This window comes from Pistacia vera, unplaced genomic scaffold (genome assembly GCF_008641045.1).
Source record: "Pistacia vera cultivar Batoury unplaced genomic scaffold, PisVer_v2 Contig1042, whole genome shotgun sequence".
Classification (NCBI taxonomy): Eukaryota; Viridiplantae; Streptophyta; class Magnoliopsida; order Sapindales; family Anacardiaceae; genus Pistacia; species Pistacia vera.
In genome coordinates, this window is record NW_022195074.1 from 28726 (window position 1) to 98672 (window position 69947).

General features: G+C 37.5%; 6 protein-coding genes across 10 annotated transcripts in view; 1 reads left to right on the plus strand and 5 right to left on the minus strand.

Moving 5' to 3' along the window:
* Positions 1-4541: 4541 nt before the first annotated feature.
* On the minus strand, positions 4542-7842 carry LOC116126839. Of its 2 annotated transcripts, none has more exons than XM_031412520.1 (2): positions 7651-7842; positions 4542-7540 (listed from the first exon to the last, which is right to left on the minus strand). In XM_031412520.1, the coding sequence occupies exon 2, from the start codon at positions 7532-7534 to the stop codon at positions 4769-4771; it is 2766 nt and encodes a 921-aa protein (XP_031268380.1). In that variant the 5' UTR covers positions 7535-7540; positions 7651-7842; the 3' UTR covers positions 4542-4768. The 2 variants fall into 2 exon arrangements, with proteins under 2 accessions (XP_031268380.1, XP_031268388.1); XM_031412528.1 differs by having other exon boundaries at positions 4542-7320; positions 7651-7841.
* Positions 7843-24866: 17024 nt separating this feature from the next.
* On the plus strand, positions 24867-32212 carry LOC116126777 (probable DNA helicase MCM8). 2 transcript variants are annotated; one of them, XM_031412449.1, is made up of 17 exons: positions 24867-25128; positions 25214-25354; positions 25640-25754; positions 25843-26065; positions 26200-26363; positions 26898-27161; positions 27657-27752; positions 27935-28087; positions 28987-29057; positions 29144-29262; positions 29653-29782; positions 30000-30051; positions 30155-30311; positions 30398-30572; positions 31009-31179; positions 31260-31373; positions 31835-32212. In XM_031412449.1, the coding sequence occupies exons 1-17, from the start codon at positions 24943-24945 to the stop codon at positions 31883-31885; spliced, it is 2382 nt and encodes a 793-aa protein (XP_031268309.1). In that variant the 5' UTR covers positions 24867-24942; the 3' UTR covers positions 31886-32212. The 2 variants fall into 2 exon arrangements, with proteins under 2 accessions (XP_031268309.1, XP_031268316.1); XM_031412456.1 differs by lacking the exon at positions 24867-25128 and having other exon boundaries at positions 25229-25354; positions 25637-25754.
* Positions 32213-32344: 132 nt separating this feature from the next.
* Positions 32345-34828, minus strand: LOC116126789 (pentatricopeptide repeat-containing protein At3g09650, chloroplastic). Its single transcript, XM_031412469.1, has one exon. It carries the CDS (start codon positions 34670-34672, stop codon positions 32402-32404), a length of 2271 nt encoding a protein of 756 aa, XP_031268329.1. The 5' UTR covers positions 34673-34828; the 3' UTR covers positions 32345-32401.
* A 3088-nt stretch (positions 34829-37916) lies between these two features.
* On the minus strand, positions 37917-47160 carry LOC116126764 (E3 ubiquitin-protein ligase UPL4). 2 transcript variants are annotated; one of them, XM_031412439.1, is made up of 18 exons: positions 46901-47160; positions 45735-46422; positions 45539-45649; positions 45286-45402; positions 45031-45189; positions 44775-44936; positions 43674-43826; positions 43470-43591; positions 42201-43383; positions 41984-42082; positions 40648-41814; positions 40098-40328; positions 39895-39999; positions 39030-39110; positions 38881-38949; positions 38655-38783; positions 38477-38560; positions 37917-38353 (listed from the first exon to the last, which is right to left on the minus strand). In XM_031412439.1, exons 2-18 carry the CDS (start codon positions 46365-46367, stop codon positions 38288-38290), a joined length of 4671 nt encoding a protein of 1556 aa, XP_031268299.1. In that variant the 5' UTR covers positions 46368-46422; positions 46901-47160; the 3' UTR covers positions 37917-38287. The 2 variants fall into 2 exon arrangements, with proteins under 2 accessions (XP_031268299.1, XP_031268290.1); XM_031412430.1 differs by lacking the exon at positions 37917-38353 and having other exon boundaries at positions 38387-38560.
* Positions 47161-52217: 5057 nt separating this feature from the next.
* LOC116126815 (nuclear transcription factor Y subunit B-8-like) lies at positions 52218-60506 on the minus strand. 2 transcript variants are annotated; one of them, XM_031412498.1, is made up of 7 exons: positions 60318-60504; positions 59906-60133; positions 59661-59790; positions 59363-59368; positions 59182-59256; positions 58985-59035; positions 52218-52567 (listed from the first exon to the last, which is right to left on the minus strand). In XM_031412498.1, exons 2-7 carry the CDS (start codon positions 60121-60123, stop codon positions 52526-52528), a joined length of 522 nt encoding a protein of 173 aa, XP_031268358.1. In that variant the 5' UTR covers positions 60124-60133; positions 60318-60504; the 3' UTR covers positions 52218-52525. The 2 variants fall into 2 exon arrangements, with proteins under 2 accessions (XP_031268358.1, XP_031268352.1); XM_031412492.1 differs by lacking the exon at positions 52218-52567 and adding an exon at positions 58490-58756 and having other exon boundaries at positions 60318-60506.
* Positions 60507-63510: 3004 nt separating this feature from the next.
* The window catches only part of LOC116126797 (probable LRR receptor-like serine/threonine-protein kinase At1g67720), an 11425-nt gene continuing 4988 nt past the window's right edge, over positions 63511-69947 (minus strand). The window contains exons 11-28 of the mRNA XM_031412478.1: positions 69720-69947; positions 69197-69323; positions 69059-69127; positions 68773-68959; positions 68189-68324; positions 68097-68157; positions 67776-67908; positions 67575-67646; positions 67392-67460; positions 67235-67306; positions 66929-66997; positions 66552-66706; positions 66236-66477; positions 65713-65839; positions 65575-65643; positions 65289-65475; positions 64705-64840; positions 63511-63990 (exon numbers count right to left, since the gene is read on the minus strand). The exon at positions 69720-69947 is cut by the window's right edge and continues 14 nt beyond it. Coding sequence (XP_031268338.1) covers positions 63673-63990; positions 64705-64840; positions 65289-65475; positions 65575-65643; positions 65713-65839; positions 66236-66477; positions 66552-66706; positions 66929-66997; positions 67235-67306; positions 67392-67460; positions 67575-67646; positions 67776-67908; positions 68097-68157; positions 68189-68324; positions 68773-68959; positions 69059-69127; positions 69197-69323; positions 69720-69947 — 2457 coding nt within the window. The 3' untranslated portion in view covers positions 63511-63672. The remainder of the gene's footprint in view (positions 63991-64704; positions 64841-65288; positions 65476-65574; positions 65644-65712; positions 65840-66235; positions 66478-66551; positions 66707-66928; positions 66998-67234; positions 67307-67391; positions 67461-67574; positions 67647-67775; positions 67909-68096; positions 68158-68188; positions 68325-68772; positions 68960-69058; positions 69128-69196; positions 69324-69719) is intronic.

A 69947-nucleotide genomic window follows, 5' to 3' on the forward strand; every position in this document is an offset into this window, starting at 1 on the left:
TCCAACAGCAACTTGTTCCAAAGCAAATCCTCACTTAGCAGTTAGTAAGCAAACTTCAACTTCAACTATTAATCCTTCCTTACAAAACACAACAACCCCAAACACTAAACCTCTAATACCTCCCACCAATCAATCTCAATCTATAGCATCCTTAAACACTTCTCCTTAGTCAACCATTAATCCTTACTTACAAAACACAGTAGCCCAAAACATTGAAATTCATCCTACAAAATTTTTGACTCTCCAATGTCCATCAGATCTGTCTCTCACCTCTCAGTTTAACTTTATCACAACTTCACCTTCCCTATCCTTTCCACAAATACCTTTAACCTCTAATACTTCTGCATCTCTTCCTAGTTGCCTACCCGAAGAAGACTTAAGATCATCCAAACTTGAAATTTCCATGCCTCAAAACTCTAGTCATACACTGTCATCTTGTCCTCTTGTAGTTGATCTCACTGCATCACAATTTTCTGCCATTCCCACTACTTCCAAACCTGCTATCAACATCCATCCTATGGAAACTAGAACTAAAACAAGTGTCTATAAACTAATTACCTTCACCAAAACAGGTGCTTCTAAAGCTATTGCTCTTATTGTCACTGGCAAACCTTCTGTCCATTTTGAACCCTCTTCGGTAAAGAGGCTCTTGCTAGTGTTCCTTGGAAAGAGGCAATGCAACTTGAGTATGATGCACTTGAAAATAATCATCCATGGGTCCTGGTTTCTTTCACTTCTGACATGCATATAGTGGGCAACAAATGGGTGTTTAGGATAAAATATCATGCTGATGGCTCATTGCAAAAATATAAAGCCAGGCTTGTTGCTAAGGATTTTCAACAAACTCCTGGGCTAGAATATTTTGAGACTTTTAGCCCAGTTGTTAAACCCTCTACAATCAGAATTATATTTACACTTGCAGTTACAAATGGTTGGGACATCAGCAAGTTGATGTTAACAATGCCTTCCTGAATGGCACCCTAAATGAAACTGTGTTTATGCAACAACTTGAGGGCTTTGAAAATCATCACTACCCATCTCATGTATGCAAGCTTAATAAAGCTATTTATGGACTTAAACAAGCACCACGGGCTTGGTATGACAAGTTAACAAGCCTTATTGGAGAAGGGGTTTCATAATTTAGTGTCTGACTCAAGTTTGTTCATCCTCAAACAACAATCTACAGTGACTTATGTTCTAATATATGTGGATGACATACTCCTCACTGGTTCAAGTGCATCTTACATCAGTCAATTGGTTGAAGAACTAAACATTTAGTTTACACTAAAGACACTCGAATCAGTACAATATTTTCTTGGTCTAAAAGCCTCAAGAATAGCAGCAGGTCTTCACTTAAAACAAACCAAATATGTTGTGGACTTGCTTATCAAAACCAACATGTTGGAAGCCAATGCTTGTTCAACTCCTATGGTAGTTGGAACTAAGCTTTTCTCCACTGATAGTGAAGTATTTAAGGATCCGAGTCTTTATCGAAGCACTATAGGAGCACAATACTTGACTCTCACCAGGCCAGACATTAGCCATGTTGTAAACAAGCTGAGCCAATTTCTTCAAACCCCAACTGAGCTCCAATGGTAGGCCTGCAAAAGAATTTTGAGGTACATTAAAGGAACTCAACTTCATGGATTATTGTTTAGACCAACAGCCTCTCTTAATGTTGAATGCTATGCCGATGCTGATTGGGGAAGTAACCTAGATGATCGAAGGTCAACTAGTGGTTTTTGTGTCTACTTAGGGCCCAATTTAATCCAATGGAGCTCTAGAAAACAAAGAGTAGTTGCTCTGAAGCTGAGTATAGAGCTTTAGTACATACATCAACTGAGATAGCTTGGCTCCAGTAGATATTCATTGAGTTAGGCTTGAGTTTTTGTTCTCCTCCTATCATATGGTGTGATAATGTGAGTGTTGGTGCGTTAGCATCAAATCTTGTATTTCATGCTCGAACTAAGTATATCAAAATAGATGCTCACTACATCCGTGACCAAGTTTTAGCCAATAAAGTTGTGGTTCAATATGTCCCTTCTAAGTTACAAATAGTTGACATTTTGACCAAAGCTTTATCAACTGCTTAGTTTCATGAGCTCAAACAAAAATTGACTGTAGTTTGTGTTGATGGTTCTGCCAAAGCTTCCTCTACTGTCTCACAGTAACTGATCTACTGATATTATTTCAATTTAGTAGAATTTCTTTACTCATCAGGGACAAAGTTACAGCAGTTGCTCAGTTGTTTAGTTGCACTTGCATCATAATTTGCTCTTGTCTAATGATAATATCTATATCAATGCAGAAATTTGGTGATCTTTTTAGCAGAAATTTTGTGATCTTTTTTATTTTGGTTGCTTGTTAACAGAACAAGGTTTCATTTTATCCATTGTTGATATCAGTGTAGCAATTTGGTGCCCATTTCTGATCTCGGTTGTTTATTAGTGGAGCAGTTTTCTTTTGTGTGTAAAATCAACAGGGAAGTTCTTATGCTCAAGAAACTTTGGAGAGCTTGGTCCAAAAGGGAAAGTTGGAATGATATTTCAAAAAATACAGGCTGCTTTTGCCTATCAGCGCATAAATTCGGTGATCATTTTTTATTTTGGTTGCTTGTTAACAGAGCAAGTTTTTCAGCTGATATCCGTGTAGCAATTTGGTGCCGATTTCTGATCTTGGTTGTCTATTAGTGGAGCAATTTTCTTTTGTGTGTAAAACCAACAGGGAAGTTCTTCTGCTCAAGAGACTTGGGAGAGCTTGGTTTAAAAGGGAGTGTTGGAATGATAATTCAGAAAATACAGGTCAAGAGAAGTTGACTGAGACACTTGAGAGAGCTTGGTTTAAAGGGGAGTGTTAGAATATTGAGTAGTATTTTGTAAAGTGTCAAAGAATAAGGGTTGAATTGTAATTAACCAAAGTGATGTCGTTTTGGTTTAAGTTGTTAGTTAAGAAGCAGAGATGTTAAGCTGCTTCCTTCTTCTTCTTTACTTTACCAAAAGTCTGCTATCTTCACTTTATATAAAAACGTGAAGATCTCTCATTTGTAGCAACTAATTCAGCTTTTACAATACAAGAAAGTAACATAGTTTCTCCTTTTTCTCTCAATTTTGCTCCTTAGTTGTAATCTTTTCAAAGGTTTCCTGTATTAAGTTATTGGTTTTACGGCTTGGTGACCATTACTCCGACAAAATGACGCTAAACATAAACATTTGTTGCAAAATATCATTTTGATCAACCTCCAAAAGTGTTATGTCACTCAAACTCAAGCAAACCTTCAAACAAGGTAAAAACGCTTGAATTAAGTGTAGAAGCTACCAAGAACATTGGAGAATCATATCTGAAACTATTCAACTCTTCTGAATATTGATTGATTTTTAATAAATTTCAAAAAAAAAAAAAAAGACGTAATTGTTCTACATCGGTTATATTTATGATGTCTATTTTAGCAATTTCAAACTTAAATACGAGTTTAATTTTTTAAAAATAATAATGAAGCTTAGAAAGAATTTTGGTGAGCCTAAATAATATCACTATATATGTAGTTGGTTAAACCCAATAGACACATAAAATCTAATTAATGAAGGGTAAAATTAGAAATTAACGTTATAAGTGTCACATGTCGATATCTCAAACTTAACAAAATTGAGAATTATATATATACGCACCTGCTTCGCCTTTGTTTTTTTTTTTTTTTCAACTAGTAGAACAAGTTAAGAATAAACCAGAGAATTTGGCAAACTAAAATTTTTTTTTTTTTTTTTGAGCCTACTTGATTACCTAAATTTCTTTAGGGACACGTGTTGTCCATGCCTGTTTTTTTCTTTCTACCCCTTTACTGTCAGTTCCTTATTACAATCTGTCAGAATCCAGGGGGTTTATGCCAATATTTTAAACTGAAGGACCTGGAAAGTGGCTCGAAACCCAAGGGAGAAACGTAAGGTTGGAATAAAATTAAACAGTACAAATGACTATTCTATAAAATATTATTCTCTATTATTCAATTTCTTTTAAAACTCTTTAAACTTGTTAATTTAACTAAATACTTTTAAATATTTTTTTAAAAATTACAAAAACACTCCAATCACTCTCCAATGATGATAACTAATTATCACGTCAAAAAGTGATTGATTATCCATATTTAATAAATGAATTAAAAATATTTTTGTTAACTTTTAATATTTTATTATAAAAGTGTTTAATAAATAAATAAACATAAAAAATATTTTTATTAATTTTTAAATCTTACATTATAATACCAATAATCCACCCAATTTAACTTTTTTTAAAATATTATTCTAAAACCTATCAAAATAATCAACCAATCGGCCCATAATTATCCAGACAAAGGTTTCTCATCCTTTTCAAATCATGAAACCTCAACACTAACGATGACTGGCTTCCTAACACGACAAATTAACCAAAGAAAACCAAAATCCTAAAAGTACCGATAATAGTTCCATAATGAGAGATCATTTACACAATAAAATCCAAGCCCAACAGATCACTAGGGACTTAAGAAATCTTTCCGTAGAACACAAGCATAGTAATATACCTAATTCATTCATAAAGGTCTTTCTTTCTGATAGCAAATAAAAATATGAGCAATATGGTCAGATATGACAACTATATCTACTTCCTCAGCCATAAAATTAAGTCAACTATTTGATCCTACTCCATCGCTGACAAAAAGGAACTTATATTAAATACACATCTGAGAAGAAATGCCTAAAACTTTCATACTACAAAGAATCTATCAGAATTTGTGGTATCAAGTTGCATTCCCCTCTATAGATATTGCAACTTTTCTGCTTCGCTTCGTTGTTGAACGAGGAGAACCTTTACTTGTCGTAGAAGACATGTATTTGAGACAGTAACTAACAAGTGCAGGCCCGAAAATGCTGTACTTCCCAGCGCTACTAAAAGCTGCTTCTGCATCTTCACGTTTCTTGAAAACCACTTTGGCACGCTTACTCTTCAATACTTCAGTCTCTAATTCGTTCAAAGGTCCAAAACGGCCAAATATACTGTTCAGATTTTCTTTCGATGGAACAGATTCTGAGTCTGTGAAATTTAGAATCAAAGCCGTGGGAGAGAGATCTTCATTACAACATCCATCTAAGGGGTCTGCTGGCTTCACTGCTTCCACTTCAAGAGTTTCACCAACAGTTCCAGACTCCATATTGGCGCTCAAATGAACAGCTGATTGCGCTTCAACAGGGGAAACATCCTTTTGGCTTGGGTCATTACGCAACACTTCTTCAACTTCATTTTTATTCTCAAGTGGTTGTTCTTCTTCAGGAATGCTTTCAATTACCCTGTCAGTCCAATAAGAATCTTTAATAAGGTCCAACTCAGGTGTCTCAGCAGTTTCAGACTTGTTCAACATTTTCTTAGTTTTGTCACCAGAAACTTCTCCCTGAGACAGTTCCAGGCTGACTGAATTCCTGAATTTTGAGAAAAAACTAACAAGAGAAATCAAGAAGCTGTATCTGGTCATGGGATCTCTGGCAGCCAAGCAAAGCTGCGACAGAAAATCATCAATTGAAGAATCCTCTGCTAGAAAGTGCTTTTTACTTTGAGAATTCCTTAAGTCATATTTCTCTTTTCTTTTATTGTTAACCACAGTTTTTGGAGATGTTCTATCACCGTACTTAAGCATTGGACTTGACCCATTCAGCTTGTTTGCAACCTTAAGTATGCTATTTCCAACCCCGAAAGTTCTCTTAATTGGTAAACACTTATCAGCCCCAGTTGACAAATCACTCTTCTCATGTTTCACACGCAACATATCACCCCTCTTATGATTCACAGTCATATCATCAGAAATCGAATCAAGCCTCTTATGTTTTGCAGCTATCTCATCAGACGTGGAATCAATTGAATTACATTTCTTACTAGAAGATAATGAAATCACCTTATCACCTTTACCATCTGATCCTCTTTTACCATTGGACATATTTGTGCGCTTATCAGCCAACAAGTCCGACAAACTTTTCTCTTTTTTGCTTGGACGTGCACTATCACCGGAGATTTGCTTCCGCTTACGAGAAGAACCACCTTGACTATTTGACATCCCTGTTCCACAAGATGCTTGCTTGTCATCTTTGAAATCAGGAGCAGCATTTTCCGTTACCTCAGCACTGTGCTTCACTTCTACTGAAAGTGGGATCTCAGCATCACTATCCAGCAACCCACCAAGCACATTGAATTCAGGCAGCTGCAAATAACCCTTCCAACGAAAGAATGCTGACAATTGAGCTTTAACTGTCACCAAACCCAGCCTATCAGCCCCACTATAATGTAACGACTGTGCTAAAGCTTTTACATGCTCAAAAAGTTTTACAGGATCAAAAGAAGCTGCATTGGAGTAACTGTCCCCACCATCTATTGTACTTGACTCTTCCCTGACTCCAGCATTAACTATCATCTGAGTTTTGATCTCAGTTAAAGCTTCTTCAGGGATGCAAGAACAGGCTAGCCCAAATTCCGCCCGTCTAAAAACCTCTTCCAAGGCGCAATCAACAGCACAATGGAAATCTTCCAGATTGCTCTGGCTTTCCATTTGCATGAAATGCTCCCGAAAAGGTTTTATTTTTGATGGTTCATTCCAAGCAAATGTCTGATCCCCAAAATAAGCAATCAAATAACTATATTTCTTAAAATATTTCTTTGCCTTTTTTGTTGCAGCCGAAGGAGCAAATATCTGCCCTGGCCACCAAGGATGGCTCCTTACTTTACCCCACACCAAATCAGACGCACAAAAATCCTGTTTTGAGGCAATCAACTTCATACTCCTATCAGCTACATTTCCATCTGTTGTACAACATGCATTCAAATCTACCTCAAGACTGACCCCATATGACTCATTCAAAACATCTGAAGAAGTCTCCACCTCTGAAACATGAATATCCACAAGCTGATCTTCATTACACCCTGGTTGTACATCAATTTCCATCGCCTGATTTTCCAAGCCATCAGAAGTTACCTCCTCATATTTGTGAGTTGGTGGCTGTCTTGCATCCTGATCAGATGAGCTTGAATTCCCAGTAATATGATGCCCTTGCTCCAATACCTCCCCAACAGGCCCCCCAATCATATCAAGATTCATTCCTACTTCCCCAGAAGCTCTTTCAACTACATCAGTCGACTCTGCTTTATTCTCATCAGGCATAGAAACATCATCACCACATCTATCCATACATTGGGCGGCTTCCACACCAACCTCCCTATCTAAACATTCATTGTCTTTTTTCTCATCAATTACACTATCTAATACATCCACTTCTCTTCCAATACCTCCACTACTCATACTAAAATCATCTGCACCAATATTCAAGTCACAAATCACCTTAGTGGAACCAGAAACCCTAACTTGATCAACTACAGTATCCTGAAACTTAACCTGACCATTAGAACATTCCTCTAGGGTTTCAGCTCTAAAGTCACCAATCACAGGTGTATCAACCTCATTTTCTCGGTCAACCGAGACGGCCTCTGCGTTTAAATCGATTTGGTCGTGTTTTATAGACATCATGCAACCCTAGAAATAAAATATACCGCTCTAAATTACTAAAACAATACTGAACAACAACATTCAAAATACAAATATTTAAACATTAAACTTCAAATAGAAAGAAAGAAGCAACTTACTTGAAGTGAACTGTAATGCCGTCGATAGATAGAGAGCGTTTGTTGAATAAGTTGTTGAAAAACTGAAACGTTTCGGATTTTAATAGACGCAGGTGAGGGAGATGAAAGGGATGATGTCGTACCAAAAATCGTTTTCCATTTTTCTTTTTTCTTTTATATTTGGTTGGCGGAAATAATGAGAATATGACTTCTAGAAGACACGCGGCGCGATCAGCCGACTTTGGAACTAAAGCAGGTGTGATTACTTGGAGTCCATCCACAAGTGGTCATCGAATGGGGCTGTCAAGGTTTTTTTTTTTTTTTTTTTTCTTTTTTTCGGGTTACTTGTTAGTTGTTACCAACATTTTATATAGATAATGTTACATTATAATCAAATTATAACACTATTTTGTTATATATATATCTTCATTCCAATTAAAGTTGTTCATTAATTATTATCATCTAGAAAGAAAGTTAAGATTTATGTTTTTGTTCATAATCCATGATAATTTGTACATTATTACTTTCTCACGAAAAAAATTAAAAAATATATTTTAAACTATTTATCAGTACTCTCAAAATTTAATTGTAAAATAGCAGTTTTAGTTTGAAGGGAACATATAACTTAAAAGAAATCCGTTTCATTTATTTCTAACCCGACTTCAAAATTGAAGCCCCACTAAATCCTGCCATTACTGGAAACGATTTAATGTGACATTTTTATTTTTATTTTTTAATTATGTACATAGTTATAAGACATCTCTAACAACAAACACTAAATTAGTGTAACTTTTGTAGATGTAAAAAATCTACCGTCATGAAAATATGGTCTGATCTTGTGAGGTTGAGGCCACTGATAATCCGCTAGACCTGTACACATGAAAGGACAAGCGTGAAGCTTCCGAAAAACACCGGGATAGTGTTTGCCGTAGGTACTCCGATGCTCAAGTCAGCAAGGCTGAAAGAGATTATTTGATTAAAATTAAGGAGATGAAGAATTACTAGGAGTCTTGTCGGAAGCTAGGACTACGACGGAGATGTTGGGTTCTCGGGAGCAAGAACTTTATGAGTAAATAGATGGTTTTGAGTGGTGTAGATTGACTATGGAAGATTTCATGCCTAATGAGAGGGTAAACCTCTGTTTTTATAGTGAACCCAAGGGGTTGAAATCCTAGTAGGACATTGAGTCCTCCTTTTTGGGAGATAATCATTATCAAGAAAGAAATATGATTTATTGATCTTATCAGATTAAGTTTAATAGTTTAAATAAGATTTGGAATCTTAATAAGACACTAAGTCTTATTTTGAGAGATAATCTCTATCATGAAAGAGACATGGTTTCTTGATCTTATCAGATTAAGTTTAATAGTTTAAATAAGATTTGGAATCTTAATAAGACACTAAGTCCTATTTTGGGAGATAATCCCTATCATGAAAGAGATATGATTTCTTGACCTTATCAGATTAAGTTTAATAGTTTAAATAAGAGTTGGAATCTTAGTAGGACACTAAGTCCTATTTTGGGAGATAATCCCTATCATGAAAGAGATATGATTTCTTGACCTTATCAGATCAAGTTTAATTGTTTGAGTAAGATTTGAAATCTTACTAGAAGAGGAAATAGAATGAGATTTTGATTTCCTATTTATAGACTGTTGCAGGCTAATGGGCTGAAACTCATTTTAGCTTAACTTATAGGATAGCCCAACTTATAGAGTGGGTAGGTCGCAAGGTGATTTTAAGTGTAGGCCAAATCGGGATTGGGTTGAGGCCTTAGGCCGTGACATGCTTATTTCGTTATTGGGCCTCGTCAAGCTCAAGATGATTTTTTGCCCTAACAGTTAGCCCCCCACTCTCTAAGTTAAAGAGTATTTAGCTTAGAGAATAGATTTAATCAAATGAGTGCAGACTGAGAGGATTAGTGATAGCAGCTCGTTAGGTCAGATGGATCGTTGTGTGGATTGGGTCGATAACTTGTCGATTTGAGGTGTAAGAACCCTTCAACTGGTCTAGCCGATTGAATGTGTAGCTTTATGGACCAGGCAAGGCCGATCGAAGGTGTAAATCCATGGATCGAGCGGGGTTGATTCGAAGGTATAAATTCGTGGATCGGCAGGGCAGATCCGACGGTGTAAATCCGTAGATCGAGCAGGGTCGATCTGAAGTTGTAAATCCGTGGATCAACCAGGGCCGATCCGAAGGTGTATATCCGTGGATCCGTGGATCGGGCAGGGTCGATCTGAAGGCGTATATCCGTGGATCGAGCAGGACCGATCCGAAGGTATAGACCGTGGATCGGGCAGGGCCGATCCGAAGGTGTATATCCGTGGATCGAGTAGGGCCGATCCGAAGGTGTAGATCCATAGATCGGGCAAGGTCGATCTAAAGGTGTAAATCCATGGATCGGGTAGGGCCGATCTGATGGTGTAAATCCGTAGATCGGGTAGGGCCGATCTGATGGTGTAAATCCATGAATCGGGCAGGGTCGATCCGAATGTGTAAATCCATGGATCGGGCAGGGTCGATCTGAAGGTGTAAATCCGTGGATCGGGCAGGGCCGATCCGAAGGTGTAAATCCGTGGATCGGGCAGGGCCAATCCGATGGTGTAAATCCGTGGATCGGGCAGGGCCGATCCGATGGTGTAAATCCATGAATCGGGCAGGGTCGATCCGTGGATCGGGCAGGGCCGCTCCGAAGGTGTAAATCCGTGGATCGGGCAGGGCCGCTCCGAAGGTGTAAATCCGTGGATCGGGCAGGGCCAATCCGATGGTGTAAATCCGTGGATCGGGCAGGGCCAATCTAATGGTGTAAATCCATGAATCGAGCAAGGCCGATCCGATGGTGTATGCTAAGTGGAACTTGTATGGAGCTTGTAGTCAAGTCGGCGTGATCGACTTGTAATTGAAACCTTTGAGGGCTATGTGGCCTAGTCGGCGTGACCGACTTTGTAGTTGAAAACATTCGATTGAAGCTGGAGTAGTGACATGCATGGCATGCATATTTTAAGCAAATAGTCGAATTGAGAGTTAATATGCATGATGTGCATGTGTTATGGACTGAATAAAGAGTGAGCTAAATGGAAAAATGGGCTACATGTATTTAAGTAATGGGCCGAATAGAGAAAGATTTAACCAAATAGAGTGGTAGTTAAAATGAGACAATGACACATACTTTTCCCCTTCAAGTGTTGCCACCCATGCTTGCTGGACCGAGTGGAGAGAGGGGTGTTACTTTCTATGTCGGAGCTGAACCAATTGAAGTTGAGTGGGCACGTGATTCACTTTTGGGCTGATCCAAATGGGCACGTTGATATTGTATGTGTAAACCCAAATATCATTGAGTGGATTACTCGTGTTGTTTAGTGGTGTTGAGTTGTAGTGGGGAGTGGAAAGTTTGCAAATAGTAGGGAGCATGAGGGCTTTTGTGACAGGTGTGCTAGAGATTGTGATGTGAAAGTGGTTTGAGTTGATATGTATTGGTTGGGAAGGGGCGATGGTTCGAGTTTGAAGTTTTGGAATACGGTGGGGTAAGGAGATTAGGCGAGAGTGGGGTGGCGTCACTTAAGTAGGTTTTGTTTGGGAAGTTTCTCTTCGTGTTTAGTAGATGACTTTAGGTGTTTTGAAAGGATTACTGCTGTGTTTTTAGGATTTTACTATGTGATTGGAGAAGTTGTTAGGGCAATTTTAGGAGAACATATTGATGGGTTTTGGGTTTCAAAGTGATGGCAAATCTCCGTGAAGTTGAATTGGGATTGGATCAAGGCTGGTCGAGTTTGAGTTACCTTCTAATGGAGCAGAGGTCCTGGAGATGCTGGCATATTGCGGCATCTTCTTGAATGAACAAATTGACTAGTTTTGTGGCGGGTAATGCATTGCAAAGCTCTGATGATGCTAGCGGACCACCTGGTGGTTTAATGATTGAAGTGAAAAGGCGTGTGTAGAGAGGTTAGAGACAGAAGCTGTTGCCTTATCTGAACAGAGGATTAGAGAGGAGAGATTGTTGAAGCAAAGTCAATGAATCAAGTGGTTTAGGAACACCACATTAAACTCTGACACATTATTATTCTATTATTAATTTAGAACAATAATATGAAGCTATTATTAATTTAAAACAATAATATGAGCTTCAAGGTCTTATACTACCCGCTGAATGGATATAATATAAAATAAATTACGATATGCTAAATAGATATAATATGGCATGTGAATAGATAAAACAAACGAAGAAAAATAAAGAAAAAAAAATTCTTACCATGATGAGATTTTCTAATTAACATTGTCAGTCAAAAAGAGTTTCGTATTGCCTCCCATGTTGTAACTCGTCGTTGGCAGATGATTGTCAAGGCCCCCCAGTGGGCGTCAAACTATAGATGCAAAAAATCTATCGTCATGAAAATAGGGTTTGATCCCGTGAGGTTGAGGCCACTAATCCGCTAGACCTACACACATGGAAGGACAAGCATGAAGCTTCCAGAAAACACCGAGGTGGTGTTTGCCCTAGGCACTCCGACGCTCAACAAGGCTGAAAGAGATTATTTGATAAAAATTAAGGAGATGAAGAATTACTAGCAGTCTTGTCGGAAGCTAGGACTACGGCAGAGGCGTTGGGTTCTCGGGAGCAAGAACTTTAGGAGCAAATAGATAGTTTTGAGTTGCGTAGATTGACTATGAGAGATTTCATGCCTAAAGAGAGGGCAAATCTCTGTTTTTATAGTGAACCCAAGGGGTTGGAATCCTAGTAGGACATTGAATCCTCTTTTTTGGGAGATAATCCTTATCAAAAAAGAAATATGATTTTTTGATCTTATCAGAAATTTAATAGTTTAAATAAGATTTGGAATCTTAGTAGGATACTAAGTTCTATTTTGGGAGATAATCCATATCATGAAAGAGATATGATCTCTTGACCTTATCAGATCAAGTTTAATAGTTTAAATAAGATTTGAAATCTTAGTAGGACACTAAGTCCTATTTTGGGAGATAATCCATATCATGAAAGAGATATGATTTCTTCACCTTATCAAATCAAGTTTAATAGTTTGAGTAAGATTTAAAATCTTAGTAGAAGAGGAAATAGAATAAGATTCTGATTTTCTATTTATAGACTGTTGCAGGCTAATGGGCTGAAACCCAGTTTAGCTTAACTTATAGGATAGCCCAATTTATAGAGTGGGTAGGTCGCAAGGTGATTTTAAGCGTAGGCCCAATCGAGATTGGATTGAGGCCTTGGACCATGACATGTTTATTTCGTTATTAGGCCTCGTAAAGCCCAAGATGGTTTTTGGCCCTAACAACTTTCATACCATTTTATTATATATCTTCAATTCACTGCACCTAATACTATACTAAATAGAATATTTTTTAAAATATTTTCATTTTTTCTTTCTATTAATTCTCAATAATTAATTTATTTCATTAATTATAATTTTATATATATTAGAAATAATATATTTATTAATTACTAATAACTTTGAAAACCATACTAATTTAACAAAATTAAGCCTTTAATAAATCAAATAAACATTACATTTAATAAAAAAAATTACATCTAATATAAAATGCCACAAAAAATAAAAACAAAAGACGACACAAAAGTAAAACTTCACATTGATAATAATTTAATTTTTCAAATTAGTATCTTCTTCTCACAAATGATCAATTAATGTATTTCAAAGAGTATGGTGAGCCTCTGTATCCTTTATATGTCTATGTCGAGCAATAAAATTTTGAAATCAGACATTTTCATCTACTACAATTTCAATATCGGAAGTTGGCGCTTCCATTTGATTCTCAATCAATGCATCAACATTACGATCATCTTCGATTATCACGTTGTGCATAATTATACAACCAATCATTATATCATGTAATACATTTTTTTTCCAAAAACGTGTCGATCTTGCCACAATTGTAAATCGTGATCTGAGCTTGCATGAGTTTTTTCTAAATGAGCAATTAAGAATTTTGCAAAAAATAGCTTAACAACAAGGTCAAGGATCTCAAAATAGCTCTAAACCTTTGCAATATTTGATGATCTTAGAGGATCAGGAACTAATCTAACTACTAAATTGTTATTATAGTTTATGATGTATTTTCTTTTACTTTTAGTGTTTTTAAATTAGTGTTAATTTTTATTTTGAATTATCGAAGTTTAATATTTGCATTGAATAAAATTTTGTTTTAAATTTTCCATCGTTTTTTGAATTATATAATTATTATAAATAATAATCAAACTAACATAAAGATAAATAACAAAAATAATAAAATAAAATATGATTTGTAGTGGATGAATAGTGTCACACCAATTTGGTGTGGATGAATAGTATTACACCAAATTTGGTGTGATACTATTTATTCAACTTTTAGGGTATGGTTGGAGCAAAACTTGGATAGCAAAATGACGCTTTATTGGAAATGCCTTAGGAGGGTTCGTAATGGTTAAATATAACTTTTTAAAGTCATTTAAGTATCATAATAGGGTTCAAACCTCGCAAACTTTTTATAACTAACTTTTGAATAACCAAATTTATACGGACAGACAGTCGATTTATTGTTAATCTGTAGCTTAATAAATTTAAATCAAAATTAATGGATATTGATTTGAAAATTAATGAAAAATCAACTACTAAGAAATTTTAATATTTCGTCTAAGTTGAAACGTAAGTCATAACTTTTTCATGTAGAGAGATGTTATGCCTAAAAAATATAAGGGTTGACGTAAGGTCCAGTCAGCATGCAAAAGTCAGATCATGGGTACACCCGCTGCCTGCTTTCATCAGAGTAGTGGGTGTGCGCTAGACCAGCCAGAAGCTGTGATGATCCCACGTGTCCAATCCCTGCTCTAAATCGCGCAAATCACTCTGGAAGATGAGCAATGTGACATAAAGAAGAATTTGCACGGATAATCTCACCAACTTACAGATTCAATAATCATTAGCTTTAGGCATCTCACTATAAATTGAGAGCTCCTCCCCCATTAAAGGGATTCGCATATTTTACATTTGATTAGCTACTCTCTCTCTCTCTCTCCAGAATTTTCAGCATTTGATACCTTGTATTACCATTGTAAAGTCAGTCAGCTAAAGCGACCTGACCCTTCTCATCAATATAAGCATCAGTGGACGTAGGACTTGCTACCTTAGCATCCGAACCACTTTAAAAACTGTCCCCATTGCATTTACTGTCATTTTCCTTTACATTCATATGTGCCTTTTTGGGCCAACTCAACATTTCACACATGTATTTCATTGGTGTAAAAATCACGCATCAACAGTTTGACGCTAGAAGGAGGGCCTGATTTAGTGTTCATCCTTCATCAGGAGAATCTCCAACTCATCGGTCCTACAATAGCAAATGGCCCGCCAACCAGAACTTGAGCAAACCAACCAGGGCGCCAAGGGGCTCCCCCAAGTCTAGGGGGACACTTCTTCCAAAAAAGTTTCAGCCCCGCAAAATGCTGCGGGGGATATCCCGTCAAGTTCATAGCTTGACCCAGCCATCAGAAGCTACTGGAGAGGTTTGACAATACTCTTCAGACGGTCAGCCGAAGGTTGGACCGTTTGGACCAAGGCATGGAATCCAAGTCAACTGCGGTGGTGCAACCGCCAAAAATGCCTGCAGGTCACGCGAAAGCACGACAAAGGGAAATAACCCGTGCTGCGAGCACTACAGCGCGTAGACGAAAGGGTAGGCAAGTGGCAAAAAACAAGCCCACGGGCTCCAAAGGGCCAGCAAACACCGACCACGTCCTAAACAGAATACCAGTCTCGTTGAGACTCGGTGAAAAGACGCAGCCCAAGCTGTCCCATGCCACGTCGCAAGTACACACCCATAAAAGTGCTGGACAGGGCGATTCACCGTCAGCAAAATGATCCTGATCGTCGCCATGCACGAGGGTCCCACACTTCGCGGGGTGGTTCTTACCACCGCGAAGGTCATGAAAATACCTCGCACCTTTCGTTGCCATCACACGCCTCTAGCCAGCGTATGTCGAGAGTGGCCGAAACCGCTGACCGAGGCGAAGAGGAACCCGATCTCCGGACTTTCTTCAATCGTAATCTTAAAGGTCGAACTCGCATGGGTGAAAACAATCCCCAAGTGACTCCATTGCCACAAATTGAGGAACTGCAGCGCTAGACAGACTAAGAGCTCAGCAAAATGAACAGGGGCAGGTCACATCTGTGTCCCCCTTCTCTCCTGAAGTGTTAGTCACTTCGCTCCCACCAGGATTCAGAATGCCCGACATGCGGGCGTTTGATGGAAATTTTGATCCGCAGGATCATTTATATAAATTTAACGACCTGAAGGAGCTTCACCAGGTCTCAGATCTAGCAAAATGCCGTTGTTTGGCAGTGACTTTGACCTCTCATGCTAAACGGTGGTTCAGGTCACTCCCAGCGGGATCAATCAGTTCGTGGCCTCAGATGAGCGCGACGTTCCTAAGGCATTTTCAAGCAAATCAAAAGTTCTCGATGCCTTTGAGCTACCTCAGCAATATAAGGCAAGAAATGGATGAATCCCTTCAGTCTTACATTGACCGTTTCCACAAAGAACTCAACAAGATGGCTCATACTCTTGAAGAGTTTGTTCGGACTCTCATCATAGCCGGAGTTCATCCACAAATCGACCTATGGAAAGAATTATAGGCTGAGGACGATGTTTCCCTCACAGGATTCTATAACCTTGCTGAGAAGTACCTCTGGATAGAAAATTCATTGGCAGCACTACGCCATCGTGACCCCAGCGCTTCAGGCAGAACGCCTGGTCTGGGGATAGTAGAAAAGCTGATCGTAGAGGGGACGCTAACGATCAGCGAAAAGGGAAGAAACCTCGTTACGAGCCCAAAAAGTCTTATGCTCCCGTTCCTCATCACGATCGTGACAGAAACCAATATACTCCACTGAACGCATCTGTATCAGCTATTCTTAATAAATCCGAGGAAGCCAGCCTGCTCGAAGAGCCCGAGCCCATGAAAACTCCCGCGATAGCCAGAAATAATAAAAGATACTGTCGCTTCCATCGGGACAATGGGCATCACACAGATGAGTGATGAGCTCTAAAACAAGCAATCGAAGAGCTCATTAAGAAAGGGCATTTTAAGGATTATATTGATGACTTCGCTCCTGCGCAAGAGAAAAGTCAAGGGGAGCAAGGAAAGAAGCGTCGTGATCGCAAAGGGTATAGAAGTGTTAACATAATCTTTGGTTCCCCGCGAGGTGCCCAAGAAAGATATGCTCGCGAGGCTCATCATGACCCAATCAGAGTTATGAACACGTCGCAACAACCACAAAAGGTTCGCAAGGAGGAGCCGATCGCTTTCTCCGAAAAGGATGCAACTCATTTGCATCATCCTCACGACGACGCTCTTGTGATCACGCCCCTCATAGGGCACCATAACGTCCGCAGAATGCTAGTGGACAACGGAAGCGCTATGAACATCCTGTTCCAGGATGCTTTTGAAAGAATGAAATTAGACGAGGCTGACCTAAAGCCCGCTTCGATCCCTCTTTATGGTTGTACAGGGGACCACCTGATCCCTAAGGGAACGATCCAACTCCTAGTCATGCTGGGTGACTATGACGAAGTGACTAAGGTTACTGAATTCTTGGTCGTGGACTGCCCATCTGCCTTCAATGGGATCCTGGGGCAACCTCTGTTGAGAAACTTCAAGGCAGTCACTTCTATATACCATCTAAAGATGAAGTTCCCCACCCTGACAAGGATATGGGAAGCTAGCGGATCTCAAAGCACGTCTCGCGACTGTTACATAAAAGCAGTGCAGATGACGTGCAGAGGGAAGGGCATCTCGTGTTGTATTCCCCAACATGCTATGGCGATCAGCCAGATCGAGCCACAACCTGGCCCAGCAGAGGATAGTGTGGATCCTCGAATTGAGGAAAACCTTTCAAGTGGGTCAGTTGGGGATTTTTCCGAAGTAACGGTCGACCCGAAGGAGCCGACCCAAGTGTTAAGGATTGGGAGCAGTCTTAACCCTCAGCTCGCCTCCGAGCTAATCAGTTTCCTGAAAGAAAATATCGATGTGTTCGATTGGTCGCAAGCAGATATGGTCGGGATCAGCCCGAATATCATTTGCCATGCGTTGAACATCGACCGCGAAGCCAAGCCTGTTCGCCAGATAAGAAGGGTAATGGACCCGGAACGATATGCCGCCTTAAAATTAGAGGTGGATAACCTCCTCTGAAACTGGTCTATCCGAGCGACCTCAACAAGGCCTGTCCTAAAGACAACTTTCCCCTGCCAAGAATTGACCAGCTCGTGGATGTCACCTCGGGGCACGAGCTGCTAAGTTTTATGGACGCGTACTCGGGATATAATCAAATTCTGATGTACGGGCAAGACGAAGAACATACATCTTTTATTATGGATCGGGGGCTGTATTGCTACAAAGTTATGCCCTTTAGTCTCAAGAACGCTAGCGCGACCTACCAGCGATTGGTTAACCGGATGTTCTCCTACCAGATCGGCAGGTCAGTGGAGGTCTATGTAGATGACATATTGGTCAAATCCTATGTCGCTGCAGATCATATAGCGCATCTCGTTGAGATGTTTGATATCTTCCGACTGTACATAATGAAACTGAATCCTCTAAAGTGTTCATTCAGAGTATCGTCAGGTAAATTTCTAGGATACATGGTTAACCAACGGTGAATAGAAATGTACCCCGAGAAAATTCAACCTCTGCTCGATATGGAAAGCCCGACCAGCAAAAAACAGGTCATGAGTCTTAATGGGAGAATAGCGGTACTAAGTCGCTTCATATCGAGGCTAACATATCGCTGTTTACCGTTCTTCAATGTTCTGAAGGCCAATAAGAAGTTCGAGTGGACTCTCGAGTGCGAACAAGCGTTCCAAAGTATAAAAGAACACCTCGGGAAACCACCTCTCCTGTCTAAGCCTTTTCCCCAAGAGATCCTGCTCCTATATCTGTCCGTTTCTCAGTTCGCAGTCAGTGCAGCCCTAATTCGGGAAGAGGAAAAGGTCCAATGGCTAGTGTACTATGCGAACAAGCGTCTGATGGATGCCAAGATGCGATATCCGAAAATAGAGCGATTAGCCTCTGCCCTGCTCATCGCTTCCAGAAAGTTGCGACCTTACTTCCACGCCCATACTATCCATGTGATGACTAATTACCCCTCAGACAGGTCCTCTAGAAGCCAGAGGCATCTGGTAAATTGCTTAAATGGGCCATAGAATTGAGTCAGTTCGATCTGAAGTACAAGCCAAGATCGACTATCAAAGGGTAGGCTGCTGCTGACTTCATTTCAGAATTCTCCTATCTTCCAAGTGAGTCAGAGCAATAGCCTAGCGAAGCCATCCAGGAAACTGCTTAGAATCTGTCGACCTGGAGCCTCTACATCGATGGATCATCGAACAGAAAGAGGGTCGGTGTAGGTCTTCTCCTTTTGAGCCTCGAAGGGGCTTGCGTTCACGGAATTCTTCGGTTCGGATTCAAGGCAACCAACAATGAGGTCGAGTATGAAGCTCTGCTCGTTGGATTGCGGTTGGCCAGAGAAATGGGGGCAACCGCGATTAGTGTCCACAGCGACTCCATGTTGGTTGTTAACCAAATTTTAGGAGAATACTAAGCCAAGGAAGAAAACATATGTTATCTGAAAGAAGCTAAGGCCGCACTCGAGCTGTTCAAGCACTTTGCGATCACTCAGATTCCCAGAGATGGCAACTCTGTGGCAGACGCGCTAGCAAGAATAGCCTCATCGTTGGACTCAGAAGCGCTGAATAGCATTCTTGTTCGATTCATCGAGGCCCCAAGTATCAGCCCGATCGAACAAGCCATGAATGTGATAGAATCAGATTCCTGGATGACTCCCATTTTCCAATACCTCAAGGATGGGATCTTGCCTGACGGCAAGGTCGAGGCAAGGGTTCTGCAAACAAGATCTGCTCGTTACACCCTCATCGGGGACCAGCTGTACAGGAGAGGATTTAGTGCCCTTCTCCTTCGATATGTAATCAGCGAAGAAGCAGAATACATCATGAGGAAAATACACGAAGGGATATGCAGTAATCACACTGCCGCGCGATCTCTTGCGAACAAGGTTGTTTGTCAAGGGTACTATTGGCCCCGAATCCAAGATGACGCCTACAACTTTGTCAAGAGGTGTGATAAGTGTCAACGGTTCGCGAACATACCGCGAGCTCCCTCCCACTAACTGATAACAATGACTAGCCCCTGGCCTTTTTCCATGTGGGGGATCGATCTCATCGGTCCCATGCTAGTCGGTAAAGGGGGAGTCAAATATGTCGTGGTCGTGGTAGATTAATTCACCAAATGGGTGGAAGCCGAGCCGCTAGCCACGATCACAACCAAAAAGCTTAAAGACTTCGTTTTCAAGAATATTGTGTGCCGCTACGGAATTCCTCATACCCTCATCTTGGATAATGGGAAACAGTTTGACAACGAGGAATTCAAGCAGTTTTGCGACGAGCTAGGCATCCATAAAAAATTCGCCTCAATCGCAAGGCCACAAGCAAATGGCCAAATTGAAGCTGTCAACAAAACCATCAAGCGCACTCTAAAGGCCAAACTTGGCGCAGCCAAAGGGAATTGGGCTGACGACCTCCCCGAAGTCCTATGGACGTACATAACAACTCCAAGAACCTCCAACTTAGAAACACCTTTTTCGCTAGCATACGGATGCGAAGCAATGATCCTTGTAGAGGTAGGAACTGATTCACTTTGGAGGGACTTGTACAATGAGGCTGACAACGAAGCATTTATGAGAGCAAGCCTAGACCTTGTTGAAGAACATCGCAGCAAGGCTTCGCTAAGGATAACAGCCTACCAGCAACGCGCAAAGCGGTTCTTTGATTTAAAGGTCAGACGAAAAGACTTCTAGGTCGGCGACCTTGTGTTAAAGGAAGTCCTTCTCGGTACCAGGGAACCAAGTGCGGGAGTGTTAGGACCGAACTAGGAAGGTCTATACCGTATCGACAAAGTGATAAGACCGGAGACTTGTCATCTCAAAAGGCTGAAAGGTTCCAAAGTACCCCGAGCTTGGAATGCTGAGCACCTTCGACCATACTATCAATAATTCTGAACTCAGTTTTCCTTGTAAATTAATTTCTGATTTTTGTAAATCATTTCCTTGTAAAGTGTTATTTTGTGCGCTTATAATAATCTTCGCATGTAATCTTGTTCGTGTAAATGTGTTATGTTATCACACTTGTTCTAATAATGTAAGCGATCAGAATGTACTCATGAATAATAAAGCGAACAGAAGTTGTAAAAGCAAAAAGGTATTTCATTAATGAGGAGAGTACAACAGGCAAAATGGCACGACTATACTCCCTAATCTGGCTCTTAGAGGATCGACCTCACCATCCTAGGGCTGGTGAGCTGAGGGTTTCTTCGAGGCATGTCCCGAAACTCCTGTCTGATCAGATGCTCGGGCAGCCGTCGCTTCGTCATCCTCCTGCGCCATGGACATGAGGGTATCCTGCCAGTCCTCTGGAAGGTCGGACATATCAAGTCGCGGATTCTTCAATCACAAGGCATATATAGACTTGATTGCCCAATTGGCAACCTTCTCCTTGACCTCTACTGCCTGATTCTGCATCTCTTCGGTCAAGGAAGCAACTTTTCCCTGACTTGCCTAAAGTTCAACCTCGAGAGCTTGCCTTTGCTTCTCGGAGGCATCCCTCTCTTGTTCTGTTCGCAAAGCCCACAAACAGGTCGCTTTGAGCTCCTGGTCCTTCTCTCCGACCTCCTTGGAGAGCCTGGCTATGGTCATTTGAAGCTCTTTTGTTTCCTTTGCATGCTGCTCAAGCTCCGCTTTTTGGAAGTCCACTGTTCAAAGAGTCGCGTCTCTTTCGTTCAGGTACCAATTCATCAACTCAAAAGACAAGTTTCTCTCTGTTTCGATAGCTTCCAAGCTTCACTTGAGCATTGAGTTCTCTTCCTTCAGAGCGACCTCCCCCTTTGCGGCTCCCAGTTGAACCTTCTCCAGGGATATTCGCATGGAAAGCAGGACCTGCGAACAAAGAAAGAGTTAGCTAATCAAAAGGAGCTAAGGGTAGTCCTCGCCGAGGACAGTTCGTTCGCCTTGCTTAAATGTTGGATCGATGTGGACATTAGGTCCACGTCGTTGGAATCTGCGAACTGCTCAAATGATTCCGAGAGTCCGCATTCCAGTAAGGTGTAGACTATCGGCTGCAGGTACTCCGACAGGTTCCCCAGCGAGTCCAGTAGAGGAGTATCATTCTTCGTGCCTTCGACAATGGTCGTGTCCATCGGTTCCTTACCCGACCTCCTCGCGTCCGACCGCGACCTCTTGGGTTGATCACCATCAGATTTGGTCTCTGACTATTCGACCTGAATCTGCCTCCTCTTTCGCTGAGCCATTGTCTTTAGCCTCGGGCGAGCAGGCAACGGTTGGGAGACCTTTGTGGTTCGGATTGGCGCGTCCTCTGACGGTTGGGGCTGAGAAGTTCCAACAGATCGCACCGGTAGGCCCGATGTTGCACCTTCAGCCAGGGGAACGGTCGGAGCAGCGTCGATCACCTTGGCTTTTCTTGACCGAGGAAAATTAAGCGGCCTTCGTCGTGGCTGCTCTGACTCCTTCGGAGGCATGGTCGCTGCATGCAAGCATCGTTAGCAAGTGTTTCATTTCACGACCAGAAAAGAACCAGTTAGCAAGACTTACTCAATGGGGACTCTAGAGACGCGTTTGCATTGAAGAACCCGTATTTCCGCAGATTCGCGGTCGTCACGAGCTTCTTCACGTCGAGTCTGTCCTCGGGCAGGAAGCCGAAATTCACGATCCTAGTCGGATCGAAGAGTAGCCATAAGTCGATCGTCTTGTTAACTGTCAAAAAGGAATTAGGTCGTTAGAAAAAAAACACATTCCAAATTTAATGAGTTTGCAAAGGGAAAAGAACATACTCGGTTCCTGAAAACGGTAATGGCCGTCGTAACGAAAGAAGAAAAACTTCGTTTCGTAGGCCCCCGCGTTACTAGGTTAGCTATGTATCCCATCGGCTATGGTAGGTCGTCTGGACAAATAATAAGAATCTTTGTCCTTGCTCTTTATCAAAAAATACGAGCAGCCGAGCTCCACAGCCGTCAGTTCGCCTAGCCCATTCTCACGACACGCAATGTACATTGCGACAGCAATCACATACACGTTTGGAGTGAGCTGCATCGGCGCTATCCCGAAGTGGTCCAAAAGTGACCTGATAAAAGGGTGTAGGGGGATCAATCCCCCGCCCTTGATGATCTCCTCGGAGATCGCGGCCAGACCACTTAACGGGTAACGCGATGAGTGTGCCACGTCGAGGAAAACGTCCACCTCGATACCGTACTGTTTTATTACCTTCTCGAGCTCATCCTCTGTAAGTACCGAGAAGACCTTGGGAGGGATACTCGGAGCACCCTGTGGGGACGAACCGGTTCCCTGTTCGAATCTAGTTGTTGAGGGGTCCATTCTGCTAGTTTGCTAAAGCGACAAACACGAGGGTCATTTAGCTGTCGTACGCTATTTCGTATGATGACGTGGAGGGAAACAAACTCCCTAAATCCCAAAGAAACCATAACAGCATGATTCGAGTTGCCATACATGGCTCGAACCTGACATAAGCATCTCGTCTCCGATGGGTTACCGGCGGACTGACGCCACTTAACCATGGAAAATAAGGAAAAAAAAAAAAAAAAAAAGGTTTTAACCTCTCGGAGTACAAAGATGGCTTCTACTTCGAATATGGGAAAGACGCTGGTTTGGAAGACAAAGGTTTCAAGCTCGCGAAAATCTCTTGCTCTCTGTGAAAAAGACTGGTGACATTGCCTGAGAAAGATTTGAGCTTTTATAGTGCATGTACCGACGTTAGTTTCTCTCAGAATCAAAACGACATTTGGGTGGCAAAAAATTTCTCACCGTTGATCATGGCCACGTGTCGCACATCAGCGGGGAAGAGTGAGCATCACGATTGGAGAAAGTCAAACCTTCATCTTTCCCGTTGAAAAGCTTAAACGACGGTCATCTCTCTCTCAGAGCATTAATTGCCCCTCAATCTGCGTTTAATGCTCTGGTAAAGGGCGTTATTCCAGCATGCCATGCATTTAATGTTCTGATAAAGTGTACTGTGTCGGCGTACAACGCATTTAAAGCGCCTGGCTGGCATTTATCACCTGCAGGACGCATTTGTCAGCGCAGAGACTGCTTCATTAAATGCATCCATCCCTAAAGCACAACAAGTAACGCCTGACAAAATCAGGTCGCTCATCCTCTGCGAACAATGATCATGCGAGGTCGTGTTCGCAAAAAGTGTCATCCCGACCTACTTTCAAACAGGTCAGAATCACCAGAATCTCCAGAAATCATCCAATCGCGGCATGACTTATAGTTTCCAAGGTTTGATCCTCAAACCTTAAAAACTAGAGGACTTCTGTTAGGCCTAAAAAATATAAGGGCTGACGTAAGGTTCAGTCAGCATCCAAAAGTCAGATCATGGGTACACCTGCTGCCTGCTTTCGTTAGAGTAGTGGGTGTGAGTCAGACCAGCCAGAAGCTGTGATGATCCCACGTGTCTAATCCCTACTCTAAATCGCGCAAATCACTCTGGAAGGTGGGCAATGTGACATAAAGAAGGATTTGCACGGATAATCTCACCAACTTGCAGATTCAATAATCATTAGTTTTAGGCATCTCACTATAAATTGAGAGCTCCTCCTTCATTAAGGGGATTCGCATATTTTACATTTGATTAGCTACTCTCTCTCTCTCTCTTTAGAATTTTCAGTATTTGATACCTTGTATTACCATTGTAAAGTCAGTCAGTTAAAACGACCTGACCCTTCTCATCAATATAAGCATCAGTGGATATAGGATTTGCTACCTTAGCATCCGAACCACTTTAAAAACTATCACCATTGCATTTACTGTCATTTTTCTTTACATTCATGTGTGTCTTTTTGGGCCAGCTCAACATTTCACACGTGTGTTTCGTTGGTGTAAAAATCACACATCAACAAGAGGTTTTTTTTTGTTAAAATAAAATTTACAAATCTTTTTTATTTTTTAAAATTTCAAACGATTTTTTAGACTACTTAATAAAGTCAGTTTTTTTTTTTTTGAAATATTTCATAATTAAAAAAATACGAACATTATTAGATAAATTTAAATTTTGAAGGGAGGCCAGGATTTAAGTTTTAAAGAAATATTCCGACCCGACCCATACACACTAGAATTTAGCAAAACAACTCCCTACATCTTCTCGCTCACAATTTTTCTCCCGCCAAAACAGAAACAGCACTCAGTGAGTCAGTACCCGATAACGATGTTCGGAACGCATGGTGATGGCGCGAAGAGCAAGCTGCGCTCAGTTGACACAAGCGACATCGGCGAAATCTTGGCCATATACTTTCCCGACAACGAGTTTTCAATCGACGACGATAGGTTGATGCTCACATTCGATCTCATTGGCTTCTTCTCCAGTCCTCCAGGCTTAGATCTAGCATTTCAGGTCCACCTATCACACGATTTTTGCTTTATCACCTATTTTGATTCAGCTTTTGTTGGGTATAGACTTAATTTTTGTCAGAGAGCAGGTAAAGGATGACAGCGGCGTGTTCGTTTTATGGCTTGATTTTCAAAATTTTCGAAAAATATGCGACGCTGAGGCCTTTTATGCTGCTTTAGAGGATAAACCTAAGGTGGCTCTTCTGTGTATGAGTACTGCAGTTCACAAGGTACAAGCAATTATAGCAGAAATTATTAAATTTTCAGCATTTGTTTATTGGTTAATCTATTTGGCTTAATTACAGTGGACAACTAGTTTGAAAATTAGGTAGAATTAATTTTACAAAAGGGGTCTTTGATGAATTTCGAGGGATTCATGAAGATTTTCAATTTCCAATGGAGGGTTTCTTTTGGTCTGTATTTTCAATGTAACGGGTCGTTCTGTAATTAAGTCAAACATTAGAAGGAGGTCAAAGGATATTTGATAATATTTTAATTGCTTGTATTTAAAGTAGGTTCTGTTAACCAAATGGGAGAACCAATTGGAAGATGAAATGAAGATAAACATCCGTCTTCATAACTACCCTGAGTCAGTGATTGCTTTGAAGAATTTGAAAGCAGCATATATTGGTAAATTTTGTTTATATTCACATGAAGTAATAAACAATGGTTATGTTGAAGAATTTCATAGCTGATGTGTTATCTGGTGAAATGACAGACAAGCTTGTATCTGTCCGTGGATCGGTAGTAAAAGCTAGCACTGTGAGGCCTTTGGTGATACAAATGTGTTTTGAATGTTCAAAGTGCAAATCCAACATTCCACGTGTATTTCCTGAGGGAAAATTTTCACCTCCAATGAGTTGTACTTTACATGGGTGCAAAAGTAGAACCTTCACTCCAGTTCGCTCTTCTGCTCAAAAAATAGATTTTCAGAAAATAAGGTTAGTGCCTTTTACACACTAACACCTTACACATAAATTTTGGGCTATTTTGATATTCACAGACCTTATGCAGGAAAATTTTCAGTGTTTTTATTTTATTATTAGTTTTATTATTATTTTTTCTACTTCTTCAGACTGCAGGAGTTGCTAAAACCCGAAGATCATGAAGAAGGTCGAGTGCCTCGTACTGTAGAATGTGAACTGTCTGAAGATCTTGTTGATGCCTGCATCCCTGGAGATGTTGTGACTGTTACTGGAATTATAAGAGTAATTAACAATTACATGGACATTGGAGGAGGTATATTAAAGGGGTTTCTTTTGCACTTGTATGCATTTTTTACATATCACGATTTTTTGCATGATCATTATGGATACTTTTAGTTTGTATGCATTTAAAGTTCCAGGACATTTGAATTCAAATGTTTAGTCAGAATATTTACAATGCAATATAAGTAGTTCATAATCTTGGTCACATGATACAACCTAGAATGAGTGCCACCTCAGCAACCAGAGCTATTTCATGAGATTCCCATCACAAGAATATAACACTGCCGGCCTATACTTTTTTGAATAAATATATGCTTTGTATTCAAATATTCTATGATGTTAAAAATTAACAAGGCACTCTCACTTCTCAGGTAATTAGATTTAACTTGTGGTTGCTATTTATGAGATTCTATATGGTACATACATAACCTTCTCCTAAATGCAGTAATGTGTTGGTTTTTGTTAATAATTTTTCCTGCATGTTAAATAATAGTATGCCTAATATGCGTTTCTTAAACTATTTCCGGTCACTAAGGAAGCTCAAGGAAACTTTGATAAATTTCAGGTAAATCAAAAAGCAAAAATCAGGGATTCTACTATTTGTATCTTGAAGCAGTTTCCATTAAAAATTCCAAGTCACAGTCTAATGCCAAGGATTTGCAAGATTCTAATTCTAATGCTAGAGCTTTGGAGCTGGCTGATTTGTTCTTATTCTCTCCAAGGGATCTGGAATTTATTGTGAAGTTTTCGGAGGAATATGGTTCTGATATCTTCCGACAACTTGTTCAATCTATTTGCCCATCTATCTATGGACATGAACTTGTTAAAGGTGTACTTTTATGAGCACTGTTTCCTCCCAATAGTTGGAATCCTTTTTCTTTATTTGCCAGTATTGGTTTTATTTTTTTTCCTGTTATTTCTTCTATTTTATTAATTTTTATAGTTTGGCTTCACTATGATGTTCTGCTTCCTTGGGAAATGAATAATGTTTTATTTTGCAGCATGAAATTCCCATCTAAAACCCCTCATTTTAGTTGCCCATGGATTTAATAAGAGCATTTACTGACTCTATTCGCTAAAATAGGTGATAATATATACATTTGGACAATCGTTCAAGTTTAGTATATGAAATTCTGTTGTATTGGCCCTATACTAGCTTTCCTCACTGTTATGGGCTGGTCATATATAGTAATGTTTGGCATGAATCTGTTGCCAAGTAGCATGATGTAATGATTTGTAACTTATCAATATTTCTTATCGAGCAAGGTATCTAGAGTTCATAATAGAATGGTGCATTTATCAATTTTTTTTTTTCTCTTGACAGCGGGAATAACATTAGCACTGTTTGGTGGTGTACGAAAATATTCAACAGACAGAAACAAGGTCCCTGTCAGAGGAGACATCCATGTCATAATTGTTGGTATGCTTAATATCTTCGGTTGCTTTGTAATAATACTAAAGCTGTTAAACTATTTTGTCTCACATATACATGAGAATGGAAATGATGTAACATGAAAAACATCGCTGAATTCTAGGTTATTGTGCACATTTCTAAAATGGTAAAGACATTGGCTTGATCATTAATTATTGTCATTTTGCTAGGTGATCCTGGACTCGGCAAGAGCCAACTACTGCAAGCTGCAGCTGCTGTTTCTCCTCGTGGAATATATGTGTGTGGTAATGCCACAACCAAGGCTGGCCTCACTGTAGCTGTAGTGAAGGATTCCATGACAAGTGACTATGCCTTTGAGGCTGGTAAGGGTCTACTTCTGTGTTATTTCACCATGTGATACTTTGGCTATCTTAGTTATCTACAGACTATCTAGCGAAATAACATAATGTGTTCCAAAGGTCATGGACTAGCTTTGTATAATAAATTATGAGTGCAGTGTTTTTCCTGTCCATCAGAAATTTTAGGTTTATTTTATGATTGGACACCTGTATGTGTTGGTTTTCAAATTCCACTTTGAATATCTTTCAGTTGTCTTTCAAAAGGTCATATTCATTTAAGTATCTTGATCTTGTATATTGACCAGTGATAGTAATGGACTTTAGGACACTAACTTTCTGGAAGCATGTTAGTTTACATCTGATCCTAACTTCTTGAAGGGCGAACTCTTAATTAAAAAAATTTGGAGCTATTGAGAAAATCATGATGTGTTGATCTCTTATATGATAATATATAAAAATCTTAGATTTGATTCATTCTGTAAAAGGTGAACTGTTAGAACCATAAAACCCATGTATAAGATGATAACTTCAACAGTAACTGGTCTGAACTCTGAAGCAGCCAAAGAATTTTCACAAATAATTTCAGCTCTTTCAACATGAGAGGTGAGAAAGATATGGACATTTGGTTCTGGTCTTATCTATTGCCTTACCAAGCTGTGAAGAGAATTATGATCCTCATGATTTGTTAATTGTGATGAGCCTAAAACCAGTTGATTCCAAAAATCTTTTGCCAAACATAGAAAACTGAGCCTACATGACATACTAAAGTTTTATCAACTGTGCAGCATAGACATTGTTTATTTGCAATAAAAAACTGAACAATCAAAATCGTTTTGATCTACATAACGGACTAAGGTTTTTATATCATCTCTTCATCATAAATTTCCACGTTTACTCTTGTTTGTGACAATTCAAGTTCATAGGTGCTATGGTACTTGCTGACAGTGGATTATGCTGTATTGATGAGTTTGATAAAATGTCCGCAGAACACCAGGTTTGACCTGAATTCGTACAAACTATACTGATCTTCAAGTATTGAGGATATATTTTTACTTCATTGCCTTATTGCTATTAGCGCAGGCCTTACTAGAAGCCATGGAACAACAGTGTGTCTCTGTTGCAAAAGCAGGACTTGTGGCCAGTTTATCAGCACGAACTTCTGTCTTGGCAGCAGCTAACCCTGTTGGTGGTCATTATAAGTATTCTTTTAGAAATTCTATTTATCACTTCATATTTTCATAGAAAACTCTCATAAGCTGATAATGGATGCATTTAGATTGTTTTTCCTTAGGACAATAATTAAATGTGCTCTTATCAGCACTGACCGGTTCCCTGAATTGTTAACCAGTATTTCCTCCATGTTTCCCTTAAAACTGAGAATATAGCATGCTAATTTTTCTCTCTCTCTTTTGTAACTACATTAGCAATATGAGTTTTCATGGATGAACTGCAACTTGACTAACTTCTGTTTAAGAAACATATTAAGCTCATGTTGTCTAGTGAAAGACGTTTTTGCAGTGGTTCCTGTATATTACACTTGTTTTTATTATGTAGGTTGTAACAATTAATATTATCTATTCAAATTTCAGCCGAGCAAAAACAGTGAATGAAAATTTGAAAATGAGTGCTGCTCTCCTCTCACGATTTGATTTAGCTTTCATATTACTCGATAAACCTGATGAACTACTGGACAAGAGAGTCTCAGATCACATCATGTCAGTAAGTTTTCTAGTCTGGATGCTTTATACTGGTGCAGAAATAATATAGTATATCAACACCATCAAGAAATGATAGCAAATTCTTTTCAAGAGCTTGTAAACTTTGGCCAGTTGTTAACATGCTAATGTCTCCATTAGCTCAAATACAAACTTTTGATCATGTTTGGCAATTGGAACATAATTTGAGAAGTACAACTGACTTGGTTTATCTCTTGCAGCTTCATTCTGGATATCAACAACATTCTCCAGCAGCCAAAAAGTTAAGAACAGGTGGTGTATTGACTTAACAAAATTCAGCTTCGAGATTGTTTTTGCTTTAATCTTGGGTGACGATAGGACTTCAACATGATTGCCTTCTATTTAAGAAATGCAGCATCAGAGAGTACTGATGGGGTAGATATAAGTGTAAAAGGTGGTTCTCTAGTTTCAAGACTAAGACTTGACCCAAGGAAGGATGGTAATTTTGTTCCACTACCTGCTCCACTTCTTCGCAAATATATTGCTTATGCAAGAACGTTTGTCTTCCCTAGGTGATTTGATATGACCTCTACATGCTGCAATTACCTTGAACTATAATGCAAATGTTTACTCTGGTAATTTATTTATTTGGTATCAGAATGTCACGACCAGCAGCAGAAATCCTACAGAAGTTTTACTTAAAACTGAGAGACCATAATACATCTGCTGATAGTACACCTATAACAGCAAGGCAACTTGAAAGTCTGGTGAGGCTGGCAGAAGCCCGAGCAAAGCTAGACTTAAGAGAAGAAATAACAGCACAAGATGCAATGGTAAGTTAATTTGGTCAGATAATGGTCAGCCAATATTTGTCATACCTGAATGATGATCGATGATACGTCTGTCCTTACATCTTTTATGATTAACTTCTTTACAAAGAGTAAGTCTGTGGATTGAATTTGAATTAACCTTTTAACAAAATAATTCAAGCACTAAAGTTCTATTTGCTCTGGTGAAATACGAAAATATTAATTCAGGAACGATCAGGAACTTACATATTAAACTTATAAAGCTGAAAAAAAAAAAAAAAGATTTACCATTTTTAGATGTAATGCGACAGAAGAATATGCTCAAGAATCACTATTGTACTTCAAGGTTTTGGATAACAAGTACCAATCGAAGCCGTTAGTTGAACAAATTAACAATACCTAAAATTTCTGTTGAAGCTTAAAACAAATAAACATCTCTTTTGTTTGACCATCTTTGCAGGAGGTGGTTGAAATTATGAAAGAATCCCTGTATGATAAGTATGTTGATGAGCATGGTTTTGTGGATTTTGGTCGGAGTGGGGGAATGAGCCAACAGAAAGAAGCAAAACGGTTTTTAAGTGCCCTTAATAAGCAATCAGAGTTGCAGCAGAAAGATTGCTTTTCGATCTCCGTATGCTTCCTTTCGTTATCTATCATTTCTAGAAGCAAAAAGTTTTTCCCTTACAATCAAAGTTACTTCTTGTATTGCAGGAAATATACAGTTTGGCAGATAGGATTGGCCTTAGAGTTCCAGACATTGATACATTTGTGGATAACTTAAACACTGTTGGTTATCTACTCAAGAAGGGGCCAAAGACATATCAGGTACTGTAATATCATTAACTCTTAGGCTCTTAGCGAACTCCAGACATGTCATCAAACAATGGATTTCAGATTACAAAAAGATTCATTATTGGTAATGGTATAAATGAGATTAGAAAGAAAAAAAAAAATTGAATTATAGTTGACAAGACAGCAAGATCTTCAATAGTAACCTTTTCCTGAGCTTCATCTTTTCCCTCCGATACCATTCCATCATGCCAATGTGGTGCCATTGGCTTCTGACCCACTAGCTTTTGAATGTTCAGATTGCTTCATGCTCAATTAACTTTTTTTTTTTTTTAATATGTTGAGGTAATAGTGTTGTTTGAAAACTTTAGTAATAAAATTCACTGTCATTCACCCAGAGATGGGTGTGATTCTGAATTTCTGATAACATCCAACGTTATATTGACAGGATACCTCGAGCTCTTGCTACTTTTATTGATGGTGCTATTCTTATGCAGGTACTATCATCATCCTATTCACGGAGTCAACCATTAAGGTCAAGAGGCTGAATGTGTGCAACATTAGGGGGCAGCCGGGCAGGTTTTTTTCCCTCTTCTCTTCCGTGTTCTCATGCTCTGTAACAATACTTCAGATGCTGCTAGATTACCGGGTTTCGGTTCATCCAATGCCAAAATGCAGACCTTTTGACAGTTTTATGCCATCGTGTATAACAGATTCATCTGTACATAATTGTATATCTAGTGATATTGGATGAATTTAAACACTCAACTTTCAAAGGTCTATTGGCGCAATTTCTTTGTTATCAACACTTTGCTATAGTTAGGATCAGCTCAATATCGATAATGTTCATGCTCAGTCCAGAAGAATTACAGAGTAGTCGATCCATTTTGACAAAATAATATATTAGTCATTTGCATACAGATCCAGAAATATTTGGATGGATTTGGATACTATTGTTTATGACGACTAAAACCAGAACATATGACATTTGGTTCAAATTCTATGGATACATTAAAACTTGTTTTTTCAAATTCAAGTAATGTAGTATACAGTAATGTACTGAATTACACAGAATCATCTTCTAAGTAATCATCTTCTTCTGTAGGTTCTAGTCGCCATTCACTTCCATAATAAGAATTAGGTAAACCCAACCAAAACTTGAAAGCCTCAGCGGCTCTCTTCCTCTCCTTTCTCCTGTCCTGCCTGGCCTGTGAGGCATGCTTACTGGTAAACATTCTTGAATGCATTTCCACATAAATTTTCTTATACTTTGTTTTATTTGGAGGTATCCCATTCTCTTCCATGCATGCTATAATTTCTAAAGCTTTCTTAAAGAAGGCAGCCCTCACACATACATCAGCTAGAGCATCTAACAGTCCCTCATCAGGTTTCAACGGTGGCAGTGAATCAGAATCTGATTTCATGCCTTCCTTTTTCACCTCACACCTTTCTTTTACTTCTTTCCAAAGCAAAAGTGCTTCTCCTGGTTTTCTAGCCAGTGAAATCCCGTTTGCAAGGCTGCCGTATGTTGCCACATTAGGGTAGAAACCATCCTCTTTCATTCTTTGAACAAGTCTCTTCGCTTCTTCAATGAATCCCATTCTACAATGTCCTTCGATTAACATATTCCAAGCAACTAAATCAACTTTCACTCGCGGGTCTTTAACCATCTCATCAAACACCTTCCTTGCCAGTTTAGGTTGACCCGACAAGGCAAAAGCTTTCATCAATGTGGTATAGCTGACCTTAGTGGGAGCAATCCCTTTTGCTCTCATCTCATTGAATAATACAAGGGCCCCTGCACTATCATCAATCAGTATACATCCATCAATCAAAATATTATATGAAACAACATCAGGCTCAATCCCTGAATCATCAGACATCTCCCGGAGCAGTTCCTTTGCTTTGTCAATCTGCAACTGTCGACAATAACCCTTGAGAAGAATATTATAAGTAATTCGATTTGCAGGCACACTAATTCTTGTCATTTCAGCAAGCACTTGCCGAGCCCTGTCCATTGACCCGGCCTTCACAAGAGCAGAAACAACAGTTGTGTATGTAACATGATCAGGATGACTGGCACTATCATCCTGCTGTCTCATTGCCTCTAACATTCTCACTGTGTCAGACACACGACCTTCATTCATGTAACCCTTCATCAGAGTCGTGTAAATTCTCGAGTTAGGAGCATAAACTTTAGACAACAATGGTGGCTCACTGCTCGGACTAATCGAATTAGGAAGCAACTTTTCGAACACATCTTCATCTCCTTCATTTCCCCTTGAATCTTCACTCAAGTCATCGAAATTCAAGTCCCTAAGAATCCTGCACAAGTCTCTCCTCCCTTCTCTCATAGCTTGAACCATATTCTCAGCCATTTCTAAATCACCAAACCCAACATACGCCGCCACAAGCGAATGCAATGTAGTCATACACAAAGGAATTTCCATTTCAAGAATTCTCTCCAACACAAACACAAGCAAATTTTTCCTACCAGCTCTAGCGCACAACTTAATCATAACATTATAGGTCAAAACATCAGGCTCAGAACCAAATTCACTCATCCTATTAAACAATTGCAAGAATTTTTTAGTATTACCTAAATTTGCACAAGCATTCAACACAGCATTGTAGGCTGCCGTGTCGGGCCGTGAGTCAGAAACAATTGTGGGGTCCGAAAATTTGCGGACCCGACGAACCACTGAGTCAAAGAGCTTGATTGCCTCAGTAGGGCCGTCGTCCGCGGAGGCGGCGAGGCGGCTGACAACGGCGCTCCATGCCTTGACATGAGGAAGGTAGCTGGAGCGGAGCATGGACTTGATAATGGACGAGGCGTAGAGGGTGTGTCCAGATTTGGCGGCGGCGACGGCGAGAAGGCCGAGGGAGTTGGCATCCAGACGGTGCAGCAGACGCTCATGGCGGAGGCGCGTGACGATGGACTGGGCGCGTGAGAGGCTTAAAATTGAGTTTTGATAGGAGAGTTGAGAGACCAAGCGGCTAAGGCAAGTGGGGTTGGGAAGGTGAGTAGATTGGGTGTATTTAATCCAAGCTTCTTCAGTTTTCCTTTGGCGGAGGAGAGTTAGGAGGGCCTGGTCATCATTGAAATTATTGGATGGAGATGGAGAATTACTGGAGGGATTAGACAGAGAGAGGTCAGTGCTTGTGGAGTTGGTGGTTTGGAGGCGAAAGGGGCGACTGGGTTTTGAGGTTGTGATAGAGGAAGGGTGAGGAGGTGAAGAGACCCAGTGGAGAGGAAGAGTGTGTGTAATGGGAAAAGGATTAGAGATTGGAGAAGATGAAGATGAAGCAGAAGATGATGGAAGTGTTAAGTTCATAAAGAAAGAGAAAAGGGCACAGCTTAACTTAAAGCTTAGCTTAGTTTAGTTTGATTTGCATAGCGATAGCGAGAAGACTAAAGAGATAATGCGAGGGAAGAATGAAAGAAGATAGTTTCAGGTTCGCTGGGTGGAAAGGAATGTCACTACGTCAATACTAGATTCTATTATTTATTATTATTATTTTTCCTGTTTTCAAATTATTATACAATATTTTAGGGGTTACTTAATTTATCCAAATAATAATTAACCAACTCTCCCAACCCTATCCCCTTATATGATATAACCACCAAATGACAACTTTCCAATTGTACCCTAATATAGAACTAATGTTTTGAAAACCGGATCAGGCCTTCACCCAGTCAAGGGCCCGGTTCCCAAGTTGACCGATCCGACCCCCATGTAAAATTTATTAGTCCCTTAACATTTGAAAAAAACTCCCTTAAAAATTCAAGTAGCTCATATAAGTTTGAAATCTAACAAAAACACTCTTAGAAAATTACAAGCTAGTCTCTAAAGGTTTGAAATATAGCAAAAACACCCTTATAATCCCGATTGGACCAGACAGGCTACCAAGTCCTAGTCTGACTGGCCAGTCTGGTCCGATTTTTAGAACGCTGTATAAAACCTAACATTTCATCACTTTTCTCTCTTTTTCAACAAAATTTTCTTTGGAGCAGTTTTGAATTTTAAAAAGAGCAAACGACATGTTCCCACCTAAGGTTTAGTGAAATCTTGAGTTTATATCCCTAGTTGCATTTATTTCAGATTCATATCCTTAAACTAACACTGTCAATTAATTTTGAACTCTAACTTGTGTTATTACCATCCTACCATTCACTTTTTATTTCCACCCACATAGTCATGAGCCACCATCACTATCACCATCCAGCCACCACCACCACCTAGTTGTCGGCGTTTTCAACCTTGTTGTAACTAGTTTTTCACCCAAAATCACCTTCAACCTCTTCCTTATAACCCCTACACCAAAACCCACCAAACCCCTTCACCGTTGCACCCACCCATAAGCAAAAAACGGCATGTGCTTGGCTGGGCAGCTGGTTGAGGAATTTCCTCAAATATTCAAATAGCTGATGGTTTGCCATTTCCAAAAAGGATATAATTTTCAAGTTTTAGTTATAAATTTATATTTGTGTAACTAAAATGCAAACATAACTATACAACCTATTTGCCATGGCTATAAAGGCAAAGCTTTTGCTACAAACATATTATTGTTATGGCAAAAACATTTAAGTTTTTTTGTTACATATTAATCTCATCCATAACAAAAAATATAAACTGTTGGCTAGGTAAGCAAAAAGTTACATGGCTAACTTTTAGCTGCGTCACTTTTAGCTACGATAAACTACAAAACATTGCATTTGTAGCTAAACCATTTAGCTATGCAAATTCATACTTTTAGCTACAATGAACGTCATAGCTAGAGATGCATATTGTTTTAGTAAGATCCTGGGGGAAGAGTTTTGTAAAATTTATATCGTCCCCTATTTCATATGGGAATACAGGTCGAACCAAAACAAAATACTTTTTTCTTGGTAGGTGTGATCTGTTGTACATAGATCTCGACTTTTTTTATTCCTTCTTTAATTCCTTAAGTTTTTTTTTTTTTTTTCCCGTTTCTAGTGGTATCAACTTTGAATGGAGATTTTGGGCAGGTGGATGATAATTGGTGGCTAAAGAATGCACAACAAAGAAACAAAGAGGAGGATGGGAAGTCAAAAAGGTAGAAAACAGTGGAAAAACAGCGCAAAAAAAGTTGTCGCATGGCAGTCGGAATGGAACTTGGGTAGCAAGTGGTGATTGACGACGACCGATGAGAGGGTGGGTTTTGTAAAGGCAATGAAGGGGTTTCGATTGGTGGCTTCGGGGTGAATTTTCAATGAGGGAATCGCAGGAATTTGGCCACAAAGTTGGGTGAAAACGCAAATGCCAAGGAGGTCATTTTCCGGCAATGAGAGGGTGCAACGGTGAAGGGGTTTGTTGGGTTTTGGTGTAGGGGTTACAAGCAAGAGGTTGGAGGTGATTTTGGTTGAAAAACCAGCCGAAACAAGGTTGACAACGCCAGCGGCTGGGTGGTGCTGGTGGCTAGATGGTGATGGTGGCTGCGTTGGGGGGAAATAAAAAGTGAAGAGTAGGATAGTAATAGCACAAGTCAAAATTTAAAATTAATTAACAGTATTAGTTTAAGGATGTAAATATAGAATAAATGTAACCAAGGGTATGAACTCGAGAGTTCCTAAACCTCGAGTGGGAACATGTCGTTTGCTCTTTTAAAAATCCAATCACTTATTGAACATTAATCATGGTAAAGATTGATTAAAGTGATAGTTTTACTTACAACTTTACAACTTTCAACTTATTCTTTGTTGGAGAGAGTGAACCGCATTTGTTAATATAATTTTTTATGACTTAGGATAAATGTTAAGAGTTTAGGATTAAGGTTTAAAAAATCTCTAACTTTATGAATCTTGTTAATGGGTTTGTTCTTGTTTTCATGGATCCTGTGATTAATTCCATTTTTTAAGAAGTGTTCAAGGGTTAGATTGACTTGGATTAGATTTGCTTGTGGCATATTTAGTGTAATTTTCATGCTGACTAGAAAATTCACTCTTATCGAGAGAAAAGTCACACTAATTGAGGGAAAAATCACAGGACAGAAAAATTTATGCTAGTCTAGGAAAATACCATGCTAACCCATAAAAAGGGATGGACGTTTTCCCCAAATCCCTGGAAAAGTCGGGGATGGTCCACCAAAAACTCCCCTCCACCGGTTGAGGGTATTGTGCAATCCCTGCCCCGTCAATCCCGCCCCCGTGGAGACCCACCCGCATATTGCTCTTTTATTAAGAACTCATACGTTTCACGTCCCTGTAATGTTTAAAAAATACAATGAACCCCTAAAGTATGGAAAATAATAACCTCCCACAAATTTCAAAAATCATCACTTACCTCCTTTCCCATGAATACAATATATATGGTCAAAATTCCATGATCAAGGGGTAAGTCACAATTTCACGAATGTGAAGGGAAATAGTGATGATTTCTAACATCTATGGGGTCTTGTTAAACTCCCTGAAACTTCAAGAAAAGTAAAAGATAATAAGTCCATGAAGTACACTCTATTTGAGCAGAGAATAAAATGTCATTGTGGAAGAACGTTTGGACTGGAATGGCATATAAGAATGAATAAGAACAGAGAACTGAAAAACAAAACAAAACACCAAAAAAGAAAAGAACCCTTAAATTTGCAATTAACTACTTAGTAACCATAAACATAAAGACTAAGCTGCAGGGCAGAGCAGCCATAATTCTATCTGTACAAAGAGAGATTTGTACAAGAAATGTGAGCAGAACAACCCAATCTATCTATAATCTGAAATCCACCATTAGAAGTAAATCAGCAGCTTTCCTTGAATTTTCCCACTTATATACAAATCCCGCACAAAAGTCAAGTCGTAACGGGAGCTTCCTTTGCTCTGAAATAATTAGACCCTCTTTTGCAACCCACTACTATCACCATTCCTTTTATCTACACCACCTGCAACTATCTCTATTAATTACAAAATTCACATTTTATATACCTGTGATGGATGTCTATGAAAGATGGAATGACCCTTGTCCTTCAGTTATGGCATACAAGAGCTTCTCTTTCATCCTCTCCTGTAACGAAACAACAAATTTTATCAAAAAAGTTTGCACAGCATTATTTCAAGAGGCAAAAAAAATCCAAAAAAAAAAAAAGACGAATAATTGAATTGATGCTAAAGAGGCAAGAAAGTTCACTTTTGAGGAGTAAGGTGGTAGCTTAAGGTAATTGGCGCAAGTCATCACGCTGGGTAAGTCTGCATCTGCAGAGTTACCACAGTGCTGTAGAAAACACAAGGGAAAGAACATGTGAACAAATGATAGCTAGATTTAACTTCAAAAGAAATCAAGAAAGATATGTATTGCTAGTTCAGACCTTTCGGACTATTGTCAATTTTGGATTGAGAGATGCCAAACCTCCAGGAGGAAGCCGAGGAGCCCCGGTCACAAACTGAAGAAATGCTCGTCGTTGTTCATAGTCAAACTCCTTTATAATTTCCAATAACTGGTGTTCGGCAGAGTAAATAAGCAATTTTTGGGATTTATTGAGATGAAATTTTAAAAACAAAAACACCAGAAGAGAAATATAAAGTATCACTTACGTTAATAATGGGAGGACTGCTAGCCGTGTACCCATGATCAAACTTGATATGATCCAAAAGCTCATTAAACTGCTTCAAAGCAAGATCACTAATTAGTAAGGATAATCTGTATTCCCCACCAATAGATCAAATAAAGAAAAGATACATACAGCCAAAAAGTCACGTTCTCCACAGAGTAAACGCTCAAGTTCCTCTTCCGTGAAAATCTGAAGAAGTTCAATAGGGAAAACCTGAAAAAACAAATGAAATATAGTCAACTAGAAACCAAACACACATTAGAAAATTATTAATGAAAATATACTTAACATCATGATAAGACGGATATACCAACATCTCAACAGAAAATATCAAAATGGCATTCTGGACAGGAAATTAAAAATAATAATAAATATTGAAATCCAAATTTGTTCTACCCATTAAATTTCTCAAAGAAAACCAACAGAATGCTTCTTGTAAAAACAAGAAGAACCCTCACCAAGGCTCCCTTGCTTTATTTTCCCCATAGGTTTCAATATTCTCTCATATTGTCTTCCACTATGTTGCATTCAAATAAATACTAAAAAGTGATGTTCTCAAGACATACAAGTAAGTCACAGTAATCAGAAAATAAGATCTAGAATGCATGGCAGAAATAGAGCAAGTATTGACATTACAACTGCATTTTTTGCCTGTACAGATAAAATACAAATAAATCAGCCAAATGGGGTCACCTTGAGCACAGGAGACATTGTCGTAACAAATAACAGTTTTTTAGTTCAAGCTAACTCTCACTGACTAGGTAATGTTCCTGTTTCAAGATCTTAATATAAAAAGTTCACTATTGGGAGGTCAGTTCAATATTAAGAGTTCAAGAAAGAAATACCAACATAATGCAGTTATTACTTATGAAATACTTTTCAAGGATACTGGTAAACACGGCTCCAAATCATTTCTAATGGCATTTATAACAGAACAAGGATCAAGGCCATTCATATTTCAATAAAAGTGGAAAACAATCTGTTCGATTACACATACCTGGCAAAAACCAGATTTAAAAGCTTCAAATTGTCTGGATATTCCTGAGCGTATTGTAGCATCCACAACCAATGCTGCATAATCCCCCAAGTTGGTCATATTTACCTGGAAGGATGTTAAGATAAAGTCAATTGAGTTTGCCATCTATCATTAACTAACAGATCTCAGGGGAAAATATGGAATTAGATCAAGAAAAGCCTTACCATTTTCTTATCAGCCTCAGAAGTAAGAACATATTCAGGGTACCCAGGAAGAGTAAAATCAAGATAAAGATCCTCAACCCTGGTACCCCGGAAGCATGAATCAAGATCAAATGTTGAGTTTTGTCCACAGATTGATTCTGAATATTTTTTTCTATTAACCACAGCCTGAAACTCCAGCAGTGTGCTACCAAGCTCAGGATCAAATGATTGGATGTCATACAAACTAAGTTCCTGTCAGAAAGAAGTTTGCCTAAGTACTAATTACTAGATCAAAATCCATATATCATGACAAGTTCATGAGAAATACTTGCATGATATGGTATTACCACAGCACCATGCAGATTGTAAAACCACCCAATTAAAATTGTGATATAGCAGTTGTGCCATAGTATTCCTTCTATTGTGGGTGGTTTTAACAAACTACCACTTAGTTTTGATTGGACAGTCTCACTACATCAGCATGATGATGTGGTGAAACCATCTCATGTAAGCCTTTTCTCCAAATTTACATGAGTTCAAAAATATTCAAAATATGAGAAAAGTAAAATACCTTCCCAAGAATAAGCTTATAGAAGGCTCTGGCGAAAGGCAGATCCAAGACTCGTCCATCTTGAAGAGCCTTTGCAATAACTTGACCCAAAAGAACATACTTTTTCAATACATCAGAGAATTGTATCACATCCAATGTATCCACTGCAGATGACCATGGACAAGGGAAAAGACCAAAAGGAGACATCACTATTTCAAAATCCTCAACCTGCAAGCTATTCCTGGTGGCTAATGAACTATGATCATCTCTCCACATGCGCAAGCCAGATTTCTGAAACTCATGACTGACAAGGGTATAGAACTCCAATGTCGGACCAAGACCAGTACCAACTTCTTCATCATACTCCACTTCAAGAAGAGTTTTATGGTTTGCATACTGATCCATCATTTGTGCAGCAGACTCCAGAATCCGGTTCCGGCACACTGAAAACTTCTTACGAGGCAAGCCACTGGCACCTTGTCGCCTTTCACTCACTGCAACTGAGTTATTATACGGTGGATGAGGTTGAACTTGCCGTGGACCAAATGCAGCTAATCGGAAGTACTTACATTTTGCCTCAAAACTAAACAAGAATGGGCAAGAAGTCATCAATTGATTACACCATGAAGGCATACCACCAATTGAAACAGATGAAGCATCCCGCATTTGTTGTTCTAGTTTTTCTGTCAACTTAGTGCTCACAAACTCATTCTGATGCAGCAAACGAACTCCCACCTTCAGATCATCCAAGTTATCAATTCTACCTTCAGCAAATGCCAATATTCTTTCATGAGACATCAAATGGTATGTAAACCTATTCACCACTTCCAAACATTTAAGCATGTACAATATATCATAAATCGGACTTGACTTGTCCAAATCAGAAGCTAGTTTACAAGCAAACATGCTTGAGAATAATGAAGCAAAATGCATATGTGCCTCAACTCTATCCAATAACGAAAACTTTTGACCTAAATGAAGACATTTTTGGGGATCATCACATTGAGATTCCACAGCTCTTCTATAAGTTATTGTGTGTACTTGACTCCACAATTTTGTCCCAGTAATAAATTCATCATCTGATTTTATTTGCTGCTGAAGAATTGCCTGATATACTGTCAATGTTCGGTCTAGCTTCTTCCCTTCTATGTAAAATAGAAGTTTACAAGTATGATCATTGTTACAATCCTGAAAAACAAAATGAGTAGCGGCAACATAAGAGCAGGTGATGTTACTTAAAACCTAGCAGGAATGAGAGAGAAAGGGAGCAACCAGAGATTAGTATATATGCTTGTAACTGGACAAAATTAAACAGAACAAAGATATTATAAGCTATATTGTGGGAAGAACTACTTACAGCACAACTTTCATGCAATGATGATGTTTCACCCAGACTTGATTGCTTTGAAGCTGCTGCTTGTTCAGAAGCCAACACTGATACATTTGCCTCATCTTCCTGCACAAAAGCAAAACCGAGAAATTAATGCCCAGAATATTCACAACCTCTCCATGATAAACAACACATAAATTTTTTTTTTCAGATAAAGTAGGTTAATAAACCATACAATAACAACCTGCATCTCAACCAAATCACTGGTCATTGTGTCATGCTTGAGAGGAGGTAAATCAGCGCACATATTTTCATGCTCCATAGGCCCTGAACTTTCCCCTTGGATAGACTTTGCATCTAAAGGTAAACTAAGAGATTCACTGTTCATTTGATCTATAGCTTGGCAATCTGATTGTACATCTTTGGATCCTTTCACACTAACTTTAGGCCACAAATATCCTTCAATAGCATCCAAAGAAGAGAAAGGATCAACAGTCACAAGATCTTCAGAGAAATCACTTAAACATGTTTCCCCATCTCCTTTCACGAAACGAACTCTTAGACATGGATGTGCTATGCAGCGTCCAAATGGAACAGTAGCAAATGAATTTCTCTGCCTAAATGAATGACTTAAAATGACAGGGAAATTTTCCAAAGAAGACAGAGCACTTTGTAATTTCTGTATCAGGACTGAGAGAGGAAAGTCTTCAGAAATAATGTTTGAAGGAGATAAAAACAGTCTTGCTAGCACCTCAAATCGTTTTTCCACAACAGATAAATTACAATATGCACCATGAAGTTCCCCATTATATAGTCCATTAGACAGGTAATTCATCAATGATTTCACAATTCCACTTTCAATGAACTCAAAAGTAGAAACAGGTTCAGTTCCATTAAGCTTTTCCATTATTTGATGCAAAATACTATAAAAATTTTCTTCATTTTGAGCAGGTGAATCATTACTAGAAGGCACATTCATCAAATCACTTAAAGCAGCAGAAAAAGTTTTGAGATTTTGAAGAATATCAGTCAGTCCTTCCTCAGACCCAAATAATTCTGGAGAGAAGTATGTGGTTCTAATCTTCTGTGCAAGATTATGAACAGAATCTTTATCATGCCAGCAAGTTCCGGATTCTGAAACCGTAGAAGACTGACCAGTATCAAAAGCATAACATAAACACCTCAGAACCTCCCTTCCAGAAGACTTTTGGCTTGAGCTAGAACAGAGCTGCATGCCACTAAACACAGGAAACAACTGTTGTGAACATTTTTCTGGTGTCAACAGTGCATCAATGGCAAAAAAGACACCCTCCTTCACGAAAGAGTTCAAGAAAGTATCAGAAAGCTTCTGCAGGATCTTCTCAGCAATCTCCAGAGCTAGTATGAGCACATGGTGATCCTTTCGGGTAAGCACCCCAGCCAGAAAACTGCCACATCAAATAAAGAACTTCATTAGCTTTAGTTAAGATGCATCATGTATGTGTTACACAAAAGACACTATTGCCAGGTTTACCTTGGAATGTTGGCACACTTAAGCAATTCAACAAGCATGTCAGATTTGGTCAAATAAACTAACTTGTGGATAACAGATAGGCAGCCATAGCAAACGTATATATTTGCACCAGAGTTAACCACCTGTGCAAAGGGTGAAGAATATATTACAAAGCTAGGAAGGGACAACAAACAGTATTTGATCTGCAAATGTCAGAAAACTAACCTGGACCAACATGGGAAGTATATCCATCCCAAACTTTTGTAGAAGATCAGGGTGTTCAGCTAAATAACTTTGCTTATCCAACACCAGCTGAACACATTGATCTCCAGCTGAAGTAGGGAGAAGCTCATTCAACAACTTCAGAACCTCATGTACCTGAGCAACAAAGTTGAGCGATAACTATTCTGTTCCTTTTCCTCTTGACAAAATAAAATTTATAATCTAATTTCATTATTGCCGTAATTGATCCAGATTCAGTAATAACCAGTCAGTTCATTTCCTCTTAACTATATAAAACCCTATTATTTAATTCCTTATTGACATAATCTCTTAAATACACTTAAAAGAGAGAATAATTGTTAAGTAGCAACATATATTAAAGTAAAGGATTAATTAGATTAAACCAACTCCAAAATGAACTCAGAATCCACCTCAAACATTGTAATTTGCACACAAAAAATGCGTAGAAACTTCAATGCCAACTTTTAAAAAACTACCTACTAAATGAAAGGTCCACTCTACCTCTTTTTGCTACAAAATTTTCAATGAAGTTGATAATGCAAAGTAAACCAACTACATTGCTAAAAAAATTTAAAACCAGCCATTCACAGATCATTCCTGTTTCTAGGGATTTCTAATGATAAAAATATAAAAAAAAAAATTACTGGGTAGTGCTTTCTGCAAAATGTATATAATGATCTTGCAAGCACCAATACTAGACCTTTCAATATCATTTCTATGTCGAGGGTGCTACTTCCAATACTTATTGGGTAGTGCTTAAATCTCATGTGTTGGCCAAAACCAACAGTCACTTCATCACTCCCAAGTTTCAAACAATAGCTCTATAACAAAATATTCGATGTATATGTTGAAATATTATATTTCTAATGACAGAAGGTAATATATCAAAAAAGTCATATCATGGTCAAGTTCCCCTGAACAAGCTCAAATTTTTGTTTCCTTCAGAATTGCCTGTCTGCATGTTAATTTCATACTACCCATGTCCTATGTTTGCAAAATGCAAATCATGCATACGGGTAAAAACAAAAATAAAATTCATTGTTCCAGTCAGACAATTATGCCATAAATGGCTAAGATATAAACCTGATTGGAGTGCCCATCAACCACATGTGGAGAAGACATTCCATGTGAGAGGTCATAAGTTGATAATATATCCTTCAATATGCTGCTTATATTAAGCTCATATAAAGTTCTGAAAGCTGCAAGTGAACCAGAAGAGACTTTGACAAGCAACCCAATCAAACCCTGCCAACCAAAATGACAAAGTTAATGTATCATTCTAGGGCAGGAAATATGAGGAAAATTATTTTTGGAAGATGATGGAGAAAAATTTGCATACATTGTAAACTGGCTGGGATAGAGTAGTTCGACTATTCAAGTTTATAAGATGCGTGGCTTGATGAATCAATCCATGCTTACAAAGTTCGTCAAGCATCTCAGTGGACTGACTTAACTGTGCTGATATTTTTATCAAGCATATTGCTACACTTTCAACCAGCTGAGAAGATAAGATTATTCAAATAAAGGTTGGAAGGTCAGTAAATATTTAAACAGATGAATGGCAAACCGTCATAGAATTTTAATGCAATCCTACCTGTCGATCCTCATACTGAAGAAGATTGCACAATATGGGAACAGCATCCACTAAAGTTGAAGGGCAATCCGAAGGAAGTTTCTTGCATATGTTCACCACGGTGGACAGTGCAACTCTCTAATGCAGATAAAAGGAAAATTAAAAATTATTCTTAAAGCCATTTATAACCAATTGTAGATTAAATCGATTCAACAGGCAATGGGACAAAATTAATATCCATTAATTCCTGAAATAAAAATGGATATTTAAATACCTGTACACTTGTAGCAAAGAAATCAATATAAGTTAAAACAGCCATAATAGCCCCAGCCTGTAAGCAGGCAAGTGATTGGTCCCGAGAAATTTTCTCCAGTGCTTGCAAACACTACAAAAAGGAAAAACAAATACTTACATATAATGATCAATTACGTCTGAAAATACAGAAAAATTAACTCTATGACAAAGAATACCTGTTCAGCTACATCTAAGTACTCAATAGCCATTAATCTTTGACAAAGGGCAGGAACCGCATCATGTCTAACAAGCAAGCTTGATGATCGAGGAAACACATCACATAAATATGTTACAGCCCTAACAGCCAATAACATTATTTCTGGGTTACTCTCATGCCTTGCCAGCTTTACAAGAACTGGTGATAACGAGTCTGCCATCATGCTAGAAAGTGAATCCTCTGTACCAAAAGACAACACTTCACATAACTCTGTAAGTGCAACTATTTGCTTAGAAGGATCACCGTCTTCACTCAAACTCCCTAAAATACTCCTCAATTTTCCAAGATCACCAGATGATCTCCTCCTCTGTAATTCTCTAAGACCACTATGTCTGGGGTCTCCATCATCAGAATCACACGAACCATATCCCGAATCTTTTTCAGGTTCTTCCTCTGATCGGCTTGAAGCTGAAGCAGAAGACGAAGTATCCATATCGTTATGGTGGGTTTCAGGTGTGGAATTTGTGGAATTCAGGTGGGTTTGAACAGATGAGTTTGATGTACTTGGCCTAAAGTCTAATGAACTACAAGCTCTTTTATCTTCAGGTAAATCAACAGCCATTTCCATGCGTTTTTGTCCGCGATTTCCCATTGATTACTGTTCAGTCTCTTTGATCATCAACACAATGTTCCAATAAACATCCCTCCTGTGAAGTCAATATGTTCGGTTGATCAGATAAACAACAGTAAACTTGCCGTCTTGAAGCCAAACTATGAATTTAATTCATAAATAACCAAAAAAACAAATACAATCCCACTGTGTAAAATGAAAACATTCAGTTTTAAAGAAAACAGAGCACGAACAAACCTCAATAATCATAATCAACTCTCAACATAATACGCGTATATATATAATCATATTAGTTGAGTTCAAAAGTAAAAAAGCAAAAAACAAAAAGAAAAAAAAACAACATACAAAGTGAGGGGATTGTTCAGATATAAACAAAGCATTGAACAGATTCATCAAAAACACTCAAAAACCATTTAATCAACAACAAACAAAACAAAACAAAAAAAAAAATTACACTGGAGAAGAAAAACGAGTAACGAGAATCAAAGCGAAAAAAGAGAAAAGACGAAAGAGAAACCGATCACATTGAAGAATTATGAGTCATTTCAGTGTACCTAGTTGTTGAAGTTCTTTCTTAATCGGCCTTCGAGAGAATCGAAGACCTGAATTTTCAATGAAGAAGAAAAAAAAAACTAGGGCTTTTTGTTTCGTTTTCGTTTTTGTTTTAAACTGTTAATACTTCTTTTTGAGGATCTCAATCCGAATCCTGTAATTGAGAAGATTAGATTAAATCAAAGAGAAAATATTGGCGTATGTGATTGTGATTATGATGAATTGGTGATGGTGATGATGATGATGATGATGATGATCAAGAGAACAGGGTATTGTTGTACTGTTATAAAGAAGAGATATATATGGAAAAATTTAAAGCTTCTACTACAGGGAGATAGTTATCATGTGTATCGCGGGTACATTGTGGATATGATAATTGTGGTTGATTTGTGATCTTGTGTGGGGCCAAATGCGGGGTGATTAGCGTGACCAACCTGAAGCTTGAGGCTGGGGGAATTTGCTTTTTCAGTAGTAGATGATTGTTGTCAAACATCATGACACCATTTGGATTTTAAACCGTACGATGTGTATACTTTCTCTTCTAGCTTTCAGCTCGGCGGACAGTCGGCGCCGCCTTATGACTCAGTTGTTTTGGATCCGGGGCCCGGCCCACAAAGATGCAATATTTTTGGAAGATGTTCGGAGATAACTATGCATTGAGATGAGATCCTCCTGTTTTAGTCTATTAGAAAGAGGCAGTGTTTTATTAATTACTCAAAAAATTTATTGATCAATGGACATGATAATGTTAGGCCTTAAAAAAGCAGTAAGTGTTGAAACAATGGAACATTTAAACCGATAACCATCATTGGGTGGTCAAATAATAAAAAAATAAAAGAATCTAACATAGATTCTTGAGTTTAAGTCTTACAAACACTAATAGGGGTGATTACTAAAGGAATTTATCTAGTTGTTAACTTTAGGGCTCTGAAAGATTAATTAAGGTATATACAAGCTAGTCCAGACAACCCTGATCACAAAAGATGTAAGTTTTTCTATTTTTTTTTTTTTTTCTTTTTCTAGATGTTATCTTGTGTCATGCAAATAAAAGGGTTTATTTCACTTTACCCTATGAGATTTAAATTCATCAGTTACGTCCAAAAAGTATCAAAAAAACCCCATTTATAATTTATCAATACTATCCTAAAATAATTCGTACAAAATTATCAAAAAAAAACAAAAAATGAAATAATCCCTGCAGATAAAGGACCGAAACTTGGTCGGGAGGCAGTCTTAACCTACACAAAAAAACGTAGAAGTGAGGGAAACGACAATACAATACTGTTGCAACACACGCGTGAAAACTTAAAAAGTAAGGAAAAGAAGTGACTATTGACTTGGAAAAATTAGCAACGCTAAATAGATTTTGACAAGGAACTTGAATGGCACTGACACACCACCGACTCAGATTTTTTTTTTTTCTCCTCCTATCGTTTTTGGGAAAGCTCTCTATAAATGAAATCCTGATAAATAATTTGATTAATTTAAGCAGAAAGATACGGTTCATGCCACAATAAATTAAGTGCTCCAACTATGACCCCACGCAATTTAAAACATGAAAACAAAACAAAAGCTTATAGGGTGACTGGTAAAGTAGCATAGCATTTACGCAAATTATCGAGTCAATGGGAAATGCTAGATTTGTGTATGCGTCTTTTATACAAAAGTGATAGTGACAGATATCATACTATTAATTTTACGTTAATCTTTTTTTTCTTTTTAAAAATTAATGATGACACACATCACTTTTTAAAAAAGATTTTTTTGTAAGAGTCTTTATATATCTAGTACTTCTTGTTAAATAAATTAAGGATCTGATCCCAAGTCTTCTCAGAAATATAATATATTAGTAATCTTCATTATTCACACCTACATTCCTTTGGAATCGTTGATTGTATTTGTAGCTATGTCGATAAAAAGGGCACAAATGAAGCCAAAAATGCTCCAAACAAAAGACTACATTTACTTCTAATCTCGCAACTCTGATTGACAGTAAATTGACATTATCACATCAACTAACGACTTTGACTAACATACGATTGTTTCTTAAAGACGAACGACGTTCCTTAAGGACAAACAACGTTTATTTATAAAAATAATTTCATTCATAAATAGTTGTTCTTCATAAAAACAATCATTCTTTATGAATGGATATTGTTTTTTTTCATAAGGAACAATCTCTTTATAAAGAGATAATTATTGTTCATCAATAAACAATCTATCATTTTAAATCATTTATCATTTGCTATATTGAAATTACAAGAGAATGTTGTGAGATGTGTTATAGTGTAGTATTCTCTTACATAATTTGAGAGTATCACAGGTATTAAGTTCCCTCCCCCCCCCCCCCCCCCCCCCCCCCCCCCGAGACTTAAACGATTGAGCCACTGAGTTTTTTGCTTATCAAGCCGGCTCGTTTACAACAGTGTCGAGCTCCGAGCCTGGCGAGCCTCAAAATTGAGACTCGAACTCGAGCTCGTCGGAGTCGAGCTCGTCACGTAGCGTCCGAGCTTACGAGCTCGATAAGCCGATCAAACCACCATTTATCGGGTTTGATAGCCAAGTTCCCTTTTTTTACAGAATCTGCCTCGTAAACATTTCATATTACATCCAATTTGAATTAACCATAACATTTTCGAATATTACAAAATGTCTATTACCTTACAAAATCAAAAAACATTTTGAATATATACAAATAACATTCCTGGAGTACATATACAGTCCACCAATCAAATCACAATCCCCCAGTATTCTGCAGTAGGCCTGTCTTCGATGAAACCACAATTTCCCCCTGCCTCTAAAAATGTTCAATTTATAAAGTTTTTTTAAGGTACTATGACAAGAAAAAATATGTATTACGAAACAAAAGCAAAAGATAAAAGTTTTACCTATGCATGCCTCCTACCCACCAAACCATGCACTGAATCCAGAACTTACGGGATAGAAGGTTGATCTCCAAGTTGTTGCTCTTCCTGAAAATGACAAAGAGGTAATTGAAGTTTAGTTAGTATAAATATAAAGTAATAACTAATTTAATAAAAACAATATTCAATATAATATGTAACCTACTTTCATCCTTTCTTCACCCCATTCAATCATCGCCAATACTCCACACATAAAGCATTCCACCGTTTGGGAGCCAACGAATGTCAATTATATTATAATTATGTTTCTTTATTTCATTTTCTTTTTCTTTTTTCTTTTTCTTTTTCTAATTTTAGAGACCGAGTTAATGGAAACGTTTTTACATATAATATATCAAATATATAGTTTAGGGCATATATTATTAATGATGCCTGTTAAAAATTATTGTACAGACTATTGTATGTTCTAGAAACTAGTAACAAATCTGAGAAGTGTTTTAGAATTTCATTTTTGACACAGTGACAGAGGAGCAGACAGATTAAAAAAAAAACAGAATTACAGAAACACAGACAGATATAGGAGAATTAAAAGAAAGGAGAGCTAAAGAGATTCAGACGAGAACTCAGGAGAATTGGGTATGAACAAGTGTTTGGATAATTAAAATGAAGAACAGGTTCAAGATGTTTCCTAAGAGATTCTTGTTCATCAATCGACACTCCGTTATGTATTACTCTCTATATATAAAAACTTCACAGATTTTGGAGTAAAAAATAATTAATAAAAAATTTAAATAAAATGAAGAATAACAAATATATACCCTACTGCTTCCATAAAAACCATACAAGTTCTAATGTGAAAAGTTTAGAGATGAAGAGAAAATTCTAGAAGAGAAAACACGCAGAAAAACAGACATGAAAGTGTGAGTTCCAGAAAGAATTTGTTATTTTTCACTTTCTAACTGAGTACAAAGGAAAAAGGGCTGTCTTTTATACATGCAACCATCAGGAAACGCACGTTTTATAATATTGCTAAAACGTGCGTATTACACTTATGCATTACAAATATTGAAAACACCAGACCACAAAACAAGAGCACATTCTTCTTCTTCTTCTTTTTATCAACATCTTCCCTTAAACTAGACATCTTATCGCTTCTCCATTCTCTTCAATATCACCCCTTAAACTGAACACCTTTTGGGTTCTCTATTCTCTTCATATAATGAACTCAAAATTGATCTTTTAACTAAAAACGGAGATGGAATTTAGACAAAACTTTAATACTTGAGTATGTAGAATGGATGAGCTAAAAACACCCAAAGATGATAAACCTACTGGAGAATTTATTTGGGAAAGCGTAGACTTGAGGTGGAGACAAGAAGTACTGTAAAACTTTCAGGAGTCAAGCCACATTTAGCCAGAGGAGAGATTTTTTTTTTTTTCTTCTTTTCTTTACCATATCTAACATATAAATATCATAAATATATACCCCACCCATTCAAATCTCCAGATACATTCCACTCAACATATACATTCTCTCTTCTAGATGAACATGTCCACTCAAAGGGCATCAATTTTCATTGACGCCACTCACTACTTTAACTGGAGGCTTTAATTGATTTTGGAAGCCTATAAATCCTACAGCATGACCTCAAAGCGCAATCTGTATTGCAAATCAAACCAAATCACATTTTGACTCTGATAACTGACACCATCTCCACACAAGAAGACACTTAACTCAATGACCAATTTCAACAATTACATACAATTTTTTATCCTCGCAACAGAGACAACACATCGTCATCCTCTCCAAACCACACAAAGCCAACACACGATAGCTTGGAAATTCCTAATGCAACATTTTAACGGCACAGAGTAAATAAATTAGGGATGGCAACGGGCAACAAACAAACCTGAATTTTCAAGTGTCGGGCCTCCTTTTCCGTTGTAGATCGAGATGCGACGGAGATTACCGATTTCAAGGGTCTGTTGCATTTGGATTTGGTCTTTGATTGCGATTTGGGATTGGGACTGGATGGGGAACTGAAATTGAGCCTGTTTTGGTGTATCGTGTTATTCAAATTTGCACTTTGGGGGAAAACTGTCTTTTTTAAAACTTTTTTCACTGAAATCAGTTTAATACCTAATAGTTTAAAAATCACAAAACACCATCGTAAGTGTCATGCTTAATCAGCCGGACTCTGGAGCCACGAGCCAGCTTCACTGTGTTTAACTCGACTCGGTTAACGAACCGAGTTCAGTCAAGTCGAGTCAGAGCCTTATCGAGCCGAGCTTTACGAGCTTCGGCTGGTTTACAATCCTACCCCCGTCCCCCCCCCCCCCCCCCCCCCAAAAAAAAAAAAAAAAAACCATGGAAAACAAACTCAATATAACACAAATCTTTATCTGTAACATCAGAGAATAGAATTAAAGAAGTTAACTAAACAGTTGCATAGCATAAACCAAAGTTACTTTCCAATTGCCTGGACTATAAATTACAGAAATAAATAGTTCCAAGATATACAAAAATTCTTCAAATGGTCATGCTATTCAGAACGAAAAATTTACAAAACTAACCAGAAAAATAATGCACTCAACAGATGGACCAGAACTACTCATAACGTAAATGGTTCAAATCAGATTAATGGTTCAATACAATACGATATATATGGTGACCTACAATACCATATATGTTGAGGGCACCAGGCAAGATCTTTAATGATATTTAAGTTATGTAATTGGTGGTTGTGATGCGACTGCAGATGTCTACTCTGTGCCTTGCATAGGAACCATCATATGTGACTGCGGCTGCAATATAGGCAAGAGTAGATATAGATTAGCATAGCTGGAAAAGAGTGAATTCGTCATACAGGAGAACATTTTGTTAATTTAATTAATTGAATTTAAGGACAAATATAAGGAAACTCTTTAAACTTACCAAACATGAACATGCAAAAAATCAACATCTAACCCGAAGGAACACTAAAGCAGTGGCCACAAAAACCAACACTAAACCACCACATGTTTAAATTCAGCACATGGATACTCTCCAGGATTCAGTTCAGAGTACAATACGTGATATTAATTTCTCAAAATACACAAAGGACACTAGAAAATCAGAATTTTTTTCAACAAATACTTGACAAATAAAAATTTAAGTTGCATGGCGAAATGTTTAAAGGTGTCCAGACTTGCATCCGACATCAATTTGTTTGAAACAATCTTGAGTAAATTCATATCTCATCTGAAAATATACGTCTACCAATAATTATTTAATCAAAATCCCCAACTGGTCCACCCCCTCTTACAAAAAAATTAGAAAAAAAATAAATTAATGTCTACCGAGTACCACCACTACAACTACTTCCACCATGTTGACACCATTCATAACTAATAGGGAGAGAACGAAGGTTGATATAAGGATTTCCAAACTGGTATTGATGGGGACAATATCTTGGTATAAGCCATTTGCACAGCATTAACAACTAAATGACTTATCCCTTCTTTCTTAAATTAGATAAGTCCTGTATTTGAGTCCACAACAGAAAATAAAATGCTAGCAGTAGAAGGCCAGCAAGCAGTGACATGCAATGGTTTAGAATGACGGTAGGATCTTGTGAGATTCAAATCATAGTGGAGGTACACTACAGGTATTGGTGATGATGGTGACTGCAAGACAGTAATGGCAATGGAGGTGGCAAAAGAAGAGGCTGTGGTAAGAGAAATATGCAAAGCAGCAACAACTGAATGCTATAATTACAGCAAGTTGACAATCCTGAACCGGTGGCAACAAAACAGTAACCATGACAAAATAGGAGTCAAGTGATAGTCCAAAGATCTTTGATTTATGAGATAATAATTTGATGAAAATAAATAGAACTAATGCCTAAAATTCATTTTGTTCATGGATATGGAAATTATTTGCAATCCTAGACCGTTACCTAACACTCCTATAAAATGTAAAATTATAAAATTGTTTACATCTTTAACTAGTAAACAGCAATATCAGACAATTTAGCACAAAATACCAAAAGGGGAATGTTAAAATTGATAAATGTTAGACCTTTAGCTATCCACTTAAGCTTTAGATTCAATAGTAACTTAACATTATACTAAAACCAGAATGGCTAAGTGATCTCATGTTCAAATTCTAAAATTGTATTTGTGATTGTCATAGTGTTTCTTCCATGTGCATAAGAGGATGTGTTACAACTTATATTTTACTATAATTTTTTACCGAACAACTTAAGCTTTAAAGTCTAGTCACTAGTGGTAACCTAGAAATGTGTATGATCTAAAAGCCTTGCAAATGAAAGGTGCATTAGAACTTAAATACAATTGTTAATCCCTTAACTATTAATTTAAGCTTATGCTCCAGTAAACTAAAGGGGACAAAACTTTCTCTTAAACCAATACAATATTTCAAAAAGCACTTAACTATGTCAAGACATTTTGAGGACAAAATAGCTTATTGCCTATACACACAACAGAAACCAAGCATGACACAATCTTTTCATTGATTAACTTCGTATAGCAAAATGCTAATTAACAACTCACAGAACAAGGAAGAATCATTAACAATTAGTAAATGATTGATCACGAAACATGTTTTCAACAAAACTATCGGTAGTTCAAACAATTAATCATATCTAAAATTAACAATAATTATGAAATGGTTTATGAGATAATCACATGATAGTGGATAGCAGAGAGCATATAAGTTCAAAAAGCCAGCAAATATTTATCATAGGTTCAACAAATATTTATACAATTACTTCATATAAAACTCAGCATAATTCTTTGTATGTGATGTGTTTTCCATAGTAGTGGTTCATAAGGACAGATAATGATGGGCAGCAAGTATAGTTGTCCACTGATAAATTCCATTCACAGCATTACAACAACTACACGTCACCACACGAACAACTCACAAATAGTCAACTAGCAATAAACAGTAAAATACTTAAGAGTGTTCAGCTACCTTGAATTTAGTAACAGCATAATCTATAATAGCTATTGTATAGTGATGAAACACGCATGTTCCTATAAGTGAGCCCTTTTGGTATCATATTAACAGTGGATACGTAAACTTCATAGATGCTCGGGATACAAGTATGGTAACTCTTAAATGTAATTAAATCATTTCTTAGATTAGGCCACATACTATATAGCTTGTAGAAACTCTTCAACAGTTGACGTATGTTACATGTTAGGCAGGGAAATCATTGTTTCACAATCAGATAGCAAGTTGTAAATTTTTCAAAAATTCTTTTTCTTTTTTTTTCTTCTTTTCTTGAAACTTACAAATACATAAAAAATCCCCCCAAACCGTGCTGTGAGCCGAATTTGATCCCATGATCTCTTGCACAACCTCCAAAGATCTAACCAACTTAACTAGATAATACCCACAGCAAATTCTAACCACAACATTTAAAAAAAATAAAATAAAATCTAAGATATGGGATATATGTTTATTTATTAATGCCCCGTAGTGTTATATCCTTTCGAAGAATTGTATCAGCAAATCCACATTATTTTGTATGTATATCTTACTATTATTTCTAGGACAGAAAGTCACTCTTTGACAATGCTTATCTTTCACACATGCATTCGTAATTCAAATTCATAATTAATGGTACAAAATGTACATGCTATTTGTGAAATCACTCTTATTCCAATATGGTTAAGAGCATATCTAAAACCAATCTAGTCATAACTGAAACAAAGTTTTAGGAAATTCAGGAAAATTTGAAACACAAGGAAAACTTAGAAGGCTGTGAAATTCCATCTTTGCAAAATTAAGTTGTGGAATTCCATCTTTGCAAAATTAAGTAGCGGAATTCCATCTTAGCAAAATTAAGTGGTTTCTTTTCTAATTCACTTCAAATGTCAACATTTTTCTAGCAAAGCAACAGTACAGCCTAAAGACCAAAACAAAATCCCACTTTTACTAAAGCCCCAACAAATTTAAGATTTCAAGTTACGTTGCCTTAATCATATGATTTAATATTTGAAACACAAAGGTGAAATTTTTACAAAAGAACAATGCATCAAACGTGAGGAAGTTTCCTTAAAAAGGAAAAATGAAAATAGTTAATTGCCTCAATAGTAGGGAGGATCTTAAAATGACAAACTGATTTATAGTATAATTCCAGTTTATACGTATGAAGACAGGTGCCAATAATAAAAGAGAAGTGATGTTATATAGAGTCAGTGCAGAAGCAAAGCCTATGACAGATTTCTTTTGAACTTTCCAGCCCTAAAATTGAACTAAGCTAAAAGCGGTGACCCTCAACTACCTTCCTCAAAAAGTTTATGGGCTAAAAAGTACCATATATGCAATGGGTATCTATCTATCTGTCAATATATGTGTGTGTGAAATAATGGAATGTCTATTTATCCTCTCATTTCCACCACTCAAACTCTGATCGCAGAAAATCTAATCGTAAACTTTTCTATTCCAACAAAAAAAAAAAAAAAAAAAAAATTGAAGTACAAATACAGTATCATTAAACGAGACATTGAAGATTTTAAAAAAAGATACATGAACGAAGGGCATATTGATAACCAGACATGGGTCAACATGTACTATAAAATGTTTGTTATTTCACACCAGAATCAAATAACATTAAAGCACCAACATAACAGTTCAAAGACGACATATATTTCATAAAAACTGACAACCGGGGACCGATGCTTTAACTTTAACAGCAAACTGAACAGCATCGATCATAACTGATCAGTAGTGCTTCAAAGATATTTCAAGGTGCTTCTGTATTTCTGTTGGTATTGCCTAGCTGGTATTCATATCCCTGGATTGAANTCAAACAATTAATCATATCTAAAATTAACAATAATTATGAAATGGTTTATGAGATAATCACATGATAGTGGATAGCAGAGAGCATATAAGTTCAAAAAGCCAGCAAATATTTATCATAGGTTCAACAAATATTTATACAATTACTTCATATAAAACTCAGCATAATTCTTTGTATGTGATGTGTTTTCCATAGTAGTGGTTCATAAGGACAGATAATGATGTGCAGCAAGTATAGTTGTCCACTGATAAATTCCATTCACAGCATTACAACAACTACAAGCCACCACACGAACGACTCACAAATAGTCAACTAGCAATAAACAGTAAAATACTTAAGAGTGTTCAGCTACCTTGAATTTAGTAACAGCATAATCTATAATAGCTATTGTATAGTGATGAAACATGCATGTTCCTATAAGTGAGCCCTTTTGGTATCATATTAACAGTGGATACGTAAACTTCATAGATGCTCGGGATACAAGTATGGTAACTCTTAAATGTAATTAAATCATTTCTTAGATTAGGCCACATACTATATAGCTTGTAGAAACTCTTCAACAGTTGACGTATGTTACATGTTAGGCAGGGAAATCATTGTTTCACAATCAGATAGCAAGTTGTAAATTTTTCAAAAATTCTTTTTCTTTTTTTTTCTTCTTTTCTTGAAACTTACAAATACATAAAAAATCCCCCCAAACCGTGCTGTGAGCCGAATTTGATCCCATGATCTCTTGCACAACCTCCAAAGATCTAACCAACTTAACTAGATAATACCCACAGCAAATTCTAACCACAACATTTAAAAAAAATAAAATAAAATCTAAGATATGGGATATATGTTTATTTATTAATGCCCCGTAGTGTTATATCCTTTCGAAGAATTGTATCAGCAAATCCACATTATTTTGTATGTATATCTTACTATTATTTCTAGGACAGAAAGTCACTCTTTGACAATGCTTATCTTTCACACATGCATTCGTAATTCAAATTCATAATTAATGGTACAAAATGTACATGCTATTTGTGAAATCACTCTTATTCCAATATGGTTAAGAGCATATCTAAAACCAATCTAGTCATAACTGAAACAAAGTTTTAGGAAATTCAGGAAAATTTGAAACACAAGGAAAACTTAGAAGGCTGTGAAATTCCATCTTTGCAAAATTAAGTTGTGGAATTCCATCTTTGCAAAATTAAGTAGCGGAATTCCATCTTAGCAAAATTAAGTGGTTTCTTTTCTAATTCACTTCAAATGTCAACATTTTTCTAGCAAAGCAACAGTACAGCCTAAAGACCAAAACAAAATCCCACTTTTACTAAAGCCCCAACAAATTTAAGATTTCAAGTTATGTTGCCTTAATCATATGATTTAATATTTGAAACACAAAGGTGAAATTTTTACAAAAGAACAATGCATCAAACGCGAGGAAGTTTCCTTAAAAAGGAAAAAGGAAAATAGTTAATTGCCTCAATAGTAGGGAGAATCTTAAAATAACAAACTAATTTATGGTATAATTCCAGTTCATACGTATGAAGACAGGTGCCAATAATAAAAGAGAAGTGATGTTATATAGAGTCAGTGCAGAAGCAAAGCCTATGACAGATTTCTTTTGAACTTTCCAGCCCTAAAATTGAACTAAGCTAAAAGCGGTGACCCTCAACTACCTTCCTCAAAAAGTTTATGGGCTAAAAAGTACCATATATGCAATGGGTATCTATCTATCTGTCAATATATGTGTGTGTGAAATAATGGAATGTCTATTTATCCTCTCATTTCCACCACTCAAACTCTGATCGCAGAAAATCTAATCGTAAACTTTTCTATTCCAACAAAAAAAAAAAAAAATTGAAGTACAAATACAGTATCATTAAACGAGACATTGAAGATTTTAAAAAAAGATACATGAACGAAGGGCATATTGATAACCAGACATGGGTCAACATGTACTATAAAATGTTTGTTATTTCACACCAGAATCAAATAACATTAAAGCACCAACATAACAGTTCAAAGACGACATATATTTCATAAAAACTGACAACTGGGGACCGATGCTTTAACTTTAACAGCAAACTGAACAGCATCGATCATAACTGATCAGTAGTGCTTCAAAGATATTTCAAGGTGCTTCTGTATTTCTGTTGGTATTGCCTAGCTGGTATTCATATCCCTGGATTGAAAATGCTCCGTTGTAAATGCTCTAGTTTGTTTAATTAGTTAGCTTTAGAATAATAATTAGAATGTCTCAGTTAATGTTGAAACAAATATTTTACCATTCAAGCTTTCCACACAATGCAAATACTTGTTTGAAGGTGTTAGTGCAGATGCGCATGTACATATGAACTTATTGAGTATGAGTGTATATATATATTATATATATATGAGAGAGAGAGATTACTTGGGAATTTCCATAGCTAACACCTTGTGAGAAAGAACCTTGATGGGCAAGCTGTCATGCAAAAGTGCGAAAAGTAACAATCTTAAGCTTGAGTATAAAAAAACTTTCTTCCTACTTATTGAAGTACAACACTGATCTTTAAAATTAAAAAAAATAATAAAGAAAGAAAAAATTCAAAAAGGAAAGCATTTATTTGCCTGGGGGTTGTGGCCTGGTTGAACATCTTTCTTGGCAGACGAATCTCCACCCTTAGCAGAACCCTTAGTATCACCCTACCAAGACCCATAATTTAATATTTTAAAAAGTTGTAGCAATGAAAACGACTGAAAGATCAAAACAGGAAACTGCAGTTAAAACATCATAAGATACTAAGTTTACCTCCATCTGTGCCGCGATCGAATCCAATAATCAACAGGAAATTGAACCAAACAAGAAAAATAAACTGCGTCAGCAAAAAAATTTGCAGGAATTCATATTATCACAACCAACGCAGAGAAATCAAAAAATGAAAATTAAATTTCAAATCTATATCTAATCCTTTAAGTCCAGTAAACTCAGAAAGTTTTCGTTGTTATCAAGGCCTAGAAAACAATTATTCCATTTTCAGAGCAACCATACAGACAAACAGAAGCTAACAAACAAGCAAAACCGCTACAGAGTACAAAAAACAAATCACCTCTCTATATCTAGTCAGATAAATCTTCAGCGGATCAATATAATCCTCAAACCCTAAAGTTGCCATAGCCCAAAGCAAATCATCACCGTTAATCGTCTTTCTCTTCTCTCTCTGACACTTATCACTGGCCCTGTGCATCAATCAACCGTTACAAACACAGAAACATTAACCATGAAACAAAATTAACCATAAAAAGACAAAACGAAAACAAAATTAACAGAAAAAAAAAAAAAAAAGCATCGTACTCGCTGGTGATAAAGCTGATGAACTCAGAAACACATTCCTGCACGGTCTCTTTAGCATCTTTAGCGATCTTGCCGTTCGCAGGAAGCGCCTTCTTCATGATCCGACTAATGTTAGCGATCGGAAGATACCTATCCTGTTCACGAACGTTCGATCTCGGACTTTGGTCGCCGCTGTCGTGGCTTCCACCGCCAGGACTCGCCGGTGCCTCGGCCGCCATGTCCAAAACCCTAACCACCACCAACCACCGACAACAACAACAACAAAAATCAACATCAACATCATCAAATTAAATCACAAACAGAGCTAAAACCCTAAGGAAGAGAGAAAATTAAAGAGATAAAGCGAGAGAAGTGAAGAGAGAGGAGAGAGAAAGAGAGAGGGGGAGATAGTTTAAGTCGTTAGAAAAAGAACCTGGTAGAGCGAGTGAGGGAGAGTTGGTGATTTGTAAAAGGGCGCGAGAGAGGGAGAGGCTTTAGATGGAGAGGATTGGGGAAGAAAGAGAGGGGATCGGACGCTGGAGAAGAGAGCAGAAAGGAGACGACTCAGATGTAAAAATGGAGTTTATCAACACCGTTGGTTTCGTTTCTCCCTTTAATTTTATTTTAAAATAAATTTTCCGGGTTTTCTGCGCTTCTAGTTTCGCACCATACGGACCTAACCGATTCATTAGTGATTAGACCACGTGTTTTGACTTTTGACTAAAATTATAAGATAAGCACTTCAAAATAGACGGTACGTCGTTTGCTTATTTGATCTATGAACGCCAAGTCGTTCTCTTCAGAATTGTATGTTGGCCATTTGTCCGTTTGAAGCAAGGACACATTGGTTTATTTTTCATTGTTAAACATGCTGCCATATTTTAAAAATATAAAAAACATAATCCTTTGAAACACTTTATTTAAACAATCATAAATTATTTTTAATTTGTTTTGTGAATTTTGTGTTTCTACCTAATGTATATCATACTATCATTACTTTAATTTATTTTTATAACGAAAATAGAGTAACACATCTCAAACCATTATTTAATAATGTATCATTCATTGCAAAATTTATTATATCATTTATTAATTTTCCAAACTTTTTTTTTTTTAATTTGTTGGATCCCGTTGGACCTCGTAATCTTTGACTACGTAAGTACCCGGGGAGAGCTCAAACCTTAAAAATAAAAATAAACGATCTACATCGAATAAGGATAAACAAACTCGAAATGCAACTTTGAGTGTTTAATACTAAATTATTCTTATTAATAAGAATAACACTAGGGTGATATTATTTATAGAATGTTTATAATCTAATCGATTAATGTTTATTATCTTCTTGCTATGAGTCTGACCAATCACGAATTGTCTATATACGTAGTATGGCCCGTTAGCTGCCAGTGAAATGACACAACACACAACCCTGCAGTATGGTCAACACATCACAGTGTTAAAGCTTGGTTATTAAAAGTGAGGGGCCATCCTGATGGGCCCAATTCAACGACCGAGATTGAAAGACGTGGGTTATGTTGCCCGGCTGCAAAACATGTTTGTTTAATCATGTGTACGGGGAAGAAGAGAATAATATGGCCTACCAGCTTCGTTGTATTGTATTGTCATGTTCGGTGTAAGAAATCCCAGGAGACACTTTCTGTCGACTCCTTTATTTACTCCAGCCGAGCAATATTCCAATAAAACCCTCACATGGTGGTCCTATACATTATTTTAAAAGCCAGACCAGAGGGTAATCCGCTCAACTTTCTAGGTCACAATTCAACTGATTCAATCGATTAGAACGTCGGTTGGATCGATGATATCATCATACATCATGATGATATCAACATATTTTAAAAAACTTATTAATGCCTCTTCTTTGATGAGTTTTGCAACTCGAAGCTCATTGTAAATTATGATAAATAAAATACAAGGCCTAATACAAGATTGAAATCATTGAAAAATGATGTTCAAGTTTCTGTATCATGAGAGTGAGTTAACCCTATTCATAGGGATTAGAGATGTTTGATTCTTAGGTGAAAGACTACAGTAACATTACATGTAAACTTTCTTCATTCTAAATTTGTGTGGATTAATCTTATAAAGAAGTAAATAATAAAAGAATGGATGAGATGGTCGTTTATCCAACTTCACCAAGATATTAGTACTAAACTATTGAATCAAACCTGTGGGGGGTTTTCTATCATTATACCTAGCAAGTTTGGCATATCACTAAATTTTAATTTTATGAAGGCGTCAACCATTGTGAATGACTCCTAAATGAATGAATCAAGCATGAAGCAAATAATTAAAAAAAGAAACGACGTCGAAGCGAGTCAAATCATAGCATTTGGATTTGATTTGGAGGGGAGTTCTGTGCATGTGCTGACACAGAATTAGAGAGAGAGATAGAAACAGACAGAGAAGCGATCAAGCAAATTAGAGATGGATACGATTAAAGAATAAGAGAAAGTAGACGATGATCAGCGGCAACAACAACAACAAAAATCTGTTGTTAAAAAAATTCCAAAGGCAAAATCTTGTAAGGGATATCTCTATTACAATTCCGTTCTCAAATCCCGTCATCGCAACCCTCGTTGCATCGACATCCCTCATAATCTCCCTCAAGGTTACTAATTTCTTTTTCACGTTTCAACTTCCATTCTCATTGCTTTCTTTTAACGTTTTCCAATTTGCTGCTAATGTGTTTTTTACCTAGATCGTTGACGAGAGGAGGAATGGAGTTGTCATCATCTGGTCGTCATCGATTTTCGGCAAGGGAGGAAAGCGTCGTCACGATTTCAGAGACTAGAGTTGCGATCGATTTCAGCAACGAATGGTTGCGATTTCAGCAAGATTAAGTTTTGATTTGTGATCTTTTTCAGATTTTTGCGATTTCATTTAAAAAATTTCAGAGTTTTTTGTGTGTAGAGGAATTGAGGAAGAAGAAACTGCGCAGCACAAAGGGAGAAATTAGGGTTTTTTTAATTTTTCAGTTGGACCGGTTTTCTTGCGGTCCAATAATGTTCACACGGTCCATTACGGGTTAAAACGGTTTATTGCGTAATAGCGGATTTAGGGTTGACTCGAACCAGCCACGTGATCGGTTCACGGTCTAACCGGTTGGACCGATCGGTCCGATCCGACTTTTAAAACAGTGATTCTATGGTCAATACGACTCTTAAATATATTATTTAAAAGATTATAAATTCTACCTACTTGAGTTGTTAATAGAAACGATTACTAAAAAGATTTATCCGATTATCAATTTCAGGATCTCGAAACATTAATTGAGATACATATAAGCTGACTTGAACATTCGGTCACAAAAGAAAAAAATATTCCAATACTAATTATTTCTGAACTTACAGAATACAGAATATATAATTTAGACCCAAATTCACTGAAGATGATTAGAATTTACCACCAAACACACAGCAATTGGAAAACACAATTGACAATACTGATTGAATACTTGCAATTGGTATTCCGATGCATTTATCTTTCCCCAAATGAAAAACAGAATTCCGTGGGGGGGACTGACGCTAAAACAATATGGAGACAAAAATTTTACAAAGTTCACAAAATCAACTCTTCTCTAGCTTCTTTCTTAGATTTTCCTTTTTTCTTTTTATGTTTTTTTTTTTTTTTTCATTTTTAACCAGGTTGCTTAACCTACATGGAGCAACTTGAATCCCATTCCAGCTACATAATTTTAGCTACAACAAAGAATATGACCACAAAATGAGGAAAACAAAAATAGGAATTATGTGCTTGCACTTGACCGAAGACTATCGAGCAGTTGGTCGTGCGATAGATTCATCCAAGGACAAGTAATTTTCAGCTCCTAAATTGAGGGAAGAATGAGCAGACATTCTTGACATGTCGTCTGAGTTACCTTCTCTAATAGATGTGACTTCCCTTTCGATTAAGATAGCATCTTGAATGTCCTTGAGAACTTCTGAGATTGAAGGCCTCATGTGTCCATGAGGCAAGACGCACATTAAAGCTTTTTCTGCAATTTTCCACATTGACTGGATGTCATATTCATCCCCTAGAGAGGGGTCGATGATTCCTTGAATGTCCCCACTCTCAATATGTAACTTTGCCTGTCACATAATAGTTAAAGACAATTAAGAGATGCTAACAAAACGGATACATCTAAAAGGAGGAAGTGCAGAGACCCTTGAGCAAAATAGGTCCTTTCTGAACTTTGTGTTCACACCACATTTCAAATTTGTAGTGATGATTTACATTTCTTCACATTAGCGCTAGCTTTTCTAAGGCTACTTTGTTTAGCATTTGTGTTTACAACAGAGTTCATGATTTTGCTTCAGACTGCAAGAGGTATATGCTTGAGAGTTCAAGAAGTGAAATCCTGCCTCCGAAATTAACTAACTGGGATTAGTGGTAAAAGTCCTTGATTTCAACCAAGAGGTCAGGGTTCAAATCCCATTAGGGCCAAGTTCTTCGGATATTATATCCCACAAGTTTCATGACTATACCAAGATGGTAAGCCCAAAAGTAACCCGATTTTAGAGCTTGGTGAACACCTATGAAAGGTTGAGAGATTTTTGGGTTTTAAAAAAAAAAGTAATAGTACATTCACAAACCCTTTCTCATTAACTTTCTCTCACAAACGCGACGTGTCAGCTCTTAATTGGTTAGCTTGCAACAGGTTCCGCCTGCCTAACAATGGGTCCCACTTGACTAAATGCGAACTGACCAATTATACACTGCCACGTCAGCGTTTGTAAGAGAAAGTTGTGAGAAGTATTTGTCAACTTATCTTTATTCTAAAAAAATTAATCAACTAGACTTACCCATTGGACTATATTACGGCAATTAACACCAAAGCTTTCATTAGATATGGCTTCCTGACCAGATACCAGCTCCAAAAGAATGACACCAAAACTATAAACATCACTCTTGTCAGTTAACTGCTGGGAGATATAATACCTGCATATCATGAAAAAGCAAAATTTATTAATGTAATGGAGCCAATCATGAAAAATAAAATTATAAATAAAGTGACTATCAGCACAATTTAGACCAAGGCCCGTATTGTAGTTTGCAGGAATCATTAACCATTTACACAAGGGAAACAGGCATGGGTGTTATAACGATATCTGTTGCTAAACGTGCTTAAATGAATCTTGCCATTGACTAAGAGTCCTTGGAAACAATAGGTGTGTCAGCAACTTAAAGTTACAAGCCTACAACAATCTGTTTGTCTGTTCATAAGCACATGTTCTTGAGCCACTGACACCACAAGCAAAATGTATTCAAAGATTTACATTCATAATATTAGAGTACAAAACAGCAGCAATATCATAACTCAAATCAATGATGATATTTAACAGGACATCAATTACAAAAGGATGGTTTTAATTGAAAAGGGCCTTACTCAGGATCCAGATACCCTACAGTGCCTCGTACTACACTGGAGACATGAGAGGTTCCATCTACTGCAAGTTTTGAAAGACCAAAATCTGAAACCTTTGCTCTCATGTGTTTATCAAGAAGAATATTGCTGCTTTTTAAATCTCTGTGGATAACAGCTGGAACACAGCCTGTATGAAGGTATTCAATTCCTGAATACGCACATGAACACATGATTAAATTCAATTATTCAGCTATAACTGAGACTTCTTTGTAGCAACAAAAGATTTAATCCCAAGATTAAAACAAACCTTTTGCAGCATCTTCAGCAATTTCAAGGCGTTTGATCCAGTTAATGCTTCGCTCACGTGTCAATGCACCTACCAAAATTTATGCACAGTTGACTCTTCAAACTTATAATGCTTAAATGCAAAAACTCAAGAACATACCATAAAGATGTTCCTTCAAGGTTCCATTTTGCATGTACTCATAAACAAGCATACTTCTTCCTTCCTCTTGACAATATCCAAGAAACTGTACCAGGTTCCTGTGATGTATCCTTGAAAGAAGAATCACCTATTCCACATATAAGCAGGAGAAAAGAAACAGATTTTTAGCTTCTAACCAGTAGCTCAATATTATACCATCAAATACAGCAATCATTTCTTTAAAATGCAAAAAAAGCTTATTTAAAGAAATCTCTCGCTAGTAATGATATCAGAGCAATTTATTTCCTTCAAAATGGGGTGCATAAACTTAGAAGTAAGAGCTGTATTTCCGTTGCCATAAACTTGAATTCTATTTTAACTTAGCTTATCAAAACCAAAGATACCTAACAATATAAACTTATGAATCAAAGAAGGCAAAACCAAGTACTTAACAAATAGATGAAGGAGCTCAACAAGGACAAAAGAATAATAATAATAATAATAATCAGATTATAAAAAGAGGTTCAATAATGTGAAAAGTTACCTCATTTGAAAATTCTCGTTTTCCTTGGTAGGAATTACTGGTTAGAACTTTGACAGCGATTTCCTTTCCATCTTTCATTTTCCCATAGTATACTACTCCAAAACCCCCAGAACCAATTTTCTTCTCAAACATGTTTGTAGCCTCTTCAATATCTGCTAATGTGAAGCAATGTGCAGCTTCCGAGGGAGCGTCATTCAAGGCAGAAACTGGCCTTTGAATGGGCAGGGGTTGCCGAAGTTGGTCTAAAGGAAATTAATTCAAATTAAGCACATAGAGCTGAGATACCTATCCAACTTCAAAATTGTTCAAAACTCACCTTGCTTGTAATGGCTTTTCTTCCCCTTGTGCATGAATAGGCAAGATACAACAGTAGCTATTAGCAGAATAGCGGCTCCAACTGATGAACCAATGACAATATAGAGGTGCCTAGCTTTTCTGGCCCCTTCATGAAGATTAATGTTTCCAGAATAGCTGTTAGGAAAAATAAAGCTTTAGAATGCACTGAACTTGCCTAGATAGAAGAGAGTACAGTACATATTTGTTAAAATGCAAGCATGCTGCCAATGATATACAAGTTCACCCTGTGAGAGTGCATGATACTTTAATCATAAAACAAGTACACCACAATTTCATAACATCTTTACCCACAGCAAGAGCATCTTAAGCAATTTTTCACTTTAAAATGATACTCACTTGAAGACCAAGTTTTTGTCCAGGAGAACTGAAGGCACTGTTCCGGATAATATATTATTCTGCACATACCTGCAACCAGCAAATACTTCAGGATGTGCAATCTTCTTCTAGGAAGCAACATGGAAAATATCCTCTCGTAGTTGAAATAAAAGAAAGAATAAAACATATCAAACAGAATTAATAGTAGAATTTGGGTGCCATTGCCTTCTACTCAAGTAGGAAAATTTATTACAAATTTCCACGATATTATAATGGCCTTCTACTAATTAATAACTGATATCCATTATCCAAGTTCTTGTAACTTACAATTCCCTCAAATTTGGTAGGTTCCCCAAAGACGAAGGCAGCTCACCCGTCAACTGATTGTTCTCAAGATGACTATATCAGGAAAAAGATCTTAGTTAATGGTTAGCTTAATAATTTGATAGGAACATTATTGAGAGAACAAGTCAACAGAATTTACATGATCTTCAAATTTGTGCATCCACTAAAATCAGGTATTGGACCAATCAGTGAATTCCCATCAAGCCATCTGTGACCATAATACAAGTGGATAATGATAACACCATGAGCCTCACTTTTGTGAAGTGAAAATGTAAATATAAGCTACCATCCTCAGAAAAAAACAATGCAGTTTGAAACTTACAACTCAACTAAATTGGTCAATTTGGACAAGTCCGAAGGAATGTTCCCAGTCAAATTCTTGCTAGATAAGTGGCTGAGCACCATATAGAAAAAATAGTTGTGTCAGTGTCATTTCTTTTCAGATATGGTACTAGACTACAACATCAAGAGAGCAGGGAAGTAATATGAATGACATAAAACCTCAGAAGCATTGAGTCATTACATTACAGTTATACTTGGTTGTGGATCTGAGTTACACTGCACCCATGACCATGGAACAGGTAGGCACGGATCACCACCTTCTTGAGCCCAGTCAGCTGATGAAAAAGGTGAAATTACACTTGCAATAACTGCCCCTGCAAGTCAAACATGCTATGATTAGAGCTTCAAAGAGACAATTATGTGTGTTGCACCAAAAGAGAAGAAAGAAGATGTTTGATAGGTAAGCCAATACAGTAGTAGCTGTACTTCAAAACAGAAGTTTAAACTAAGGAGTGCATTCGAGTGATCTGAGCATACACAAAGGAGCCATTAGTTTGCTTACCATCTACGGAACCATCATTCCGCTCCAGATACTTGTTTATCTCCATAGCATTTAAAAGCGGTCCCCTAAAAAAATTAATCAACTAGACTTACCCATTGAACTATATTACGGCAATTAACACCGAAGCTTTCGTTAGATATGGCTTCCTGACCAGATATCAGCTCCAAAAGAATGACGCCAAAACTATAAACATCACTCTTGTCAGTTAACTGCTGGGAGATATAATACCTGCATATCATGAAAAAGCAAAATTTATTAATGTAATGGAGCCAATCATGCCAAATAAAATTATAAATAAAGTGACTATCAGCACAATTTAGACCAAGGCCCGTATTGTAGTTTGCAGGAATTATTAACCATTTACACAAGGGAAACAGGCATGGGTGTTATAACGATATCTGTTGCTAAATGTGCTTAAATGAATCTTGCCATTGACTAAGAGTCCTTGGAAACAATAGCTGTGTCAGCAACTTAAAGTTACAAGCCTACAACAATCTGTTTGTCAGTTCATAAGCACATGTTCTTGAGCCACTGACACCACAAGCAAAATGTATTCAAAGATTTACATTCATACTATTAGAGCACAAAACAGCAGCAATATCATAACTCAAATCAATGATGATATTTAACAGGACATCAATTACAAAAGGATGGCTTTAATTAAAAAGGGCCTTACTCAGGATCCAGATACCCTACAGTGCCTCGTACTACACTGGAGACATGAGAGGTTCCATCTACTGCAAGCTTTGAAAGACCAAAATCTGAAACCTTTGCTCTCATGTGTTTATCAAGAAGAATATTGCTGCTTTTTAAATCTCTGTGGATAACAGCTGGAACACAGCCTGTATGAAGGTATTCAATTCCTGAATACGCACATGAACACATGATTAAATTCAATTATTCAGCTATAACTGAGACTTCTCTGTAGCAACAAAATATTTAATCCCAAGATTAAAACAAACCTTTTGCAGCATCTTCAGCAATTTCAAGGCGTTTGATCCAGTTAATGCTTCGCTCACGTGTCAATGCACCTACCAAAATTTATGCAAAGTTGACTCTTCAAACTTATAATGCTTAAATGCAAAAACTCAAGAACATACCATAAAGATGTTCCTTCAAGGTTCCATTTTGCATGTACTCATAAACAAGCATACTTCTTCCTTCCTCTTGACAATATCCAAGAAACTGTACCAGGTTCCTGTGATGTATCCTTGAAAGAAGAATCACCTATTCCACATATAAGCAGGAGAAAAGAAACAGATTTTTAGCTTCTAACCAGTAGCTCAATATTATACCATCAAATACAGCAATCATTTCTTTAAAATGCAAAAAAAGCTTATTTAAAGAAATCTCTCGCTAGTAATGATATCAGAGCAATTTATTTCCTTCAAAATGGGGTGCATAAACTTAGAAGTAAGAGCTGTATTTCCGTTGCCATAAACTTGAATTCTATTTTAACTTAGCTTATCAAAACCAAAGATACCTAACAATATAAACTTATGAATCAAAGAAGGCAAAACCAAGTACTTAACAAATAGATGAAGGAGCTCAACAAGGACAAAAGAATAATAATAATAATAATAATCAGATTATAAAAAGAGGTTCAATAATGTGAAAAGTTACCTCATTTGAAAATTCTCGTTTTCCTTGGTAGGAATTACTGGTTAGAACTTTGACAGCGATTTCCTTTCCATCTTTCATTTTCCCATAGTATACTACTCCAAAACCCCCAGAACCAATTTTCTTCTCAAACATGTTTGTAGCCTCTTCAATATCTGCTAATGTGAAGCAATGTGCAGCTTCCGAGGGAGCGTCATTCAAGGCAGAAACTGGCCTTTGAATGGGCAGGGG

Coding starts and splice junctions, on each gene's coding strand:
- LOC116126815 (XM_031412492.1), bottom strand. CDS start 60,123: ATGGCGGCCGAGGCACCGGCGAGTCCTGGCGGTGGAAGCCACGACAGC. Junction 59,791..59,905: donor ATCAGCTTTATCACCAGCGA/GTACGATGCTTT, acceptor ATTGATGCACAG/GGCCAGTGATAAGTGTCAGA. Junction 58,757..58,984: donor TTAGCTATGGAAATTCCCAA/GTAATCTCTCTC, acceptor TTTTCAATCCAG/GGATATGAATACCAGCTAGG.
- LOC116126777 (XM_031412449.1), top strand. CDS start 24,943: ATGTTCGGAACGCATGGTGATGGCGCGAAGAGCAAGCTGCGCTCAGTT. Junction 30,052..30,154: donor AGCCAAAAAGTTAAGAACAG/GTGGTGTATTGA, acceptor TAAGAAATGCAG/CATCAGAGAGTACTGATGGG. Junction 30,312..30,397: donor AGAACGTTTGTCTTCCCTAG/GTGATTTGATAT, acceptor ATTTGGTATCAG/AATGTCACGACCAGCAGCAG.
- LOC116126839 (XM_031412520.1), bottom strand. CDS start 7,534: ATGATGTCTATAAAACACGACCAAATCGATTTAAACGCAGAGGCCGTC.
- LOC116126789 (XM_031412469.1), bottom strand. CDS start 34,672: ATGAACTTAACACTTCCATCATCTTCTGCTTCATCTTCATCTTCTCCA.
- LOC116126764 (XM_031412430.1), bottom strand. CDS start 46,367: ATGGGAAATCGCGGACAAAAACGCATGGAAATGGCTGTTGATTTACCT. Junction 38,950..39,029: donor GAGAACGTGACTTTTTGGCT/GTATGTATCTTT, acceptor GCTTTGAAGCAG/TTTAATGAGCTTTTGGATCA. Junction 38,561..38,654: donor AATTGACAATAGTCCGAAAG/GTCTGAACTAGC, acceptor TGTTTTCTACAG/CACTGTGGTAACTCTGCAGA.